At 32.6% G+C, this 72,089-nt stretch overlaps 3 protein-coding genes across 11 annotated transcripts in view; 2 read left to right on the top strand and 1 right to left on the bottom strand.

Moving 5' to 3' along the window:
• The first annotated feature begins 37,159 nt into the window (after positions 1–37,159).
• Positions 37,160–46,093, top strand: LOC125817012 (protein SCAR2). 9 transcript variants are annotated; one of them, XM_049496600.1, is made up of 12 exons: positions 37,160–37,460; positions 38,773–38,936; positions 39,299–39,422; positions 39,509–39,638; positions 40,390–40,451; positions 40,539–41,509; positions 41,588–44,137; positions 44,240–44,826; positions 44,917–44,958; positions 45,166–45,207; positions 45,323–45,427; positions 45,549–46,093. In XM_049496600.1, the coding sequence occupies exons 1-12, from the start codon at positions 37,306–37,308 to the stop codon at positions 45,600–45,602; spliced, it is 4,986 nt and encodes a 1,661-aa protein (XP_049352557.1). In that variant the 5' UTR covers positions 37,160–37,305; the 3' UTR covers positions 45,603–46,093. The 9 variants fall into 9 exon arrangements, with proteins under 9 accessions (XP_049352557.1, XP_049352556.1, XP_049352555.1 ...); XM_049496599.1 differs by having other exon boundaries at positions 45,097–45,207; XM_049496598.1 differs by having other exon boundaries at positions 44,917–44,994; positions 45,133–45,207.
• A 21,868-nt stretch (positions 46,094–67,961) lies between these two features.
• LOC125817021 (probable WRKY transcription factor 26) lies at positions 67,962–71,392 on the top strand. Its single transcript, XM_049496609.1, has 5 exons — positions 67,962–68,575; positions 68,663–68,803; positions 69,657–70,222; positions 70,319–70,477; positions 70,662–71,392. Exons 1-5 carry the CDS (start codon positions 68,303–68,305, stop codon positions 71,098–71,100), a joined length of 1,578 nt encoding a protein of 525 aa, XP_049352566.1. The 5' UTR covers positions 67,962–68,302; the 3' UTR covers positions 71,101–71,392.
• Positions 71,393–71,807: 415 nt separating this feature from the next.
• Positions 71,808–72,089, bottom strand: part of LOC125817037 (CASP-like protein 4B1) — a 1,095-nt gene continuing 813 nt past the window's right edge. Inside the window, exon 3 of the mRNA XM_049496626.1 lies at positions 71,808–72,034. Within this exon, the coding sequence (XP_049352583.1) occupies positions 71,843–72,034 (192 nt within the window). The 3' untranslated portion in view covers positions 71,808–71,842. The remainder of the gene's footprint in view (positions 72,035–72,089) is intronic.

Genomic DNA, 72,089 nt, shown 5'->3' with positions numbered 1-72,089 from the left:
AGCAGTTCACGATATACAATTCACAAGATTTCATAATCATAGTCCAATAGTTACAATTCATCAAATCACAAGTATCAAGTTTATCAATCACAATAGTCAAGTTCATCAATCACAAGTATCAAATTCATTAATCATAATAACTAAATTCATCAATCACCATTCTCGAATTGAGATCCGTGGGGAACACCCAAGATCCATGTATCTGTTGGAAGCAACCTCGGCCTCGATATCACTTGTTGGAACAAACCTCGGCATCAATACCACCTACCGAAATAGACCTCGATATCAATAACACCAACCAAAATAGACCTTGGTATCAATAACACTCGTCGGAACTGACCTCGACATAATTACACTACATCTCATATAGTATTCCAAAACCGATGCAAATAGGCATGTTCATACAATAATGAGAAAATGAAAAAGTCAAGTAATTCGCATCCACAACAACACTATCAAGCATTTTATCAACCACTAATTTAATATCAACACTCAAGGCAATTCACACTATTCAATACAACTTTATCAACACGTTGTCTTTTTCATTAATCCTTTTTCTATCATTAAGGTTATTCAATTTGACAAATTAACCTCATCACCTCATTCTCATTACTCTCCAACATATACAACAAGGAGGATTCTAAATATTCTACAAACTCTAACAAGGTTTAGAAGTTCATTTGCCTTAATCAATCAAAATCAATCTGAGACTTGATATTTTCCTTTTCGAACGATATCCAAATCAAGACAATCTAGTCAAATAAGTATTCACAATGAGATTTCGAAACTAACAACACCAATATCAAGCAATTTGAAAAAAGGGTTAAATCGACTCAAAAACTCGATTCCAAAAATAAGGTTTGGATCAAAAATTGTTACTTAGATATGTTACACAAAGCATTTGGAATCCATTAGTGAAAACCATTTCAAAAAATGAGTTGTATTTCACCCAAAATCATTATTTCTTCTTAAAACTCAAGTTCTTGAAGAAGAAAAACCCAAAGTTTGAATTCAAAATAGAAATTTAGGTGATATAATCTTGCAATAATCAATGAATAACAATGGAGGGGAGTTTAAATTTGTTACCCAATCAAAGTTTCTTGAAAATCCACTTTAAAATCACCATACCGAGCTTGAAAAGTCAAAATGGTGGAGATTTGGTTGAAATCCCGACTTTTCAAATAAGACACTGGAGTCCTCCTTGAACCCTAGTTAATTAAATGCTCTGTGAAAGCAGGAGCTCCTCCGCAAATATGGAGGTCAGCAATCCCGACCTTCCATGAATGTAGTGGGCAAACCTCTAACCCTCCGCGAACGCGGGAGTCCCTCCACGAATGCAACGATCATAAGACACCAACAATAGAAAATCACATAAGGCACAAAATTCACAAAAATGATCTTTGGGATTAATTCAAAACCCCTTACACACAAATTAGACATGCTACTCGACCAAACTTGACGCTCCGAACTTATTAGAATCATCAAAGTATGAATCTAGGGTTTCTTTCATCCGAAAACCATGAAAGTCACAATAAACAAATATAATGCCTAAAAAGGCTAAATCAAGCTCGGGACCTTTGAAAATTCAACCAAGACCCCCCTAGGCCTACAATCATTCCCCAAATCCAACAGAACCATCGGAAATCCAATTCGAACATCCGAACCTTAAATGTTTACCAAAGTCAACTCACAGGCTAAAATCTCAATAATTTCCAACTTAGGACCTCAAATCCATGAAAAGACTTCGAATCTGAAATTGATGCCTCTCTTAGACAAATTTCCATATTATGAGACTGATCAAAATCAACAAAACTCCATTCCAAGACTCGAAACTTCAAATGACATCAAAAACTACTTTTTTTGATAACTTAAGTCTTTCAAAACTCTAAAATTCCACAAGTCACAACTTTTTACTCAAAACTTGAAATCAATTTCACAAACCAACTAGAAATGACTTTGGCAGCCCTCGGGAGAGGTAAGACAATAATTTTATGAAAAAAATTCTAAAAATGACCTTCTGAGTCATTACACTAAATTAATAGTTTAAGCAATAAAATCAAGTTTCATAATTGAGAAATCATTGTCAAACACCCTTGTGAAAAATAACTCTCCTAGAACCTGAAAGGCGTGTATCAAAATTCTACGTAGTTTAGAATATGGAGATGTAAACCCAAAATCAAAGAACTAAGAGTTTAAGTCCGAACAAATGATTAAGAGTAAAATATGAATTCACGATAACCCGTAAGAAGTAGCTCATCTTTGAATTCATAAAACGTCGATAACGCTCAACTACACTTCATCCAATTCTAAGTGTAGGCGTTCACAATCAAGTATAAACCCAACGAAGAGTTGGGGTCGATCCCACAGGAAGTGATACGGTAGAGAATTCAATTACGAAGTAAAAGGCGTGTTCTAGTCATTTGTAGAAGTAAACATTATCGAAACAATTTAAAGTAAATTTCAAGGGCTAACAACTACTGTCAAATGGGGGGATTAGAGTGAGTAATTAACAACTACGAAAATAGGGTAGTAATCAAATAGAGGGGGATCCTTAGGGATGTAATCGATCAAATGCCAATTTCGCTATATGGGTGGTTATTATCTACTAAAAGACGTTAAATCTTAGTGAGTAGGCTAGGCTTTAGATGTAATAGCTATCTCTCGATCAACTGCCACGAATCAAGCGAGTTCTCTTGAACCTTGACAAGCATAACAATATGAACAGCCAAAAACCTCAATTAATCTACTCTCTCGAGCTAGATTGGTAGGATCGAATTTAGATTCACTTTCTCAAGCTGAATCAACAATAACTCAATCACTATAATCATCATTTGATAGTTTTAATTCTAAAACCTCTTTCTCAAGCAAACCTAGAATACTAAGTTAGAACTGCATTTGGAACTACAATTCATAAATTAAAACACAACTATCAATCAAACCCACTTCAAATTAACATTTAAATAAGTAAATATTAACACTCATACGCTAATTAGAACATTTAATCACATAATCACACCCCTAAGAATGGGGGTTTTAGCCACACATCATAAAAAACAATAAAATGTTACCAACTATGTTCTCCATAAGTTGGGTAACAAATATCAAGTCTTCACAATGCTTGGAATCAGTTCAAAGTCAAAACCCAACTCAAAATTCTACTCAAAAATTACTAAAAACAGGGCTTTATATGAATAAAAAAACAGAGTTAGAATGTGTAGGAACTTTTGGAACTGGAAGAACTCTCTTTTCGTATTTTAATAATCGCATTTATACTCTTCTAGATTTTCAGCTTCATAACAGATCAGCGGAGTAAGTCGTGTGTTGATGACCAGGTCGGCGACGCGTCGAGTGTGCTTTTCCATCACCGTCTTGGCTTTCCCATTTATCAGTTCCAAACTATAACTTTAGACGATCGGAACTACCATCGCCGATCCATTCAGCGCTTCGCCGAGTTGCAATTTTCATTACCGAGATGGCATTTTCCCAAGGCTGGCCTCTGAAACTTTTGGCGAGCTGTAGAACCATTCGGCGGTTTGCCGAGTGGTCTTGGCGATCCCCAGCCTTGCTTTTCTTCAGCTTTTCTGCTCCTTTTTGTCCAGTAATGTCCTCTCCATGCTCTTTTGCCTTCATTGCTGCAAATTAGCATTTTAACATCAGTTTAGAGCATAAAGTAGGCATTGATGACACTAAAACTATGAATATTAAACCATAAATGAGTCGAAATTCATGACTCATCAACACCCCCAACTTAAACTTTTACTTGTCCTCAAGTAAAATACAAGATCAATCAGTTCAACAGAGATGTCTACAAATAGTGCTAATCAAGACTTAACATGAATGTACATGAGGTTCAATCTACCCATGCAATGTTCAATTGTGCACTACAAGTTTCAAATTGTGACTAGCCATCATCAAATAGAATTCAAGCTCACAATGTTTGCTTCAAATGCAAATTCAAGCTCAACAAGAGTATCCAAATGCCCTCACATCAAGAATGATTCCATTCTCACACAAAGCTCATCAAAATTTCAGAATTTAGGAATCAAAAAAATTCTCACACTATCAAAGATGAACACATGGATGATTTTCCCAATAGGCTTTCTCGTATTTTTCTATCAACATGACATTAAGCTCAATCAAGATCACAAAGGTCTTTCAAGGCTTGTAACGGGGTTGAGGGTAAAGGTATGATCATTTTGGGCTTAGTGACTTCTATCTTTATGAAGCATGGCTTGCATTTCACTTTTTCTCCTTCTCTTTCACTCTTTTTGATTTTTTCAATCCACCATATATTCTTTTAAGCATGACCCATTGGATACCTCATTTCTTTTGTCCATTGTACAAACTTTATTTCAACAATTCTTTTCTTTTTTTTCAATTTCTTTTTTTTCACTTCTCTCTTTTGTTTATATGTGGAGGGGTTCTATCTCTTTCAACATGATCCTTCAAGGGCGAATTTCTCAAACTTCTTGATTGTCCTCCTTTTTCACCACACCCCCAACTTAGGCTTTTGTCCTAAGTTGTCTATTCAAAATAACCAATGTTTCATGATGATATTAGGTGAGAAAGAAAGAGGTCATATGTGTTCAAGTTTCATCCAAAGAAAAGGATAGGTTCAAACGGTGCAAAGCAAGGTTCACACTCTCACAAGGTGGTCACAAAGAGGTATAATGGCAATTTTGGTTCACTCTCCACAAATGGTGCCTAAGATCATCTCTATCATTCACCTACATTAGTCAATTGGACAAACGGGACAAATTTTAGGTATTATCAAGCACACATTTCAAGACAACCTCACCAAACATGGCATTCAACACAATCATCAAATAAAACTCTACAATTTGAGCTAGCGTGCACCGATTATCACAAGATTCATTTCAACAATCGGCCAGTCACAATGAGATGAGAGTTCACATATGACTTATGCAAGTCAAATTTGCCTCATTGAAATCGCACACACATATCGTTCAATTAAGAGCATTATTCAGGTCATCGGTATTGATCACAATCGACACTCAAATTTGCAAAAGAACAACAACATTCACAAACATCAGGAGGTGACAAAAATTTAATTCGGGTCAAAACCAACATTAACATTAAAACCAGTGGATCAAAAACCAATATTCACCAATAAAATCAAGCATTCACACAAAAACAACCATAATATCCATAAAAAAAATAGCCCAAAAGAGGTAGGTATATGAATATACTCTCTCTCTCGAGCTAGTTTGGTAGGATCGAATTGAGATTCACTTTCTCAAGCTGAATCAACAATAACACAATCCCTACAATCATCAATTGACAGTTTTAATTCTAAACCTTCTTTCTCAAGCAAGCCTAGAATACTAAGTTAGAATTATATTTGCAACTATAATTCATGAATTAAAACACAACTATCAATCAAACCCATTTCAAATCAACATTTAAATTAGTAAATACTAACACTCATACGCTAATTAGAACATTTAATCACATAATCACACCCCAAGAATGGAGATTTTAGCCACACATCATAAAAGGCAATAAAATGTTACCAACTATGTTCTCCATCAGTTGGATAACAAATATCAAGTCTTCACAATGCTTGGAATCAGTTCAAAATCAAAGCCCAACTCAAAATTCTACTCAAAAACTACTAAAAACAACGTTTAGATTAAAAAAAACCAGAGTTAGAATGTGTAGGAACTTTTGGAACTGGAAGAACTCTTTTCATCTTTTAAAAACCACATTTATACTATTCCAGATTTTCAGCTTCAGAACAGATCGGCGGAGTAAGTCGTGTGTCACCGAGCAGGTCGGCGACGCGCCGAGTGTGCTTTTCCATCATCGTCTTGGCTTTCCCATTTATCACTTCCTCACTGTAACTTTAGGCAATCAGAACTACCATCGCTGATCCATTCAGCACTTCGCCAAATTGCACTTTTCATTGCTGAGTTGGCTTTTTCCCAAGGTTGGCCTTCTGGAACTTTTGGCGAGCTGAAGAACCACTTGGCAGTTGACCGAGTAGTCTTGGCGATCCTCAACCTTGCTTTTTTCAGATTTTTCACTCTTTTTTGCCTGGTAATGTCCTTGCCTTGCTCGTTTGCCTTCATTGCTGCAAATTAGCATTTTAACATCAGTTTAAAGCATAAAGTAGGCATTGAGGACACTAAAACTATGAATATTAAGCCTTAAATGAGTCAAAATCCCCAACTCATTAAACATGTGTTTCACAATTAAGATCATGTAGCAGCCACCTCAATATGCCTTGTACTCAACAAAGAAAGAGCAAGTGCAGTATCAGTACACAAAACCACATAGTACTAGTAAGATCATCTGTCAACTCCAAAGATATGAATATAAACGCATAACTAGAACATAGACAAACAAGACAACACATACATTAACCAAGAGAGCAATACAACAAAACTCTTAGTCACCAATCCTGACTTAACAATTACATGAAGCATGTCCAATAGGATCACAAACAAGCCCGGTTCACTCAAGAACCAACACACAGGAAAATAATCAAACATGTAGGTATTCGAGCCAACACTAATATCACGTATCAGACATGGTACCTGAACCAACCGATAATATGTATCAGACATAGTACCCGAGCCAACCAAGAATATCTCATACTAGATGTGGTACTCGAGCCAATCGAACATCACGCATCACACAATCAGAGTCACAATAAAATACAACTACACTTATAAACACAAGAAAATAGGTCACCTTCATTGCATGAGATTATCAACAAGTTATCATTTCAGATTCATTCCCTTGATCTCTCTAACCATGCATCATACAAGTTGCACTATAGAAGTAGTTATCATACATGCATTACGTAACTTGTAAACAATCAGTCATCACCTACCTCAAATCAAGCCTAGAATACTCTATTGTACCTGACTTTACCCCTTGTTATGATACCTGACTTATTTTGGTCTACAAACAATCAATATAACATATAATCATATACTCAAATGGCCTAAAAACACCTGGCTTAGAACTTTCAAACTCCATGCCAAAATCATGATCATCACGCCCGATCAGGGCTTTTCCACGATTAATTCATCTAAAACTATCAATTTCATGATTATATTAGTGAATTACAGCAAATAAATCAAGAAGAAATGTTGTTATAAACAACCCAAGGTTTTATCACCCGATTTATTTCACAATTAGTTCACCCATTACGACGGGAAGGGTCGTTACCTGCAAAAATAAAATGTAGTGCAGTGGTATAGTGCCTTTTAGATGAACCCCTGTGTTTAGGGTTTGAATCTCACTGTAAATATTATTTTACCTTATGCTATTTTTTTAAATTTCGGGTTCAACCACTATTAGGCTCAATCTTTCACTATTAAGTATATATATTTTAAAATGCTAAAATAGTGAATTTACTCCAAAATCAAACTGTCTCAAAAATCCAACTTCTTAAATAAAATTTTTGGATCCGTCACTAGCCTTAGATGAGAAATTCAGTTGAAAGGTAATTAAATATGCTGCAAAAAATGTGAACTGAAGTCCTTCCAAGAGCATATACATAATTTCTTCTCAAATTGGTTTTGAGCTTAAGAAAATGGGATGAATTCAATTCCTCAACACACATTATGCTTAGTGCATTACAGAAATTTTTAACTATATACACGAGACAATATAACTGTATAGTTACTAAACTTTCACACTGTTATATTATATCAAATTCACTAAGATCATGACGTTTGAGGTTCACTTTAAGGCCGTTCTTCATGGATATAGTGAAGGAGAGTTGTGGTGTGACTCGATGACTACGAACTGGACCTAACTTGTAATGAAGTAATATAGCTGAAGACTGAAGTTGCAGAATTCATTAATTATACACCAATGTATAATATTATATGAAACTATAAGAGATATTAATATATTGATATACAACTTTATACACTATTATACATATTAAAATTTCGTCAAACTTTGCCCGTTGGTTTCTCCAAACGGCAAGATGGAATCTTTTGAAAATTTGTGGAGAAGTAGATCTAGTGATGACCTATCAACCCCAATAGGTGAGATATCATCAATCACAATAGAATTGATTGGGAAATATTTTGAAAATGACTAACACTTTGCTCTTACAATTTCTCTACAATAATCACATTTGTAATGTGAGATTTTTCGGAGTTGTCGATGAAATTTTAAGATGATTCTTGTTGCACTGAATTCGTCTCATCAAGATCTATCATTTGTCTTTGAGTTTGGATTTCTTTTAGATCGAGAGAGGGTTGTGACCCCATAGCAGTCCTCTAAGACCCCTAAACTCCTCCTTTGGGCTAATTTAGATAAGCATTAAAAATCTTAACTAAATTATGTAAAGTAACTTTATGAGAGTGTAATTATCTCAACAAATAAAAAAGGAAAATAACAGATCAATTGGTTAATTAATATTCAACAAAGAGTACTTTTATTCATAAATCATATCTCAAGTTGCTGGGAAAGTCTAAGTTAAAAAGGGAAATAATAAGATCAGAATGTGTATAAACGTTTTTATTATTCAAAATATATATTAAAGAATGTAAAATAAGACTGTTAATATTCGTAACTTTTACACATGATCATTTATCAATTTGGAATTTATATTTTCCTTTTTAATTCTTATATTGTATTAAATATTTTTAAATATTATATATGTTATTTTTAAAAATCTTTTTTTATTAATATGAGGGATATGCCTAGGGCTCTTCATGGTTATGGTTGTAAAATCAAACCAAACCGCAATCCGAATCAAACCGATTAAAAAACCGATATTTGGTTTGATTTGGTTAGGTTTGGTTTTAAATTTTGAAAAATCAATATTATTTGGTTTGGTTTTGATTTTACTAATAATTAACCGCAAAAATAAACAAACCGAACCGAGAAGTTAGATATATAAATTTTATAATTATTTATAAATAAAATATAAGTATTTTGATAAATTTTAATTAACTTAAGCCTTTAATTTTACTATTTTCTGAAGCTCAACACTTAAATTTTAGTCCAACTATTAAAAGTCTAAATCCCTCAATATTCATTACTTTAAAGATCACACTTTCTCTATTCTTTATAATTTTTTCTAACGGAACATTGAATAATTTTAACTCAAGCTAAAGAATATGGTAATTGATTTGTTTTGACTATGAATTATTGGATGTTTTTTTATAGAATTAATTTCTCAATATTTTAAGGTGTAATTTTATTGAAAAGTCTATTGATAAGATGTTGAGATCTCCAGAATATTGAACCAACTTTATGCTATTGACAATGAGTTTTTTTAGTTTCTCAAACTTGGTACATTGGATGAATCACTTTGTTCGTGTAATAGCTTATTTGTACTAAGTGTTTGTGTCTATCGAGATGTGTATGTCCTCAACAAACTTATTACTTTCAAACCGAAAAAAACCAAAAAAACCTAACCAAACCGACGGTTATTTTTTTGATTTGGTTTGGTTTGGTTTTAGAAATTTAAAAATCGATTTAAATTGGTTTGATTTTGATTTTAACTAATAACCGATCCAAACCGAACCATGAACACCCCTAGATATGCCGAACGCATGTGCACTATGATATCGAAATATTGTATGCGATAACAAACTTCATAGACAATAAGTCTTTTAATTAATTTGAAAACTCTAAATATTTACGTAAAAATAGAGTCCTAATAAACATTAACTTTGTGCTACTAATTTAGGTGCAAACATATTTTGACAGTAATAATTTCTTGTATGAAATAGATTACGAAATAAATATTTACATAGTAATATTGATTAAGGGTCAAAATTATGGTATTATAGAGCCTCTTGGTAGATGATTTTCAAATCTTTTTCTATCACAACTTTCAGGTTGTCCTTTTTTTTTTATGCTTTGTCATCATTGGGGTGGGCATTAGTGATGGATCTCGGATTTTCACTCAGGGGTTTGAAAAATAAAAGTATAAATGTGTAATAAGCCAACAAAATAAAATTTCAAAGAAATAGTAGTATATAGTTTATAGGTACAAAGTTAGTTTCCTTACAAGAGACCTGAAACTAACATGAGTGATTACAATAAAAACAAAAAGTTACCCCTTTACAATGTGTCAATCTAGAACTAGAATGCTAAGTAGAGCAAAAAATGGTGTTAAGTAGAACAAAAAAAAATTAACCCTTCACAATGTCTAACTACAAATTAAACTCCAAAAAGAGATCAGTCCTAATACTTCTCAAACACGTTTACAATACTATTCGATGATGTTTCATTGCTTGAAAAGATGTGAAAGTTAGGAACTGAAACTAAATAAAAAGAAGGCTTAAAAAATGAAACACTCACATCAAGATTCGAACTCTAGATGTGAAAGTTAACTTAAAGGAGACCTGCCACCGCACTATAGTTTTCTTCTCATCCATGAGGGGGTTCAAAATTAATATAAATATATATAAATACAGAAAATTTACCTTTTATATATATAGTGTAATTTTTTGCCGAGGATGTTCGGGTGAACCCCCTAGAACCCACGTGGGTCCGCCCCTGATGGGAATAGTATGGTACATACCGAATTATCATACAATATCGAATTTTTTTATATTGTGATTTTGGTATTATGGTATTTGGTATGGTATATGATATACATTTTAATTATTTTTTTTGTATTTGGTATGGTATTTAGTATTTAAAAATGATATGTATAATGTGTTTGATACAATTGAGACCTTTCTTGATTTATCGAAGTCATAATACTCTATTATACGAGTATATATGTAACACCCCAACTTTTCGGAACTCTAACTTAATTCGTATCTTCATGGAAAGACGAAGAGTGATTAATATATAAGTAATGATGTGGGTCATATTTTAAGTTCTCAAGAGTGACATCTTAATTTTTGAAGTTAAGCGAGTTTTGTAATAAAAGTTGGTGAAAGTTATTGCAAGTTCCTTTTTAAAGATATCTCTGAAATTTAGTGCAAATGTCTCGGAGGTTTTCTCCCAATATAAGAAGAGGTAGAGGACCCACAAAATATCAAGTCGAATGTCTACAAGTCTAGTTTCCAACGCATCAAACTGTTCATTCATATGACATAGAAATAGAGAGATAGTTACCTTTTTGTACCGACTACGCAGTAGAGGCGGCTAGTGGGTCCCCTAGGTCGGTGGAACCTTATAAGATAACATCTTCTTCATTATTTTTCATTGCAGCTTGTAAATAAACCCAGAAAATAAGAGAATTGCTCCTCAAATCATCCTTGTGTGTTCATGATCTCTTCTTGGCTCTTTATTGAAAATAGCCCTACGTCGCGAGCTCGCCATTTTGGTAAAGTTTTCATGGTGAATTGTGCGGTGTAGCTCCGTGAAGGTTGTGGAAGTAGGGGTTTTTAAATTGTTTGAGTTTATTCCGGTGTTCTTGGCGTGTAAAGAAAGGTAGGAACCATCTTTTATGAGTTTATGGATACTTAGGTCTTGGATAGTAATTTACGATAGGAATCCATATCGATTGTCGAATTGTCGTAGTATTCTTATCCTTAATTATTGATTGAGTTACCTTTTTTTTAGTGTTGTAGTGGTGCAGACATAGGTATTATTCAGCATAAACCATAAAGGAAAAGGTATGTTAAGGTCATTCCCTTCGTTCGGTATGTTTCCTTAAAGCTTGGGAGTGATATAATATGGTTGTTAATGTTGGTGATCTTGTAGATATAATTGTAAGTGGTTGGATGATTGAGTGGTTATAAACCCTCATTTTAGGGGCTCATAGTCTGTTAGGAACGGCCCTAAGTTAGGAACAACTTGGAGACTATTCATATATAATATTTATAGCTAAATTGCTCGTTTTTAGCCTATTGAATTGTTTGTTTTCGCCCTTGGGGCTATTGTGATTAGTTGTTGAGCTGTGAATTGCCTATGGGGGGCTATGATGCTGGCTAAGAGGACTATGTTATTGCCTTAGAGGGCTATGTGTTGCCTACGGGGCTACTTTTATGCCAAAGAAGGCTATGTGTTGTCTACGGGGCTATGTTGATGCAAAAGAGGGCTATGTGCAGCCTATAGAGCTATGTTGTTGCCTAAGAGGGCTATGTGCTACCTACAGAGTTATATCGTTGCCTAAAAGGGCTATGTGACTTCTTACAAAGACAAGGGGCTACTGATAGGGGTGTGTAGATTGATTTGGCACCTTCTAGGCTTATGGAGGCCTAGGTATGTGGTATGTTGTTTGAACTTGCCCAGCTTATAGGGGTTTGGTTAGGTTGATGTTTGATTATTTTTGTTTGTTTAGATTTAGTAGTGGGCTAGCATGCTTATCTAAATATTGATTTCCTTACCTGATTATTTTTTGAAATATTATGATACTTGCTCATTTAGTCTATCGTCATACTCGGTACATTGTTTCGTACTGACGCCCCATTGCCTAGGGGTGCTGCATTCATGTATGCAGGTCCCGACAGAAGACTCGATAGACCTCCCCAGCAGCACGGTTGAGTTCCAGTAGGTTGGCTAGTCCCTTTCCTCCGGAGTTGCCAGAGTTTAAAGGTTTGTTGGATTTTGTTGTATATAGTTTTTGGGTATGTCGAGGTCCTGTCCCGACCAAGATTTACTACTCTTAGAGGCTTGTAGACCAGTGTGTCGGGTTGTATTGCCACGTTATTATCCATGTTGGCCTCGTTTGTTGGTTGGCCGATGTTTGGTGATGGTTTAATTTTTCGTCTTGTTACATAGTATTTCTTCGTTTCTATATAGAGATAATGACGGCTTTGACAGCCTATATAGCGTTTACATTTCCCTAGATATCATGGTGGCCTCGATAGCTCAAACAGAATTTATATGCTAGCTTTTTTTTTATATGAACCGTGGGAGTAGTTATATTCTTTACAGGGTTGTTGACAGGGGCCTTGCTGGCTAAGGACATATTTTTAAGCCGAGATATACTTGTTTGTTTTCTTAACTATGTGTGGCTTCTCCGTGCCATTACAAACTGGCTAAGCAGGGTCGGCCTAGGCCCAAGTTTTTGGCATTAGGTGCCAGTTGCGCCCCTTGAATTTGGGGCGTGACAATATATTAGTCAAAGTTAAAACAAACTATAGTTACCGATTTACCATACCGCAAAATATCAAAATCGAACTTAATATTTAAATAAATTGGTATGGTAATGGTAAAATAGTTTTAAAAACCGAATATCGAAATTACGGTAGCGAAGTTTCAAATACTGTACCATATCATACCATGTCCACCCCTAGTCATCATCCTTTTTGTTATTGTTAATTTATTACAAGTAATTATGTTATATTATTATACTCATACATAATGTAGTTCGTTTTTCATTTACCTCATTCTTTAGAGTGTGTTTTTGTTTATCAATACAATATAATTTTGACTTTTGATATCAATGATGAAATTTTGTTCAATACATTTAATTTTGTCCCTTCATTATAAGTATGATGGTGAATTATCATGTTCCTCTTTAAAATAATTTTTATCTTACATTTTTTACGTCATTTTTTCTTGAAGTTTTGTACTTAATAAAAATACATAAAATCCCCCCTGAACTTGGCTACAAAACTAACTTTACGGGTAATTATTTACCCCCTAATCTCTTTTCAAGTAAATTAAAATACACCCTAATATTATACTACCAGTGTCATATCGCCCAAAGTTACAGAACCTGAAGATGCTAAAGGAAAAAGTAAAACAGCGATGAAAATGACCAAAGGGCAGATCGCCGATTGGATCGGCGATCCTGACTAACTGCGCCGATCGAACCTCCACATCACACTTTCTGACAACTATAAATACTTGTTTAAATTTTTAGTTTAGCAGGCACGTAGTGACCCTTCCGAAATAATATAAGTCAATAACTCACGAGATTTTTATGCATATATGGTACTCACACTAGAACAAACAATGACATAAAAAAAATCAATATTACCAACTTCCAAGTACCTAAACTAGGTGGTTCATGCTTCACACATTCATTCAAAATTAGTGGTAAATTTAATATATTACAAGACTTGGGCTTACACACCCCAAAAGAACAAAACATAGAGCCATACTTATATTACAACCCATGGTGACATGATCAAATTAGTCCTCAAAATTTCATGTAAATATACAACACATAGATCATGTACAAATCCCAAGGTTTCTACAAAATATAGATGCCTATATGCAAATGTGATCTTCCTTAAGGCTTTCAAAATTTCCCTCTCCAATGGCCAGCTTCATGCATCCACTCGCTCATTCCCTACGATAGAAACAACTATCGCTAAGCATATAGCTTAGTGGTGTAAAACTATAGGTTCGGAGCCATCAAATTCACAAAACTACCCTTCTCAAGTCATGGACAGCATAATCGAACATAATAAATAAATCAAGTAAACAATATATCAAAAGTATCAAGTTCGATATTTAGAGGTCCAATTGTCAAGAACGCTCATAGCACCATTTTCCAAGAGATTCAATAACAAGGCTCGCCCAATATGTACATCATGTCTTCGCACCAAACACAAACAAGTATCAAGAAGGGTCAAAGCCCAATAATCAAAAGAACCAAGAACCATATTAAAAATGGCTTTCTAATTCGTACTTAAAATGGACAACTTCCATACTTAAGACGAACTAAAAATCCAGAGTCAAGATGGCAAATGATCTGAATCAAGAGACATGCCAATAGTGACAAAGTCACAGCCACAAGAAGGACAAGGTCCCAACAAGAGTGCCAAGTGATCAAACAATCCATACAAGTGGGCGAGTTACACAAGCGTCTTTAACTTCTCAAAGGATACCAATACAACAATGTAAAGTGACAAGAGTAACCAAGGTACCAAGATCAAATTTCAGATATACTAGCAGTTAAAAGAGTGCAAATACAAGTTTATACACACACCTCGGTGCTTTAGCAAAGAAACATTCCAATACAACTTCAAGAGTTCAAACCGTAGATCACAACGTATCAAAGTCCTCAACTTGTTCACGAGTATATACAACCTTAAAAAATACAATTAAATAACTTTTTTAATTCCCAGCAGCTCAATAATATTGGTGTAAAACATAATTATCATCACAAGTAAGCTTAGCCTGTACAAACATGACTATGCTCCCAAAACAGTGATTCTGGCTAGCCTAGTACCTTACGTCGCAACCTAGATTTGAAAAGGAAAACGGCAAAACTAAACTTTATAACCTTCATGAAAGATGTAGCTACACTTCTTAAGGTTGCAAACAAACAAGAATCACCGCAAAATATATTTTTTTATAAAAAGATATATTCAAAACACTAACAGCTGTCCATACAGGATTTCAAATTTCAAAATCTGGACAGAACTTGTCCTATGTTGCGTCCCATATTTCGATTCCATAATAGATAAATCAGAGTTTTCCATAAACCTAAAAGTTGTAGGTCTACGAATTAGCTTTCCAAATCATATTTATTCACTGCAAACGGAGTTCTAGAGGACGAGATATGCATAAATTACCAAACACTACCCAGCTCATGAACAAATTTCATCACTTACCAAAAAGAAGTGTGTGTCTCGAATTCCAGCCAAAAGAACCAAGTTTTCTCTTGTAATTTTGAAGAACAATCTATTTAGATATGTTTCTAAGGTTCTAAGGCTTGAGGAAAACGAAATTACTAAAGGAGGGGTGAAAATATATAGTCAAACAAGTGATGTTTATCCCTTGGGCAGCTATCCTTCAAAGGTGCTGCCCAAAATGCATACATATACACCTATATATATATATATATATATATCCCTCATCTCCTTTTAAAGTTATACATAATTCTAATTAGAATATTACCTAAACACCCCATCACAACAACTTAAATTACGATCACAATTTATGTTAAGCAAGTTAGCAATTATCACAACATTTCAAGTTCCCAAAATGAGACTAAAACATATTCTAGTAATTCAGCAACGGTAAATCGACATGTGACTCTTGGTTAGTATTTAGGGGTGTTACAAGGCAGTTTTAGAATCTGATCTTTTGTTGAAACATATTATTTTTTCAGTTTTGAAGTTTGAGAGCTTAGAACTGAGTTTAAAGACAATATTTCCTTAGCTTTGAAGATTTCCATTTCTAAGAAATTTGAAGTGGGTGTTGAAGATTCTTCGTCTTAGACCTTTGTAAAGACTATATCAATCGTACCCAGTTGATGAAAACACAACTTGGTAACGATTTTTGCATTTTTACTATGTCTAGCTAAAACCCCAATTCTTGGGGTGTGATTATGTGATTATGGGTTGATTTAACTGCTGGGTATTGTTAATTGAAAGTTTACTTGCTTTTTAAAAGTGATTTCGTTCAGTAATTGTGGTTGACTTTAATGGATTGTAGTTGCAAATACAATCTTAATTTTGTGTTTTTGGCTTGCTCAAGAGAGAGGTTTTAAAACCAAAACTACTGAATCAATGGTCTATGGGTATTGGGTTGTCATGGGTTCAGCTCTAAAGAGTGAACCCTAAACCTTTTCCACGCATTCAGCTCGAGAGAGTGAATGGACTAAAGTGAAGGCAATGCTTCATTGTTGCTTATTGGTTTTAGAGAGAAACCAATTTGATTCGGGGTAGATTGTTCGAGAGAAAGTTTACCCCCACTAAAGTCTAGCTTATTCACCGATTTATAGTTGTTTACTATTAATTACAATTACCCGGTTGTTTACCTTATCCCATAATCCTATCACATCCCAAGAATCCCGTCTCCATATTCATACTTTCGTACTATTTGTTGTTTTAGCTGATAATACAAACAAAACCTCCTTGATATTTTGACATTTTATTCATAAATGTTTTTAGCTATGATTGACTTGAACATATTCTTACTTGCCTACTGATTTTCAATTACGAACCACTTCCTTGGGACTCGACCCCAACTCACTTAGTTGGGTTATATTACTACTCACGGTCGTTGAAACTTAGTATTGGATGAAGGGTCCTGATACGTGAAATCATTACTCAACAAAGATGAGTCTATGTAATAAGCTAGAATATTATAAAGGAACATTCAACTGTCCAATAAGCCAAACTCAAGTCTCAACATAATAGAATGAAAATGAAAAGACTAAAGAACTAGCATATGACTGTCTATGAAGCCTCTAAACAACTGATATGGATGTTGGGACAAGACTCACGACATCCTAATGAACTAAAATACTGAAAGCAATAAAAAGGGGATCCTCTGGAAAGAAAGAAGGCTTACCACAAAACTCTGAATGCTCAACTAGATCAACAAAGCGTGGGATGTTGATCCTGGTTACATGTATCTGCATCATAAAAAGATGCAGGCCACATGGCATCAGTACATTGAATCTACGAGAATGTGAGGGGAAATCTACACAAGACATAAGCTTGAAAGGAACTGAAAGAACAAACATGGTCTCAACTGAACTGAACTCATTTCAATATAAAGCAGTATAAACAAGTGCAATATAAAGAAAAACTTTTTAAAACATGGATAACAACTCTGTGTATTTAGAAATACAATAGTAACTCTGTATGTATGCAAGAATACAATGTAAACTCTGAATGTATATAAAAATACAATTGAATATGTGTATACAAGAATACACAATACTTCTGTGGAAGTTTTCCTAACCGACAACCATCACTGAAGATCTATTGTGAAGATATAGTGTTTTGCCTCACGCTGCCAGGGTCGTCATATACCTTGCCGAGGGTATAGAACCTGACTACTAAGTGGATCTACTATTCTATGCTATAAAGCACTAAGGAATTATCTAAAAGTATGATCCTTTTCTACCCATGATGGCCACATAGTTTATGGGGGCTGGGAGTTGTCTGAACTCTCCCCCATATCGGTGCTCAATACTACTCCCAAAATATAATACTAGCTCTTATATTTAAAAACATAATTTCTTTCTGTGGTTTGAGATAATTGCTCAAAACTTAGCTCAAATGCTATCTTGGAAAACAAAGTTTCCTCTCTTGCTTAATTGTGAAGGCATTTACTCTTTACTAAAAAATTAGCTCAAAGGCTCTTTTGGAAATCAAAGTTTCCTTTCTTGTGTAAATGTGAAAATATTTTACTCTTTGGGAATACATAGTCCCCATATACTCTTTCGAAGAAATGAACTTCAACTCTTACTCTTTACTCAACTCAAAAGCAAGTCTTAAAACAAATCTAGAACATTTGAAAAAGACTTTTGGAAAACTCTATAAACTTCTATTAACTTGACTCTTAACTTTCCTTGAATTCAATTATGGATTCAAGGCCCATGATCTCATGTTGTTTAGACGTACCTTAGAGTGTAGGATTCATCTAGGAAACATAGGTACGTTACAAGGGAACTAGTACGGAAAGAAGTGGGAAAAAGTAGAAGACCTGGCGTCCCTGGCGCTCTGAGTAGCGCGGGGCGCCAGACCCAAAACTTCAGAACTGAAGATGGTGCACTTTGGCTGGCGTGACGCCCCTGCCCAGAAAACTCTAATTTTTCTTGGTCATTTTTCAACTCTTAAACCTCTAGTTTCGATTGGTTCTTTACCCAAACACTTAGATTCGACTACATAACCAAAATATGTAAGAATCTACTCAAAACGACACCTAATTTTATGAATTTGAATCAACAACTCCTCAACAATTTCAATGAATCGAGAACTCAATAGAACTTCAACAAAACCCATCAAGAACTCAATGTTTAAACCTTCAAGCACATAAATTCGCTGAAATAAATCATGAATGGCGCGTGGGTGAACTAACCTAACGGTATGTGATCTCACATACCTCGTAGGGATCACCCCTTGACGAAATCCACGATTTTAGCTTCAAGAACTTGACGATTCCTTGTCTCTTCTCCTCTTTTCTCCTCTTCTTTTCTCTTCTCTCAAAACCCTAACTCTTTTTTATGAAACGTAAACTGAACCAAATTAGTTTAGACCCCATCTTAATTACCAAAAATGAAATTAAATAATTGGGTAGTGAAAAGATCATAATACCCTTCTAAAATCCGATTTTGACTTTCCTTATCTAGACAACCCAACTTCAAACGAACATATTTGTCTCGTACGAACTTGGAATTGAGCAAACTCAGCGGCCTTGGACAGATAAATATATTTCCTACGGTATCTAGTAGAACACCTAACTAATCCTGAGTTAGGAGTTATGGTCGTTTGAAGTTGATCCAAAACTCAAACTTAACATAACTTAACCAATTTTCTAGATTTTTCATTCTTTCCAAAAATGACTTTTTCTAATTCTAGCTCTTTCTAGTTGCGGGGTGTTACAATATCTCCCCCTTGGGAACATTCATCCTCGAAGAGATCAATCCTAGTAGGCTAAGGGTGTAACATCTACACTTAGCTCAAACACCCAACAAGCAAAATGTAAATACAACATGCCAACTTAAAATATATGCCAAGAAAAGGATTAGTACCTTAATTTGGAACCTCTCCGGACTCGAAGAGATGTGTATATCTCTTTTTCATATCTTCCTCAGCTTCCCAAGTAGCTTCCTCAACAAACCGATTCCTCCAAAGAAATTTGACTGATGCTACATCTTTTGTTCTCAACTTGCGAACTTGGCGATCTAGAATATGAACAGGAATCTCCTCGTAAGATAAGTTATCCTTGATACTAATATATTCCATTGGTATGATCAATGAAGGATCGCCCATACACTTTTTCAACATGGAGACGTGGAACATCAGATGAATTGTTGTTAATTCTTGTGGTAGCTCTAACTCATAAGCTACATTGCCAATCCTCTTGGATATTCTGTAAGGACCAATATACCGGGGACTAAGCTTCCCCTTCTTACCAAACCTCATAACACCTTTCATGGTGAAACTTTCAAGTAGACCCAATCATCTACTTCAAACTCTAAGTCCCTTCTCCTAATATCCGTATAGGATTTCTGACGAGTCTGCACTGTCTTCAACCTCTCTTGAATAACTTTCACCTTTTCCATAGCTTGATGAACTAAGTCTGGTCCTATTAACCCAGCTTCACCAACTTCAAACCATCCAATAGGAGATCTGCATCTTCTCTCATAAAGAGCTTCATAAGGAGCCATCTGGATGCTAGAGTGGTAACTATTGTTGTAGGAAAACTCAATGAGAGGTAGGTGATCATCCTAATTACCTTTTAAATCAATCACACAGACCCTCAACATATCCTGTAAGGTCTGAAAAGTGCGATCTGCTTGACCATCTGTCTGAGAATGAAAAGCAGTACTTAAGTTCACCTTTGAACCCAAGCCTTTCTGAAAATATTTCTAGAATTATGCAGTAAATTGCGCACCTCTATCTGAAATAATTGAAACTGGCACCCCATGAAGTCTAACTACCTCTTGAAGATACAACTTGGCATAGTCTTCTTCTGTATGGGCAGTCTTTACCAGTAAAAAGTGGGATGATTTTGTCATTCTATCAACAATCACCCAAATAGAATCATGCTGCTTGCGAGACCTTGGTAAACCTGTAATGAAGTCCATATTCATCATCTCCCACTTCCATTCTGGAAGTTCTATATTTTGAGTCATACCACCGGGCCTTTGGTGCTCTACTTTAACTTGTAGACAATTCGGACACTTAGCAACAAACTCTGCAATGCCCTTCTTCATACTACTCCACCAATAAACTTCTCTCAAGTCACGATACATCTTTGTGGAACCCGGATGGATAAAATATCTGGAGCTATGAGCTTCCTCTATGATCCTCTCTTGGAGTTTATCCACTTTGGTAAACACAACCTACCTTGATACCTCAATACACCATCTCCCCCTTGTTCAAAAGCCATTACTTTTTGCTTGTGAACATTTGCCTTTAATTCAAGCAAAATAGGATCTTGGTCTTACTTTTCTTTCACTTCTGACACTAATGATGATTCAGCCACATTCATCACCATTATTTCTCCTTATGTGGAATCCATTAGTCGAACTCTTAATCGTGCAAATCTATGCATATGTTTTGCTAACTCTTACTTATCTTCCTCAACATGGGCAGTACTACTCATAGACAACCTGATCAAGGCATCAGCAACAACATTAACCTTACCTGGATGATAGAGGATACTCATATCATAATCCTTGAGTAACTCTAACCACCTTCTATGTCTGAGATTAAGCTCTTTCTGACTAAACACAAACTGAAGACTCTTGTGATCGGTAAACACATCCACACGAACACCATACAAATAATGACGCCAAATTTTCAAAGCAAATACTACGGCAGCCAACTCTAAGTCATGGGTTGGGTAATTCTTCTCATGAACTTTCAACTGTCTAGAGGCATAAGCTATAACTTTGCCATTTTGCATTAACACACAACCCAAACTAACTTTGCACGCATCACAATATACCACAAAGCCTTGCGTACCTTCTGGTAAGGTCAATATTGGGCAGTACTTAACCTCTTTTTCAATTCCTGAAATCTTTTTTTCACAAGCTTCAGACCATTGAAACTTAACTGTCTTCTGAGTCAACTTGGTCAAAGGGGACGAAATAGATGAGACCCTATCTACGAATCTTTTATAATATCCAACCAACCCCAAGAAACTCTTAATATCAGTTGGAGATGTGGAACTAGGCCAATTTTGCACTACCTCTATTTTATGAGTGTCAACTTTAATTCCATCACCGGAAATAGTGTGGCCTAAGAATGCCACAGACTCGAGCCAAAACTCACACTTAGAGAACTTGGCATACAACTCTATATCATTTAGAGTTTGAAGAACTATTCTAAGATGACTAGCATGATCTTTCTCATTCCTCGAATATATTAAAATGTCATCAATGAACATGATAACAAACATATCTAAATAAGGCTTGAACACTCTATTCATAAGGTCCATGAACGCTGCAAGCACATTAGTTAAACCGAAAGACATGACCAGAAACTCAAAATGACCATAACGGGTCCTGAAAGCTGTCTTTGGAATATCACATTCCCTTACCCTTAACTGATGGTAGCATGTGGTATATCTTAGAGAAACAAGTGGAACCTTAAAGTTGATTGAAGAGATCATCAATTCTCGGAAGAGGATACTTATTCTTGATAGTAACCTTGATCAACTGATGGTAATCTATACATATCTTAAGGGAGCCATCTTTCTTTCTCATAAATAAGACTGAAGCGCCCGAAGGTGAGACACTTAGTCGAATAAAACCTTTCTCTAGGAGATCTTTCAACTGCTCTTTCAAATCTTTTAACTCTGTTGGTGCCATCATATATGGCGGAATAGATATAGGATGAGTATTAGGAAGAATATCTATACCGAAGTCTATCTCTCTCTCAGGAGGGACTCCAGGAAGATTATCTGGAAATACTTCGCGAAACTCTTTTACTACTGAAACTGACTTAATATGAGGTTTCTCAACACTAGAGTCATTAACTAAGTGATAGACACACCCCTTGGAAACTAACTTCATTGCCTTAAGGTACGAAATAAAACAACCCTTAGGCACTGCTAAACTACCCTTCCACTCTATAAGTGGCTCATTAGGAAACTGGAACTTGAAAACTCGAGCTCTACAATCAACTGAGGCATAATAGGCATGAAGTTAGACCATACCTGGAATGACATCAAAAGCTACCATGTCTAACTCAACTAAATCAGTTATGGTGCTCTTGTGATTGACGGAAACGGGATAATCATGATAGACTCGCTCTGCTAGAATAGACTCACCAACAGGTGTAGAAACACTGAAGAGCTCACTAAGTTTTTCAGGAAGAACATCAAAGTTCATCTCAACATAAGGAGTTACAAAGGATAAACTCACTCCTGGATCTAGCAAAACATAAACATTAAACTAAAGACTTGGATCATACCAGTAACAACATCTGGCGAATCCTCTTACTCTTGCCGACTAGTGATAGCATATAGACGGCTTCCTCCTCCGCCTGCCCCTGAAGTAGCTTCTTTAGATGTAGCTCTGTCTGGTTGAGCAACTCAAGAAGACTGGGCACTATTACCCCCATTATTGTTACCTTGCTTGTTCTTCGGACACTCTCGCATAAAATGACCGTTCTAGCCACACTTGAAGCAACCAGTGGAGCCATCACGACACATCCCTGAGTGGCTCCCACCACACTTGGCACATGCATGACGCTTACTACCCCCTTGTGTCATACTACCCTGAGAATAGGCAGGTTTACCTCTGAAATTCTGACTATTGTACTCACATTTGTTCTTTGGTGCAGGTGCACTAGCAGATGATAGAGCATGTCCCTTCTGTTTCTGTTGGAAAGGATGACCTGTTAGCATTACTCTTCTACTACCCAGACTCATTCCATGATGTCTTAGCTCTCTTATTCTTAAACTTCTCTCTATCCCTCAGCTTGTCCTCATCAACTTGTTGCACATGGATCATTAGCCTTGCTATGTTCATATCCCCTATCAACATAGTTGTCTTACCTTCTTTGCTTGACAGGCGAGACAACCCAACAACGAATAAACTTATCATGCTCCTCATGTCGGCAACCATCTTTGGAGCATAGCGGGAAAGTTGTGTGAACTTCAGACTGTACTCATGAACACTCAAAGAATCCTGCTTAAGAGTGAGGAACTCTCGTACCTTTGCTTCTCTCAGTTCTCGGGGAAATAAACGCCCCAAGAAGGCCTTCTCAAACACAGCCCAACTCACCAGTGGTGCACCTCAGCTCAATTCTTTTTCAATTGATCAAACTAGATCCTAGTGACACCCTTCATTTGGTATGCAACTAGTTCCACCCTCTCAACGTCATCAACGTGCATGATCTCAAAAACCGTCTGAAGTTCCTCAACAAAAAAATTTGAATCCTTAGTAACACTCGAACCAGTAAAGCTTAGAGGGTTCATCCTTAAGAACTCACAGATCCTTGAAGTATCAGTCATTTCATGTCGATTCTCTCTCTGTTGCCCAACTTGGTTGGTTACAACTTGGCTCAACATCCGGATGGCCTCACGAAACTTAACATTGGTGACCTCTCATTGGGGTTGCACTTCTAGTGCATTAGGTACCCCTTGTTCCTGTGGCTCAATATTTATTCTAGCCGGACGACCTCTAACTGCTCTTCGTAGAGGCATGATCAAGTGAAAGACACTCGCAAGCACGAGTTAGAAAGAAACTTTTATAGAGATACACTCTATCACACGAAATGAGTATGAAAGAAATGAGATATTTCCTAAGTGTTGCAGCCTCCTGATTATAGATGTGGAGCGCTTCACACCGATAAATAGGACTCTACAGACAAGGCTTCATAGACTTCCTAGGACTCTTGAACTCTATGCTCTGATACCAAGTTTTTCATACCCCAAGCCTACACCCTGGGCGGGACTGACACTCGATAACCATTGCTAGCCCCAAGCAAACCCTTGGACTGGCTTACTTACTAAGTGGAAGACTGTTACTCAACAAAGATAAGTTTATGTAATAAGCTAGAATGTTATAAAAGAACATTCAACTGGCCAATAAGGCAAACTCAAGTCTTAACATAATAGAATGAAAATGAAAAGACTAAAGAACTAACATTTGACTATCTATGAAGCCTCTAAACAACTGAGATGGATGTCGGGACAAGACCCACGACATCCTAATGAACTAAAATACTGAAAGAAATAAAAAGGGGATCCTTCGAAAAGCAAGGAGGCTCACCACAAGACTTTGAATGCTCAATTGGATCAACGAAGCGTTGGATGTTGATCCTGGTTACTTGTATCTGCATCATAAAAAGATGCAGACCAAATGGCATCAGTACATTGAATGTACGAGCATGTGAGGGGAAATCTACACAAAACATAAGCTTGAAAGCAACTGAAAGAGCAAACCTGGTCTCAACTCAACTGAACTGAACTCATTTCAATAAAAAGCAATATAAACAAGTGCAATTTAAAGAAAAGCTTTTTAAAACATGGATAACAACTCTGTGTATTTAGAAATACAATAGCAACTCTGTATGTATACAAGGATACAATGTAAACTCTGAATGTATATAAAAATACAATTAAATTTGTGTATACAAGAATACAAAATACTTCTGTGAGAGTTTCTCTAACCGACAACCATCATTTAAGAGTTATTGTGATGATACAACATTTTGCCTCACGCTGCCAGGGTCGTCATATACCTTGCCGAAGGTATAGAACTTGACTACTAAGTGGATCCACTAGTCTATGCTATAAAGCACTAAGAAATCATCTAAAAAGTATGTCATTTTTATACCCATGATGGCTACATGGTTTATGGGGGGCTGGGAGTTGTCTGAACTCTCCCCCATATCGGTGCTCAATACTACTCCCAAAATATAATATTAGCTCTTATGTTTAAAAACATAATTTCTTTCTGTGGTTTGAGATAATTTCTCAAAAACTTAGCTCAAAGGCTATCTTGGAAAACAAAGTTTCCTTTTTTGCTTAATTGTGAAAGCATTTACTCTTTACTAAAAAAACTAGCTCAAAGGCTCTTTTGGAAATCAAAGTTTCCTTTCTTGTTTAAATGTGAAAACAATTTACTCTTTGGAAATACACAGTCCCCATATACTCTTTTGAAGAAATGAACTTCAACTTTTACTCTTTACTCAACTCAAAACTCAAGTCTTAAAACAAAGTTAAAACGTTTGAAAAAGACTTTTGAAAAATTCTATGAACTTCTCTTGACTTAACTCTTAACTTTCCTTGAATTGAATTATGGATTCAAGGCCCATGATCTCATGTTATTGATGATCTCATGTTGTTTAAATGTACCTTAGAGTGTAGGAATCAACTAGGAAACATAGGTACGTAACAAGGGAACTAGTACGGAAAGAAGTGGGAAAAAATAGAAGACCTGGCATCCCTGGCGCTCTGAGTAGCGCGGGGAGCCAGACCAAAACATCAGAACTGAAGTTGGGGCGCTCTGGCTGGTGCGGTGCCCCAGACCCCTTGCCCAGAAAACTCTAATTTTTCTTGGTCGCTTTTCAACTCTAAAACCTCTAGTTTCGATTGGTTCTTTACCCAAACACGTAAATTCGACTACATAACCAAAATATATAAGAATCTACTCAAAACAACACCCAATTTCATGAATTTGAATCAACAACTCCTCAACAATTTGAACGAATCAAGAACTCAATAGAACTTCAACAAAACCCATCAAGAACTCAATGTTTAAACCTTCAAGCACATAAATTCGCTGAAATAAATCATGAATGGCGCGTGGGTGAACTAACCTAACGGTATGTGATCTCACATACCTCGTAGGGATCACCCCTTGACGAAATCCACAATTTTAGCTTCAAGAACTTGACGATTCCTTGTCTCTTCTCCTCTTTTCTCCTCTCCTTTTCTCTTCTCTCAAAACCCTAACTTTTTTTTATGAAACGTAAACTGAACCAAATCAGTTTAGACCCCATCTTAATTACCAAAAATGAAATTAAATAATTGGGTAGTGAAAAGATCATAATACCCTTCTAAAATCCGGTATTGATTTTTCTTATCTAGACAACCCAACTTCAAATGGACATATCTCCCTCATAAGAACTCGGAATTGAGCAAACTTGGCGGCGTTGGAAAGATAAATCAAAGATCTTTCCTACGGTGTCTGGTATCACACCTAACTCATCCTGAGATAGGAGTTATGGTCATTTGAATTTTACCCAAAACTCAAGCTTAACATAACCAATTTTCCAAATTTTTCATTCTTTCCAGAAATGACTCTGTCTAATTCTAGCTCTTTCTAGTTGTGGGGTGTTACATTACTGATAGAAAGGAAATGAGGGTGGGATGGAGGCATCTTGAAGAAGGAGAAAAAAAATGGAAAGTTCAACAAAGAAGAAGAAGAAAAGTGTGAGGAACCGAGGTTCGAAGAGAAAGAAGGAGGGTGGGAGTGGGGGTTCGAAGAAGAAGAAAGGGGTGGTGCAAGTGGTGGTCGAGGGCGGGAGGGGTGGATTAGTTGTGAGGAAGATGAAGGGGCAGGAGGTGGGGTTGGTGGTACTAAGGGTTGGGGGTGGTAGGGTATGAAGAAGATGAAGAAAAGAAAGATTATTGGCTAAAAAGAAAATGATTGGGGTCCACTTTTTTTTCTCTTTAATTTTTGACATAAATGCGTTGTTACCTTTTTTACTTGCCATGTCAGCGATTTGGGTGTATTTTATTTCACTTGAAAAGAGATTAGGGGGGTAAATAGTTACCCGTAAAGTTAAAGTGTCAAAGTAAGTTTTGCTGCTAAGTTCAGGGGGGATTTTATGTATTTAATTTCTCTATAAAGAATACATAATAATTTGTTCTATATATATATATATATATATATATTACGAAAAAATGCATCTTAATTACAAATTTGATCGATTTGACATTTTGATTCTTAATATCAACCATTAAATTATAACAATTATAGGTCCAAAATATATAATATTACTCCCTCCGTCTCATTTTATATGGCACTTTTCGGATTTCAAGATTCAACAAGTCTATTTTTTACCGTAAGTTTTTCATAGATTTTTTAAACTTTGAATTATCAATTATTGTGACTGATAGTACTTTTTACATAGTTTACAAATATATAAATATCATTTCAAAAAAATTGAAGATTCCATGCGCAAATTGCCGATCAAACTTAACTGTATAACTCTCAAAAAATGAAAAGTTCCACATAAATTGGGACAGAAAGAGTAGTAGTTTTAAATTTTAATACACACATTTAATTTAATTATATAAAAAAATTAGGAATTTTTAATGTAACACACTTGAAAAATTTGAAAGATTAAGGGTGTGTTCGGTATGAAGGAAAATGTTTTCCTAGAAAATGCTTTCCTAGAAAATGTGTAGATTTTTGACTTATTTTCTCATATTTGGTTGGTGAGTAGAAAGTATTTTGCGGAAAAGATTTTTTAGTGTTTGATTTATTAATGAAAATTATTTTTGAGAAAATATCTTTTATTTTTACTAGAGAGTAGAAAATAATTTTTGAATTGAAATTGAAAATATTTTTAAAAAATAAACTTAATTTTTTTTGGGAAGGGTGGGTTGGTGGGGGGGGAGGGGGTAGGGGTGAAATGGGATGAAAAAATATAAATTTGAAATTAAAAATATTTTTAAAAACAAACTTAAATTTTTTTTTGGAGGGGGGAGGGGGTGAGATGGGGTAAAAAAATAAAAATTTGAATTTTTTAAAAAAAAAAAACACAAACTTAATTTTTTTTTTGAGGGGGTGCGGGGTGAAAAAATAAAAATTGGAAATATTTTTTTAAAAACAACTTTAATTTTATTTTTTATTTTTTTGGGGAGGGAGGGTAGGGGTGGGGTGGGGGTGAAAAAACAAAAATTTGAAATTGAAAGTATTTTTTAAAAACAAACTTTAATTTATTTTTATTTTATTTTATTTTGGGGGGGGGGGGGTGGTAGGTGGATGGTGGGAGCGAGGGTAGGGGTGGGGTGGGGTGAAAATAAAATTTTGAAATTGAAAATACTTTTTAAAAACAAACTTTAAAATATTTTTTTTTGGGGGGGGGGGGGTGGTAGGGGGCTGGCGGGAGGGGGTCGAGGTGAGGGTGGGTTAAGAAAATAAAAAAATGTAGTTGAAAAATATTTTTTTTAAATAAGCTTTAAATTTATTTTTTCAACAAAAAAAAATTGTAATTTGAAGTTGGAGGAAAGTTTTGGAAAACTTTTTTTTTAATTTTTGAAGGGAAGTCATTTTCATTAAATTTGAGGAAAATGAGTTAATTTGGAAAACATTTTACCCAACCAAACATGAGAATGTTTTCCTCCATACCAAACACACCCTAAAGGAAAAACAAACAAAAGAAAAATTAGTTGAAACGTCAAAAGTGTGATCGATAACCATTTGGAGAGGTGTTACTCAAAAAGACGAGATAAATAAAAGATTTAAATTTTTATCATCACTTAGAAAGATGCACCAAATTATCACCATATTATTATATGATATTTTAAACATGGATTCACATATTAATATTAAAATATTTTTAAAAATATAACATTACTATATATAATCTATATAGAGGGAAGCATGGGACATGATATGTCAAACATGCCACGCACATACACATTATTAATTTCTTAAATAACTTGTAAAGTTCAAAATGGACGGAATATATTCAAGCACCAAATGGACCAGGCAATTGAAGGTTGGCATTGGAACTCGGAAATAAGATGGCTTTTGCTATATATATTATCCAGAAATAATTAATTTTCAAATGATTGGTGGGTCACTAAACGTTTATTTTAAAAAACCAAAAAAATGTACTTTCTTCCCATCACTTCATATTATATGGTATTTTAAATTTGAACATTCTTCTGTTAAAATCACATATACCTAAAAAAATAAAAAATGTTTCCATTAAATTATCTGTAATTAAATAATATCAATTTAGTATGATTTTTTTAGTCATGCAACAATAAATAAGATGAAATATATTTATTTTTTTTAAAAAGAAGCTAATAGCTTCTTAATTATATAAACACCGTTATTTTGGATTAATAAAAAACTAAAAATATCATATTATATAGATCAGAGTGAGAATTACCTACTTCCATTGACTTACCCCTAGTTATCCCCACTAGAGAAAATGCAGTCAGGTGTAAACAATCAGGGGTCATATGGTTAATACATTAGAAAAAATAATGTGTATTAATTTTGTATATTATTAAAATTTTATTTGGTACATTTTTCAATTTATGTAAATAAATTATGGTATTAGTAATGCAAGAATTTTCAATATATGCATTAGCAAAATTAAGGAAATAATTGTCCTCAACTTTTTCACGTCCTTGCCACCGTATTTGTGGAGGATGTTTTTATAACTATTTTTTAATAGAAATTTTGTAAATATTTTTATTTTTAATACACCAAATCAAACAATATATTAAAATTAATCTCAGCATAACTAGTATTAGCATAATAAATACAAGCATTATTAATATATTATATTTAACATTATTCTTATACACCCTATCAAAATGACCCCTTACTCCTTAGGGAAGGAATAAAAAAAAAGCTTACTTGTCCATTTTAACAAATCAAGAGAAATTTATTATTTACTTTTAATATTACCCTTTTATTAAATAACAACACAAAGTAATAGTACTAGAATTTAAATTTTCAAAACACAATTGATAAAGTTAATTTTAATAAAACATATCTGAGTAAAGTATTTTTTAAAGAATATATCAAATCAACATAGGTCAACTAAAATGAAACGGAGAATGTAAAAATGGTTGCTCTCACTTTAAGTAAACACATTTATGTAACGCAGTAGTTGAAGTTGAGAGGATTTGGTAGGCATCTACCATACCATTGTGGTTTTATCTACACTTTGAAACCTTCAAACCAAGCTTTAAAGCAAAGATTACATGATTATTTCCACATGTACACCAAAGAGTTAGTTTCTTAAAGAAGTCATTGAGCACTATCATTTTCATAAATATTTTTTTCTTTATTACTTATAGTTTAACTTAGTATAAAATATAATCAAAAAACTTGTAACTTGTAATCTTAATATCTCGTAGCATTTGTGGCTATAAATTTTTTAAAATTTATTATGTAAAGTTCATAAAGGAATAGTGGATGTAGTGATTTTTGTTTCATAGGTTGTAGTGGGTTGTTGAAAATCTTTATCTATCATTGTCGACAACACATGTAACATCGACAATTTGTATCATTAATAAAGTGGTTAGCAGCTAATTATGCAGAAATATACTCCGTACTCCTCCGTCTAATAATAGTTGTCCTCTATACTAATAATAGTCATTCAATAATATTTGTTCAATTTAGAAAATCAAGAGATAATTTATCCTTTGTGTCTATTTTACCTTTGTTATTAAATATTATTTATCACCTAACACATTTCTCAAAACATTAAATTTAATGAAGTCAAATAATAAAATAGTAATATTACCAACTATGGTTGCACAGAGGGAATACTTTCTTCGTTTTATATTACTCGATCTTCGTACTAAGAGAATAGTTATTTTAAATTATTTGTTCAATTTATAAAATTAAGAGAATTTAACATATTTCTTCCTTTATATCTTCGATATTAAATAACTACATAACGTAATACTCCCTCCGTTTATTTTTACTTATCCACTTTAGACTTGACACATCTAATGATTAATATGAGTATTTTTATCATAATATATGCATTAATTGATGTATAGTTTTAAGTCTTGAGAAATGATTTGCACAATGAGAAATTAATGTTGAGGATAAAATGGAGAAAAATAATGTACATAATTATCTTTTCTTGATATATTACAAGTGAATTATTATTTTTTGGAATAGTAAACAAGTAAAAATGAATGGAAGAAGTAATAGACAAATTTAGAATTTCAAAACGTCATTAATAAGATTAGTTTAGTAAATATATATTTGTAATTAAAATTTTCTTAAGAGATTGTCAAATCAACGGGGATCAAAATAATAATATGAAAGAGAGGGTAACAAAAAAAGAAAAAGACCAACAAAGATTGTAGTGGAATAGTAAGTACTTCTTTATTTTTAATAGCCCTGCTTTCAAGTCCCACTAAATACATATCCCTTTTTTATTAGGAAACATTTTACTCTCTAACATACGAATTCAACATCTTTTCCAAAGACCGTATATATAGGTGGTGTTGGACCATATTCATTAATGTCCTCTATTAACAAAAATGTAGTAGTACCACAGAAGAGAGAGTGAAATTAAATTTCACCACAGAATTAGCTTTAGTAATTTAACTGAGGAAAAAAACAGTTGATGATTTGCTGCCGTATCAAAATAATTATTTTTTTATAGTATGAACAAACTTTCTGTCTCATGCATGTATAATTGACCTTGTCTGTTGTTAATATTCCCTCCGTCCCATTTTATATGTCACATTTTTACTTTGTTTGCATTAAGAAATGATGTAACTTTACCCTTCTACCCTTATTTAATGTTTTCTTAAGTCAACTTTATAATAAATAATGAATACATTTTCAAGATTAATTAACTACTCTATCAAGGGGATAATAGGCAAAATATGGTAATTTATGCATAAATTTTATAAAATGACAAGTATTTTGGGATAACTATTTATGGAAAGGGATGACATATAAAATGGGACGGAGGGAGTATTTCACTAAACAAAGCACAGCTTAAATAATGGTGCAAGTACATAGTATAATTAATTAAACCCATAAGAGATTGTTTGATCGATGGTTAGAGTTACACAGTTTTAACAATGTAAAGATTAATTATGAGTCAATTTATAAAAATTAGTTATGCAAGAATTGGGTATTCAATATTCATGCATTAATTATTTCTATCCCGCATAAAATATTATATATATTTCCTCATAACTTATATATATATATATATATATATATATATATATATATTAGTTATACAGGTTTTTAAATTGTCAACCAAACTTCATATAAATTTTATAAACAAAATAATTTATTTTCTATCTACCTATCAATATTATATAAATTATACAAAAATAATATATAAATAACTTAATTTCTTATCCCGCTGTCAAACATTACCCTTTAAAACTTTCTATTGCAAGTCCCCACACATTCTTCTACTTCAAGAGGAAGCGTAATCTGCTTTTTCTCGATAAAGTTTTAATTATTGAATTTTGAAATGACTTGAGAATACTTAACTTTTCTCATTTATATTTTTCTTAGAATTGTCCATTTCTCAGTCACTAAATACTTACTGCTGCAGCCCGTATTTTCTTTCTTGCTTCGACTTGTGTTGATAACTTTATATTGCAATCATTTTCAATTTTATTGATCTAATATGTGAAGAAAACAATTTCAAAAATGAAATTATGGGAAAAAAGGTTGACAAACAAAAGGAGGAAGTCAAACTGCCATGTTAATAAATTATATCAAAAAGGCCATAAACAATTTTTTAACCAAATTAGTAGTCATACACAAATAATGTTTTAAATTTTGAATTTTATTTTCTTATCAAAGAAACTACAACACATTTATATAGTATGAGTAGAAACCACAAATAATATTGTCCTTATAAACAAAAGAGAAAAGATAAGCTGAAAAAAAAATTAGATTTTAAATCAAAAAATAAAAAGTCAAAAACTTTAAATGACTTTTAAATCAAAAATTAAAAAGTAGGGGGAGTTCTACTTTGATTTTTAACTTTTTAAAAGTCATTTTAAACTTATTTTAAGTTATTTTTAACTTTGTCAAATATTTTCAAAAACTAAAAATGACTTGAAAAGTAGGTTTAATCAACTTTTAAGTCAATTCAAATCGGCTCTAAGAGATACTCCTTCTATCCCTTTTTATTTGTCATTTTTGACAAATCAAGAAAATGCAATATATTTAATCTATTATACCCTCAATTTAAGTTAACGTTTTTTGAAAAATGTAAACCTCTTTAATAAGTAAATTAATTTTGAAATTCTATCAATTAATAGGGATAAAATGATAAACTCATGATATTTGTGTCAAATAAGAAATGGACAAGTAAATAAGGATTGAGGGAGTATATATGTACTTCCTTTTGGAGTTAAAGAGTTTTTTTTCTCTCCTTAATTTTTCAATATTAATGTAGCTTGCTAGTCAATTCATTTCTGTTATCTTTCATCAAAGGATGTTCCACCAACATTCAACCAACCTTAAATTAACAACAACAAAAAAATCTTTCGCAAGAAAGAACCATCCAAGTTTTCTATTTATTACAAATTTAGTATCAACATGGATGGATATGATGAGATGATTGAAATTCTTTCACCGTTAATCAGAAGTCTTATATTTGAGATTTTAAAAATGGAATGTTTTTTGTTGGGAGCCTTACTCTGAACCATGCAATGTACAAATCTAAATTTAATCGAGTTCTAATACAAAAATCAGACACCATTTTAAAAACAAAACAAAGTTAGTGGCCTCCACATTAAACATTTATAAATACTGTCAAATCAAATACAAAGAGAATTATCACTATTTCAGCTTTTAAGTAGTTTTTCAATTATTACGATTAATTAAAAAGGATTTTTATTTATAAATTTTAAACGCATGACGACCTTATCAATATATAAGCACTATATTTTATTTGAAATTTGAAATATTTTTCAATAAAAAATTAAATATGTTTTTGTATAAATATGATGACTGGACTAGAAAATATTTAAAATTATTCTATTGAGTACTATTTTCTGCCAATGAAGGTATCAATTATCAAATAATTTTATCCATCTTAAAAAGATGAAAAGAAATCCATTGTGCCCTTTATTATAGTTAAGACTTGAATTCTAGTTCTCAAAATTTAATTACATTCACATTATTAGTCACTAGGCCATTGAATGAGTATATCAAATCAAATATGTTAGCTGTCGTAATTTTATTATGTCATTATCTTTTCGGGATGATACACAACATTCACTGTATTTGATTCCAATTGATTTGACATATTTTTTAAGAAATTAGCGTTATGTTTGATTCCAATTGATTTGATATATTTTTAAAGAAAATTTTAATTAGCGGTATATTTTTATTGAATTAATTTTATTAATGATATTATGAAATTTTAAATTTAACTACTAGCTACTACTTTATATAGTTATTTAAACCAACGAATAGTAAGAAAAAGTAATAAATAAAATTCTCTTAATTTACTAAGATAGACAAAAAACATGAAATATCTATTTATTAAATATAAAGATTAAATCAAATTAAACAGGAGAATATAATATGAGTAAGTACTATACTCCTTCCGTTTCTTTTAATATGTCATCCTTACTATAAATAGTTGGTCCATAATACTTCTCATTTCATAAAATCAATGCATAAATTACAATATTCTTCCTATTTTACCCTTATGAGTTATTAGCCTTGAAGATATACATTTGACCAACATAGAAAGAATATTAAATTTTGTTGGATTTAATGCCCTTTTGTTCTTTTTATTTTAAGTTTAGCTTAGAGCTCATTTTTGAACTAAAGTTATATTAATGCACCAAAATTTTTAAATTATAAATTCGTCTCTGATTATATTGGTGCACCCAAAGTTAGGATAAATAAATGAGGCATTGGAACATGTTCGTTTTAATTAATGAATTTATGGAAGACATGACAATCCTTTTGAAAGCCAAAACAATCACGCTTGGTCCCCACCATACACTCAACTTGTGCTAATTCTCATTCCTATCGTTTGCCATCCAAATAATTAGAAATTAAAAATTATAATAACAATGTTTGCTCATTGTTCCAATGGAGAAAAAGAGAACTAGAAAAACATGTTCATTAGAGTAAATCATGAACGAACTATTAATACAGAATGTAATGACAAACGGGAGAAAATAATACTAACAAATCTACTTAATTTAGATCGTAATTATGTTCGAACATAATTATTTAATAAATTATCTTTTGTACCATTTTATATTCATCATCTTAAATAAATTAGATGGAGTAGGCAAATTTATCTAATTACATAATTTTTCCTATTTTTAACCTCGTAAGTCATAACTTTTTGTTACCAAAAACAGAAAAGATTTTTTTTTTTGAGACCAGGGCATTAAATTTTGTTGGATTCATACGCTACGAAATAAAGAGAAAAATAAGTTCAAAATCGAACCGAAATTGATAATTCGAATCGATAAAAAGTTATTGATTTATTAGTAATGGATTATTGATATAGCGGTTTTAATAACTGTTTTGATTTTTTTTGGTTATCGATTCTTAACGATTTGAGATTTTTTCTTAACGAATTAACCGATAACCCGATAGTAAATTAAATAATTATATTTATACCATTTTATATATAAACTCCTTATATTATAATTTAGTTTCCTCTGGTTGTGTTAAATTCTTGGCTATTCTACAATGTAAAAATGTTTATTTTTTAGAAAGATGCAATTTGTGAAGTACTCATGTGCATGATTTATTTGGTTTGTCACCTTGTTTTTACGTGATTTTCGATAAAAAAAATTTGTGTCAAATCTTAACGGTTAAACTGATAACGATCAATAATCGATAAATCAATAACGGAAAGACTAATATATTAATTATTCTATAACGATTTGGCATCTTTACAAATCAATAACCAATAAGTTAAACCGATAAACTTTAAAATCGAACCGATCGATACACTGCCCTAATACACCATACGTGCGATGTGACTAGATGCAGGATCCAATACAACAAAGGAGGCCTACAATAAACGGCATGACAAGCTCGGCCGCGTCTTGTATACCATATTTTATTTGTTTTTGCCTTTCCAAAAATTCCCACATTATATTTAAAAAAATACTCCTACATACAACTTACAAGTATATAAAATATAAAATTAAGAATTAAAATAATATAATTAGTGAAACAACATTTTTAGTCACCAAACACAAATGTTTTTACAACAGATTATTATAAATTATACTAATATTTTTGAGTTAAACATTTTAAAAGAAATTATACTAAATCGTAGTTGAAGCTTTCAACTACCATCAATGACTAAAAAATAAAGAGGAGTTCATATTTAATTTTACACATAAAATTTACATTTTAATCTAATTAAATAATATAGTACTTTCTTTAATTTAACCATAATTGATTCTTTTGATTTTCTACAACTGATTTTAATTATCACCTCAGTTCTATTCAACACTTAAATAAGATTCTAACAAAAATAAAAAATAAAAAATTTATATGTAATTTCAAATTTATGATTCCTATATAGTAATTGATTATTTTGATTTTCTGTTAGTAACTTTAATTATAACTTCAATTCTATTCATAATCTAAATAATGATATAGCTTGTTGGAACTAAATATTTAAAACAAATAATTATATAAGAAAAATTATGAAATTACATGAATTCTAGATTTAATTATGTTATCGATTAACAATTTTTGTTTATTATCTAAGAATTCATAGTAATTCAAATTAATACCCATATTATAACTATCTCAAAAATATCTTATAATCAAATATCAACAAAATAAAAATAGTCTAAAGGTTAAAACATAAAGATAAAACAGAATATTTTGTATCGTTTTGTAAATTTATTTTTAATTTTATATTTGAAAATGTCATTAGTTGACAATATTCTACCTGTTATATTGTAGGTAATTTTGTTTGGTAATTAATTAAATTAAATACCCGTAAATGAATCAACAGAAGTCATAAAAATATCTAAAAAACAATTAAATAACGGTGATTAAAGAGCAGTAGAAATGAGTATTTAATATAGTCAACCGACCCTCTTCTCTGTTGAGTCCTCACCTCTTCTTTCAACTGTACATTCACATTCACATTCACCTCCAACTCTTTCTCTCTCTCTATAGCTACAATTACCAACGAAGATACAGCTATACAGAGACTCCATTGATACACCATGTGTATGAATTCAATGGCGAAAATGTAATGTTGCTATTTTGAAGAAAACGTATGATGAATTAGGGTTTCGATTTTGTTGAAAATGCCTGTGAATAGGTATCAGATTAGGAACGAGTACAGTTTGGCTGATCCGGAACTGTACAAATCTGCTGATAAAGATGATCCAGAAGCTCTACTTGAAGGCGTTGCCATGGCTGGACTTGTTGGTGTTTTGCGTCAGCTTGGTGACCTCGCCGAGTCAGTATCTTCTTTTTTGTTTTTCTTGCTTCGATTTTTTCTGATGCGTTTTTCCTTTTAGAATTTTGTCGTTTTACAAGTGAATGCTCTCTGGATTTTTGTGTTTCAAATCCACCTTTATTTCGTAATTTTGGATCGATATAGTGAAATATGTGAGTTGTGATACTCAGTATTGAAATCTATTGAAACTTGGTGGTTAGAAGATGCGTTGTAGTTATTGAAAATGGAAATTTGAATTTGTGAGCAAATTATTTGAATTGTTATTGGATTGCATTGTAGAATGTTTTTTTGTTTTTTGTTTTTTTGACAATTAATGCATTTGTAGAATGTGACTGTTTTTTTTTTTGTTGCTTTTTTCGGCTGTTTGATTTAGCATTTACACGTAGTTCTGTTCTGTGTAAATTCTTATGGAATTTTCCTCTTTTTTATTATTTGAATCATTCAACTAGATTATGCTTCTTAGAAGATGAGGAATTGAGATGGTTTGGACATGTGAAGAGGAGACGTGTAGATGCACCAGTGAAGAGGTGTAAGAGGTTGGTTATAGAGGTACGAGGAGAGGGAAGAAGTATTGGGGAAATGTGATAAGACAGTATATGACGTAGCTTTAGGTTACCAAGGATATGACCTTAGATAGGAGGGTGTGGAGACATGTATTAGGGCAGAAGGTGAGATAGTGTACTGCTGTCTTGCTTAGGATGACTGATGTTTGCCATGATACTAGTTATATTATTGTAGTTCTTGTTTTTTTATTTTTATCATTGTTTATTGTAGTTCGCAATAATCTATCCTAGTATGTTATTTATTGTGTTTCGATTATCACATTACTTAATTGTTTTTTTGGCTCCTTTCTGGTAGACTTTGCATTGTTTCCTTGTTACTTGCTATATTCTTTTCATTGTCTCTTTCTTCTTTGTATCTGGATTTGTTGCATTTGAGCCAAGGGTCTTTTGGAAACAACCTCTCTACTTCCACGAGGTAGTGGTAAGGTCTACGTACATTTATGATTTAACCCTCCCCAAACCTCACTTGTAGATTTCACTGGGTATGTTGTTGTTGTATGCTTGTTAAAAAATGTTCAGAGTATGTAGAGCTTAATCTATTTAGTTGCTGATCAATTAATTGCAAGGCATAAATATTTGGTAGTATCATTAAAATGTGGTGCCAAATATGGGTCTCTTTGCTTATACACTTTCTCCCTGTAAGTGATTCCTGATCACTTTATTTTGTAAAGAATGTACTGCAGTTGAAGTTCTGTTTAATTGTGGTAGCAACTAAAATGTTGGTTTTCTTGTTTATTGTAAAATTGAAGGTTTGCTGCTGAGATATTCCATGACTTGCATGAAGAAGTGATGGCAACTGCTGCAAGAGGTCATAGTCTAACGGCCAGGGTCAAGCAGCTTGAAGCTGATTTTCCTTTGATTGAGAGGGCATTCCTCTCACAGACCAATCACTCGTCTTTCTTCTATAATGCTGGTAAGTTCTAAGAGTATTTCATTGGCCAATAACACCATAGAAATTCTGGACAACTTAGTATACTTGCTTTTTTCGTGCACTTTGATAAACTCTTCTTGCTTCTTCTTAATTCTGTACCAAAAGATACTGTCCTTCCTAACTGTTTTATACATGTTTGTGGTGCATGTGTGTGTAGAGAGAGAGAAAGAGAGAGAGAGCATACAAAGGAATATTTGTTTTTTATTTTCCTGAACATAGAATGTGGTGTGTATGAATATTAGTGTTTCTGCATTTGAAAAAAATGGATATTAGTATTTAAGCAATTTATTGAGTTTTGATATAACCTATGAGTGAAAGTATTAGTAATACAAATGTTATTTCAGGTACTGATTGGCATCCTAATCTGCGAATCGACCAAAATATGGTTACAAGGGGAGATTTACCTCGATTTGTGATGGATTCATATGAAGAATGCAGAGGTCCACCTCGCTTGTTTCTTCTAGACAAGTATGTTCTGTTTTTAACAGCTTTAATTACATAGAGTGTCAAACTTCATTAGAACAGCGTTTGTCAAACTTAATGTATTGTAACAGGTTTGATGTTGCTGGAGCTGGAGCATGTCTGAAACGTTATACTGACCCTTCATCCTTTAAAGTCGAGACATCCTCTTATGCATTCACAACTTCAGATGTTCAGAGGGAAAAGAAAACTCGCAAGACAAAGGTAATTAAAAAGGAGAGAAACTATTACTCCTGTTTCTCTGCAACCTTTTGGTTTACTTTGGAATTTATATGAGTGACATGTTGATTTCGTGGTTTTTCCATGGCTTGATATTTGAAATGACATTTTTTCTTTTTCTTCGGGATACAATTGGGGAAGGTTATTAGTGGTATTATGATAAGTCCTTGATACTTTCTTCCAATTACTTGAACACTTATTTCTTCATGTGGTAACATGTGCTTATTTGCTTGAGTCTCCGTCTATCTCCTTCTTGAAGCTTTCTGAAACCATCCCCTCATAGCTCCATTTTGACCCAGAAAAGTGTTAAGGGAAAAAGGAGCAAACTGATCTTGGCCCCTAAAATGTTTAATTTTAACTTGACACCTTTACTGAGAAGTGAATCTATTATTTGCTACTTGAGCAAAGTTGTGTATCCTAATATGCTTATTTTTTCAGCTAGGAGGCATCTGATGTCTGTTATAGATTAGAGGAGTTCTTTTAGCTTTAGCATATAGGCAGAACGATGACTTTCACTAAACGTAGTAGAGAAAACCTGCATTCTTAATAAGAAGTTTTCGCGCAAGGAAATTGGGGTTTGCTAAAGCATAGTCTTTCCATCTTGGCTACTGTTTCTGGAGGGTTCTTACTGTTTCATCCATCAGCAAGCAGCTTCTTTTCAGTAATAATATCAGTGATGATGAAGTTGCATTATCTTTCTGGTGCTTCAAAATATTTTTTCATCTTGCTGTTGCAGAAGAGAGGTTCACGCTGGAGGAATGGGGAGACACCTGAGGTGTTGCCTACATCACATGCCAAGTGAGATCCTTGATGCCTAGTGTAAAAAATATGTATTATGATTGTTCTAGTTGAGTATCTTATTCTGTGTTCCTCACGTTTCTACAGACTCCATCAGCTGTTCTTGGAGGAACGCATTGAAAACGGTATAAATGTTCCTGCACATCGTTTGAAATTGAAAAGAAAGCTGAATGGATTTCCATTTGACCCAAAAACTGGGAAAAGCTATATGAATAAGTTCTTGGAGGCTTCTTCACCAGAACATAAAGTAGTCCATGAAGTCGGTATTGACTCATCACCTTTGAGATTGCCATCGACTGATGCCTATGAAACTTTGGCGGACACTGAAGATATTAGACCACCGAGTCCTGATAAGGAGGTGATGCGGAGAAATAAGAGAGCATCTTTATCGCCATCTCCACCACAAAGTGAAGAGAATAATAGTCTAAGACCATGCTTAGATGAAGTCAATGAGGATCTCTCCCACTATCGTGTAAGAGGAATTTCCAGACGAAGCCATAAATCACAAACAACTGATATCTTGCCTTCTATTCATAGCGTGGTTGATGAAAAGGAAATAACAGTGGATGGAGAAAGCCGAACAGAAAAAGGTATTGGTTATGAGTCTGATGATGTTGCTAGTGAAATAGATAATTACGTTGATGCCCTAACTACAATGGAGGCAGAATTAGAAACAGACTCTGAGCAGAGAGACAGAAGGGATTTGCACTTCTTGAACAGCAAAAAGCAAGTGTTATGTCTGTCTTCTAGCAGTGAAAAGCTTCAAACTCAATCTTTAGATTCTCATTCAATTGAGAACTCTACATTATCTGATGACGGGAATAGTTATTCTAAGAAAGAAATATCTAGTTTTTCTTGTTCTGATTCCCCTAGCACTTCTGTTGAGAGTGTCCTCTTGGAGAGCGAAGTTTCTAGTAAGGGAGCTAAGACCTCTGATACTTCATGTGAGCAGCAATCTGTTAATGAGGAGACTCAATTACCCCAGCCTCCAGAAGACAGTGTTTATGATAGAAAATGCATTACAGTAGCTAGGGAACCCAGTGGCAGTTGTGACTCTGGTGAGCAAACTACTACCTTAAACTTTACAGATTCAACTCCTATGCCGATACATGCTTATACAGAAATATTTGTTGAAGTTGCAGGGATGAGAACTGAAACAAATGAAAATTTCGTCACTCATGGCAAGAGTGAAGATCCTTTAACTACCATTGCAGAAGATGCATCAAGTTTGCATGTCAGTCTACCCCATGCTCCTGTTATCCTTGATGCTCCAGAACGGAATGGAGATGATTCACCATCTAGAGCATCCATTGACGTCAAGCTAACAGATGGTTTGGTTGATCGAAATTTGAGGCTAGATGAAAATGTGTCTTGTTCATCAAGTCATTCTGATGTTCCTTGTCACGCCAGAGATAACATGCCAGAGTCAGAATCTCCTGAAATCCAGCATGAGATCAATTTATATAATGATGATGCGAGTCTGGTTAACAATCTTCCCTTTACATCTGAGCTCCTTAACGTTCCTTCTGAAGACAGGCGTGAAGTGCTGTCTTCTGATTATCAGCAGTTACCCAATTTGGATGGTGAGGATCCATCGGTAGGTGATGATTCAGCCTCCTTATATAATCTTCCTAATTGTCCTTCATCGGAAGAAGGTGATACCTCACCTTCATTGTTGGCTGTAAACCACCCAAACCATGTGGATGATGGTCTAGACAATGAGAATTCAAATGGTAGTTCTGTTGGTTCAGTTCAGATACTGGATGTATTGGGTTCTTCTGATAAAGATTGTGGCAAGCACTTTACCATGTCTCATGATGAAATTGCAGAAGATGCATGCATGAAGCCACATAACATCAGTACCAAAGATATTGAAGCTGGTAATACAGATAAAGATCGTGAAGAGACATGTGGGGCATTCAGCGATGCAGTTATGTCTGAGCCAGGGGACCTCAGTACGAACTGTGGGGGAGATGGCCTCGATTTTGTTGACGTGCTGAACCCTCAGACTTCAGAAATTGCAACTGATATTCAGCCACTTGAATCTGAAGAATTGGATATTTCATGTTCTAGGCAGGAAAATCCTGTTGAAGTTTCGAGTTTAACAAAAAATGATGAAAAGGGTAGTATTGCTCCCAGTGAGCTTTTGTCTGGAACTGTGTCCACCGGTTCAATTACCTCTCCACATCTCAAATCATTGACCAATGAAGGAATACTGTCAGATGAGACAGTAAATAAGATAGATAGGTCTGATGTCACAGATGAGACAGCTTCACCTCTTGCTGCCTTGGCTGATAAGGAAAATTTTGATGATCTAAGCTCATCTTTAGATCACAAATTATTTTCAGAAGAATCTGTTTGGTCAATTGGACATTCCAGCCAGAATGAATTGGAAATTGATCCACCTAATAGTCATGCAGAATCAAAGTTTATGATACAGAGAGCTGATACCCCAGATTCTAACTCCTTTGTGCTTGATACATCCAACTGTCATCATCCCGAGTCAGCAGTTCTCGATACTCTCTCTGGAAGCGAACTCTCGTTTGATGCTGAAAACACTGTGGACTCGAGTACTGCTCCAAGCCAAGCACCATTAAAAAATTGGTGCTTGGATACTGAAGAGGTACTCTCCCAAAGGAGGAATGTTGCCGATTCCACTGAAGATGCCTCATCTTTGCAAATTTCTCCGGAAGAAGGAAAGGATGAATTAGAAGACAATCAACCCAATGAGGAATTGCTGCACAAAGTTGATTTGGACCAATCACCTCATTTGGAGAAGATACAAAGTCATGTTGACCAAGTGTCTGATGCGTCCTCCCTATCTTTTCTGGCAAACCTTCCGAGTCAAGATGCAATCCCAGATGTTTTCGCCCACAACATCAATCAAGTTCCTCAACCCTTGCTAACTGGTTACTGTGCAGAAGAGAGGGCTGAGTCAGCCATTCATGAGCAAGTTAAAAGGGAAGTGCTGGATAATGGTGAGGCAAAGTCAGAACCATTACCTCAGCTAACCCAGTCACAACTGGTAGATTGCTTTGACATTGAACAATCTGCTGAAGCTTCTTCAATATCTTCACAAACAGTGGGCCCCTGTCATCCTTCATTCCCCGAGCTTTTATCACAGAGCAACCAAGATAGTTTGTCATCTTTGTACAAAAAAGATGAAGAGATAGCATCTAAAGTACCAGATAACGAGAGAGTGATAGATGAAGATACAGCTAAAGAGGTGCTGTTACCTCAATTTGAAGAGGCACGCCTCTCCAATCATGTTGACATAGTAGGAGCCCTCGATGCTTCTTCGGTACCATTTATAATAAATGTTCCTAGTCAATCTTCGGTTTCAAATCCCTTACCTCTCAGCAGTCATAATGTCAATCCTTTTGAAATCGGGAATATTTCTACCTCTCCTGGCTTTTCCCTGCTTCCCGATGAACCTCAGATCAGTCTGGCAGAAATGCCCCCATTGCCTCCTCTTCCTCCAATTCAATGGAGGATGGGGAAACTACATTCTTCCCCGGATTTGGACGGGGATCCAACACAGCATTATATAGGTGCCAATCAATCAAGTCTGGCATCTAGGACTGATCAGAATGCTCAACCTGTGAATCAAAACATGCTGTCAGCTGTAGCTACAGAGAGTTCAGAACTTATTGATATGTATTCTGCTGATAGTGTGGCACAATCAGGTTTGTTAACTTTGCCACCCACAGTTCTTGGTGGAAACAGTAATATTAGGTTTATTGATCCAGTTGATAAACACTCCACAAAAACTCACTTTCCATTGGCAGGTCAATATCATGAGGTGCAGCTGCCTAGTTTGCATTCTATAAGAAGAGGGGAGGCACAGCCTATTAATTGGATCCCAGATGTAACTTCTCTGGATAAACCTTCTATTGATGTTTTGGGTTCAAGTGAAGAACTCATCCAACGACAGAACCAAGTCGCTCCAGAATTGCTTCCGGAGAAACAAGGCTCTGCTCATTTGGAAGGGAATCTGCCTCTACCAGTTGGTGATGGAATAAAGCCAAAAGCACTTCCTACAGATACAGTGATTACAGATGCTTCTGAGTCGTTATTCCATGAACCATCCCAGCCCCAGCATCAACCTCTCCATCAGTTAGCACCGGAGACTTGCTTAAACAAATCCAATCTTGAAGAGACCCTCACAAGTTTGGAGAAAAATGTGGTGACTCATGGTACTGTTATCCCATCATATACAGAAAATGCAAAGCCTGATCATAGCGTTCCAACTACAGAGGCAGAAGTTATTTGGCCAGCTGTGGAGGAAGGAAACACTAATGAGATTCGTATAGTGAAACTACAAAGACCACGGACTCCATTAATTGATGATCTTGCTGCGCATGACAAAAGCAAAGTAAGTTTTGGTTCATTTTGGTCAAACTAGGAGATTGCAATGTTGGTAAACTTCACGTCTCTAAAATTTGAAATTTGAATCGTTGTGCAGTTGAGGAAGGTTACAGAGCGGGTTAGGCCTGAAATACAGAAGGTTGATGAAAGAGATTCTCTCTTGCAGTTGAGGAAGGTCACAGAGTGGGCTAGGCCTGAAATACAGAAGGATGATGAAAAAGATTCTCTCTTGCAGTTGAGGAAGGTTACAGAGCGGGCCATGCCTGAAATACCAAAGGTTGATGAAAGAGATTCTCTCTTGCAGTTGAGGAAGGTTACAGAGCGGGCCATGCCTGAAATACCAAAGGTTGATGAAAGAGATTCTCTCTTGGAACAAATAAGGAAAAAGGTAAGATATCAATTTTATTATTGTTTATTTAACTTTGCATTCTAAGTTGTATGTTTTTCATTTTCTTAGTTGTGAAGTATTTCTCTGAGCTGAAAACACCTTCTTTGTTTTCCAGTCATTCAATCTGAAACCAACGGTTGCAACAAGGCCTAGTATTCAGGGTCCTCAGACTAATCTGAGAGTTGCTGCAATTTTGGAGAAAGCAAAAACAATTCGCCAGGTCGGTCTCTCTCTCTTTCTCTAGATATGTGTGTGTGCACGCGCACACAAACAAGGGCATAAATGCAAATCAAATGTGCATCTGCATATCATTGGTGCTAAGGTTTTCCATGTTATTACAGGCCTTTGCTGGAAGTGATGAAGAGGATGATGAGGATTCTTGGAGTGATTCATGAAAAATCTAGCACCATGATAAGTTGTTGGACACATTCCTAGTTCCATGGATTCAGAAGAATCTCGACCACATTCTCAGTGAGTCAAGCTGATAGTGAAATAGATTGGAAGTCTCTCTTCACAGAATTTTCCATGCTTTTCTCACCCCTTGTAAAATACTCTTTCCCTCCTGTCTCTCTCTCTCTCTGTCTGTAGCATGTAGCCAATTGATATTTGATAGTGTTGTCTCCAAGTCATAGTATGGTAAGTATATTCAATCATGAGATTACGTGCAAGCGCGTTGCTATTCATTTTTCATGTAAAGGTAGCTATATATTGTATTTCTTGTTTACAAGTATTAGTGTAAAGGGTCTGGTCAATTTTTGTATCTACAATATAGTAGTGGCTTTGATTTGTCCAAGATTGAGAGAGTATATACGCTGCAAGTGTTGAAATTTATTGTATACGTTAATCAAACAGTTCTGTTGTGTATAAAAATACTGATATTATGCCCAGGTTCCTGGACTTGATGACAGCTCTCTATTACTTTGATAGGAATGCAGGCATCTTCAATTGCTTTTTTCAACTTGCAAAAAATTGGCAGGGAGTAAATCTGGAAAAGCATTTGTCATTTGCATATGAAGATGTTCACAGGAAAATAATTTATCCTGCTGGATATGGAGCTTAAGAAATCAGTATCCGTTTGGTCATTGATAGTTTTCACTTTTTTGGAGTTTTATTCCAGGAACTTGTTTGGACATAGAATTGTTTTAAGTTTTCGGAATTCAATTTGACGTTGAGTTCCAATTTTTTTTGGAATTCGGAAATTTTTTGAAAGTTATTTCCACAATTTTCACTTCAAACTTCTCATAAGAATTCAAAAAAACAACTCTAATTTGCATTATGTCCAAACTGTTACAAAATAAAATAGAGTACCAACTTTAATATTCTAAGGATGCTTAGAGAGAGGATTCAAGAAGGGTATATGAGTAATAACCTTTTCACTTATTTATATGTTTTTCACTAAATTAAGGGGTTATTACTTATTATAGGGGAAATTGTACCTAATAGCAAGCATTTAATTCCAATTTGTAGCAAATATTTTACTTTCTTGTCATTCGGCTACGATTATATATTTTTATACATGTACAATTGATATGCCTAACACAAAGAATATATACATTTGCATTTATATACAAATTCCACACACACATATATATATATACACACACAATTGACAAGCCTAACATATAGAACATATCCATATACAAATTACAATTAATAGAAAAAGGAAAAATCACCTCATATACACATTTAAGAGTAAATATTATGGGTTTTATATCTACTTTTAATTTTTTTTTGCTTATAACAGATTATTTACGGGCTATGACATATCAGTTAAATTTTATTTTATTTTAAACTTAAATTATATTTATTTAATAAATTATTAATCTATTTATAGTTTTTTATTTTTAATTAATAATAGATAATTAATTTTGATTTTACTTCCCTTTTTTTAAAAACTAAAATTTTCAGTTACCCAATTTTAGGGATTTCCTTTCTTTGTTTACCATTACCATCCCCAATCATCGATCACACCACCATCCCACACGTTTCTTCACTCCCACACGACTCAACCCACAACCCACTATCAAACTTTCTCCATTCTTTCTCATCTAGTCCAACATCAAAACCGATTACCCATCTTACCCACAATTATTCATCATCATGTCTAAGAAACAAATTGAAACTCCACGAAAGAGCCCCATATTTGACGGAATTTCAACTGATGATGCTCATGCTCCATCATTTAATATATTATCTCAAACACCTCCGTCTAAAACTGTTCAAATTCGGGCCATCGGTGGTCCATCTCGTTCAAAGAATCAAAATGATAAAAAATAATGAAGCAAACCAAAGTGCGACTAAGGCAAATCAAAGGGGGAAGAAGAGGAAGGGGAAAAAACTTGTTGAAACCCCTCCAGAGTCTGATTCCGACTCGGATTCGAATTTTATTGGTCAAACAAAAATGAAGAAAACAAAAAAAAGCAACAAAGGTTGAAGTCACTGAAACATCAAAACCTTATACAGAAGAAAAACAAAAAAGGATGAACCGAAATTATCAAAATCCAAAAAGCCCAAAAAAGTGATTAAGGTAAGTAATTTATTTAATTTATTTTTCACATTACTCAAAATAGTTATTTTTTTTATATCACATTATTATTATTGTTGTTTTCAAATTTTTATTTTTCTGAAATTTGTTCCAAATATGAATAAAATGTTTATGCATTTGATTATAAATTTTAAATGATGTATTTTGTATGAATTATGATACAACATTGATATGCATATGAATTATTAATTTTGTTTTCAAATTTTATGATCTTATTTAACTACTCTGTATTGTATAGGTACTCCTGAATTTTTTTGAATAATAAGTGTATGAAGTGTGTGTGAATAATATATGTATGGAGCGTGTGTGAATAATATGTGTATGCAGTGTGTGTGAAATGCGAATATAATGTATGCCATATTTTTTATTAATATTGTCTATGAAATGTGTGTGAAATGTGAACTATGGTTATTGCTGGAAAGAAAATTGTGTATACAGTGTGTGTGAATAATATGTTTATGTTGTGTGTGTGAATTGTGGATATAATTTATGTCATTTCTTTATACATATTGTATATGAAGTGTGTGTGAAATGTGAACTATGGTTACTGCTGGAATGAAAATTGAATTCTATGTGTGTGAAGTGTGAAACTATTAAGTTATGTATGATTTGTGTATTGTAACTGAATAATATGTGTATGAAAATGATATTTCTGTATGAAATTGAATAATATGTGTATGAAGTATCTTTTAATTAGTATACACAATTTTATTTTATAGGAAATGAAGAGACACACACACTGGTCTTCATGTACCAACATGAATGTGTTTGCTGATCTTTTGACTTTTCTTGGGCAAGAGAGATTTCAACAATCCTGTGGCATTATGGAAAAACAAAGAATGAAGATGACGCGATCAGCGAAAGTGAAGTTACTGGTACGGTTGCTAGCAAATTTGGTGGACCTCGGATAGCAAAAGAACATGTTCTGGATACCACTAATTATCCTACACCAATACCACTGACTAGAAAGTTGAAATAGTTGATTGCACATTCTACTTTTTAAGAATTACATTTTTTTTTAACTTTTGGATAATTTTTTTCTGTTTAACTTTTGGATGATTCTTTTTTGTTTAAGTATTTGATGATATATACTACAATATGTTATCAAAATAGTTGATTGCACCTTTTGATTCTCTTTTGAATGTTCTAAAAATTGTAACACTGTGTTTTTAATTATACACATGGTGACTGGCATGTACTAACCTATAATGTTTGAATATTATAAGTTCAGGACAAAAACATTATACAGACTTCATACAATTCTGATACACTATTTTCTAAAGTAGCACTGTGTTTTTAATTTGTATAACGAATGGATGAAACATGTATGAAATACATTTTATATGCTTATGTCTATGACTTCAATATTAAATGTTGGATATTTGTATTTAGTCATGGTATAATTTTTATAGTTGTATTTTGTCTTATTTTCGATTGAATTAAATATGATTTATATATGTCCGACAACAACTTAAATTAGTCACTAATATATACAATATCTTTACTATGGAACAAATTTTATCATTAACGATATGCAAGCTGTGTCACATTTGTCTTAATTTATACACGATGCATTCATTAAGTACACAAAATTCATACAATTGTTACTAAAAATTGTTCCAAGCACTAAATTTATAACAATATGCATTCTGTATGATAACTGAATGATAAAGACTAGAAGAATCGTATATAACCCCCTCCATTTGAAAATCGACATAATTCCTTGTTTCATTAAAAAAATACAAATTAGTCTCACATTGTAAACAAACAATTCGAAATACAATTATCATTCAGACAGACAGAACATTACAAAACAATTTTTATATTCAATCAAAAAACATTTCATAGAAATATCATTCAAATAGTACATTCCAAACACTTTCATACTATTTTAATACAACTTTCATACATCAAATATGTACATTTTTTTTAACGAAAATACTTCATTAATGTCACTCAAATTTATACAAAAATGTCAACAATAAAATTTCAAAATTAATACAACCTTAAAACACTTATCATACAATTCGTCAAAATTTCAAATAACTTTTTTTTTCCAGATTACTGGACACGCTTTCATACAAATTTCATACTTTCTTAATATACATTTCATACATATATCATTAAGACAACTTATTTCATAACAACGTTCAAACTCACTTAATACACATTTCATACAACAAATAATCATACATTACAAATATCTATATCTTATCGAACCAAATAATTCATTTCTAACTCACTAATTACTTCAGAAATGACAACACCTAATATAACACACTAAAATTATAATTTAATACCAACTTAAAACACTTGTTATACAATTCGTCAAAAATCTAAATAACTTTTTTTACATCTTATGAAACACATTTTCTTACAAATTTCTTTCCAATAATTCTATTAAATTCATTCATAAATATACAATTACTTTATACTTTAAGAAAAAAAAGTACACAAAACAATCACAAAAACAGAAAATCGCTAATATTATACATTTCACAATAGTTTACAAGTAATGATATCATCTTAAACATAGAGACGATTTACAGTTTAATATTTATTTTTGTCATTTCAATATAATTTAAAAACAAACACTAAACAATAATAAATACTAACCCGAAGGATCCCATCTTCCACCATGTTTAATTAGAATTGATACGTAATTGTCCATCTCTATAAAATTAATTTTTTTAATGAAAAAAACCTTTAATTACTTGATTCTGCTAATTTTTTAGGCTGAAGAATTAAGAGAGAGAAACGTTGAAGAAAAAAAGGATATGATCTGATTTTTTATTCTATTTTAACTGATTTTGAGTGAATTAAGGATAAAAAATATTGTTAATTTGTTTGGATCCCTTATTTCATGCTAATCACTAATTATCTACAATAAGTTCAAATTAAATTACAGGCCACAATTTCAGTTTTTTACTTTATTATTTCTAATTCCATTTTTTTTTTAAATTTTCGTTTATCTTTTTATTTATTTTTTAAGTTTTTTCCAATTAATAAAAACATTTTTTTTTGTGAATTTGTTATAACCTGAAATATTTAATGCTATAACTTGAAAGTCTAAATCTACTGCTATAGTTTGAAAATAGTACTATAATATATGTCATATATGACATTTACACATAAAAAAATGTATTTATATAAAAATTCCACATAAATATGTATACATATACAATTGATAAGCCTATCACAAAGAACATATACAAATACAAACACAATTTTCATTGACACAGACAAATTAGTGCCTGATTTATACAAACGTCGTGATTTATACAAATCAGATATTCCATAGCAAACATAATTTGGCCATGGAGTGCAAATAGCAAAACTGTAGCTATAGAGCGTTGATATGATTATTATATTTGTTATTCTTGAAATTTACTTTTATTATAAGTCAAAAATACCGGGGCTCAAAAAATATGTGGGACTCATATTCTTGGACACAAAGGAAAAATATGTGGACATCATATTTTATAGCACTCTCCCTTGATCATGTAAAAAAAAATCTAGTGAAAGAAAAAGTGCAGTAATACACATTGTTTGTTGTCTTATTAAAAATCATATTAAAAAGATTCAGTGGGACAAAACATCGATTAAGGAAAAAGGTGTGTAACACGTATTTACTCCATTTGATGAAAACATCACTTAATATCTCAAAGACGACTTCCAATCTTGTATCTTAGCTTCTCAAAGAATGAAGTTGTTATTGCCTTGGTGAGCATAACTGTATAATTATCACTTGAACGACAAACTTGTTGAACATCCGTTTCACCCTTCTTTTGAAGATCATGAGTAGAAAAGAATTTTGGTGAAATATGTTTTGTTTTATCCCCTTTGATGTATCATCCTCTTAGTTGAGCTATACTTACAACCTTGTCTTCATATAATTTTGTTGGAATCACTTTTCAAATGAAGATCACATGTTTCTTGAATTTGGTTGAGTTATTGATCTCAATCAAATGCAGTTTTGAAAAAGATGTGAAAAAAGTTGAGGGCAATTTCTTTTTATTCATGCCAATACATGCGCAAAAAACCCTTACATTATTAAAACCACAATTTATCATTACATAAATTTAAAAAGCATACCAAATAAAATATTAACAATATATAAAGGTCAATACACACATTATTTTTTCTAATAAATCATACCAAACGACCCCTAATTGTTTAGACTAGCCTACATTTTCTTTAGTGGGGTAAATAGAGATAAGTCAATAATGGAAATATGTAATTCTCAATTCGGTCTATATTATATGTGTAGACATTGAAATTTTGCGGGACGTTACAAGATGCGTTCAATTCGAGTTGGGACTCAACAAGGTGTGTTCAATTCAAATTAGGATTCTTGGAGGCTACTCAACCCTAAATCCTAGTTCACGCCTATATAAAGGGTACACAATTCCTTTAAAAGACATCTCAAATATCCCATAAACTCTTGGGTATTTTTAAAGGTCAAGGTCTCAAATATTCCACAAACTCATGGAATATTCATAAAGAGATCAAATCCAAATAATCTTAATTCGAGAAATACACCACTAACGACCCTCGAATTATGAATATCAAGTCCAAATCATCCTAAGTCGAGAAATATGCACAAACGACCCTCGAATTATGGACAAATATCTTATGAGAGAAGAATCAAGGATCAACAGAATTGTAACCGCATTGAATTATCAATAAAATATTCATGTTTTTTCAGGTTTTATTTCTGTGGTTTATTTATTTTCCATATGTTTAAAATTTGTTGCAAACAATATGATATTTTTAATTTAATCCAAAATAATGGTGTCTATATAATTAAGAAGATATATTACTTTTTTTTTATTTCATCTTATTTAGATAATCAAATTTTTACCTGACTAAAAAATCATACTAAAATGATATTATTTAATTACAGAAAATTTAATGAAAACATTTTTTATTTTGTAGGTATAAGTGATTATTACAAAAGTATGTCAATATAAAATATCATATAATATGAAACGGAAGAAAGAGAGTAACTTTTTTGTTTTAAAAAAAAATATTGACACCTTGTTTGGATGGTTGTTATCCGTTGTATTGTTGATTTTAATGCAATGGTTGTTTTGATTATTTGAATGGTTGTTATATATGTTTCATAATATATCGTATTGTATTGTATCATATTATGTTATTTTAAGGAAAAAAAATCTTAAATATATCCAAACTTTGACCGAAATTGATGTAACAATCCCAATCTTTGGGCAGGACCTATTACCCCCTGCACTATTTAATAGTGTATTTTAAAGATATGTAAGTGCCCAACTGGACAAGTTACTATTTATAATGATGCATTATTTATGATGTCCACGTGGACACCTATATATCATTCTAATACACTATTAAATAGTGGTGGGGGTTAATAGGTCATGCCTAAAGTTTGGGATTGTTACAACAATTTCGGTCAAAGTTCGGATATATTTTGAACCCTTTTCCCTTATTTTAATGAATACAATTCGGATAGAATGTATCGTTCTCCATCATTACATAATGTGTACATATTCATAATTTGAATGATAAACCTACAAAAAAAGAATGCACGAGGTAGAACTACTATGAAATTAAAAGGTAGGCTAAAAGATGAAATATAATTATTAAACAATTAATAAAGACAAAATGAGAATAAAATATTAATGTAACGATGCGATCCCACCAAATTGGTTATTATATAAAATGAGACTTTTCGTCGTTACCTAATTATGAATTTAAACGATATGATACAATATAATTTAAATAACAATCAAAACAAACATTATATTTAAACTAACAGTACAATACAACACAATACAACGAGTAACAACCATCCAAACAAGGTATTAAATTATGTTTTATTGTATCGTTAAAATACATCGTTAGATAACAACGAAAATACCATTTTGTGTAACGACTGATTTGGTGTGATCACATCATTACCTTAATATTTTCTTCTCATTTTTTTTTACTTATTATTCAATAATTTTATTTTATCATTTACTCTGCCTTTTCATAGTAGCTCTACCTTGTACCCTACAATTTCTTATAAGTTTATCATCCAAATTAATACGTGACATTCATTATGTAACGACGAAGAACAATACAATCTATCAAAATATTGTATTATTAAAACAAAACAGTACGACATAAGACAACACAATACAATACAATACGATACAGTATGAAACCATACATAAAAACCATCCAAACAAAGACTCAAGGAATCGCTTAAAGAGAAAGGTAGAGAGAACACAATAGAATTGCTAAACAGAATTGTGTTGTAGAATACTTTGATTGATTTTTTCTGGATGACTTTACAAATGAACACCCCTATATCAATACTTACTTACGGGCTAATATATAAATAATAATTATTATACAAGTCCCTATATATTTACAAATAAGTTTTTTTCCCTAAAATACTCTACATGCCTAGAATTAAGGGTGTAATGGCGGGGTTGGTTTTGATTTTTTAAATATCAAACCAAATCATTTGTGTCGAATTTTATATTTATAAACCAAGCCAAACTAATAAAACTCGGGTTTTCAACCTCAGGTTTTTTTGGTAAAGTATTCATACAAACATATAATTAACTTGTGCTCCAAATATTTCTTTAGTCCTATCAAAATACAACTATCTAAGGTGTTTCTTAAGAAAATAATACAAAATATATGAGATGAGTGATTACACTAAAATATTCAATAAAAAATAATAATGAAATTGCATAAAATAAATATTGCAAATTAATAAATCATAATTAAAATGATCATAATTTAAAAGTACTAAATCATGCCAAAATATAAGTCTAATAAGAGCCCATTTAGCTAAGGTTTGACCCCAAGTTCCCAAGTATTTTTTGCCAAATAATACTTGGGCCAAGTTTTTCCCAAGTTAACACCCATGGCCCCAAGTTTCCCCAAAAATATTTGACTTATTTCAAAAAATATGATTTATATTTTTAAGTTCTAAAAACTATTAAAAATACCCAAAAGTTTGTATTATCTATTTATGATGAATATGTTCCGTTAAAAATAACCTTATAACATAATTGATAACAATAAACAACAACAAAATAACAATATAGGCAAGAGCAATACATTAATGCATATTCAAACTTGTCATTGATTCGATTATAATTATAACAACCTCCGGAGGAGGTAGTAACAAACTATTTCGTTATATAATCTTCCACATTCTACGAACAACCTCTTCCCGACAAGCTTTCATTTCTAGATCAGATGACTGAGAAGATGAAATAATATTGTTACTCTGAGTCGATTGTTCTTCATCTTCATCAGTAACCATATCCTTACGTTCATGTTCATTGAATATTTCATCGCTACTTTGATTTTCACGAAAAAAAAAATGTAATATGGCACAAGCAACTACTATTTTCACATGCATGTTTAATTCATAGTTGTTCATGCCTTGTCATAGTATTCTGAATCTACTTTTCCACGCACCAAATGTTCTTTCAATTACATTACGCAAAGAGATATGTCTATATTAGTAGGAAGTAATAAAATAATAAATGATGGATATTTTTTATAAAAAATATAAAAGTTTGGGGTAATTTTTAAATTTCTTAAAGTTCCCAAATATTTCCCAAATTAAACTTGGGGCCGAACGGGTCCATAGGTAACTTTTTAAGTTAAAAAATGAAAAGCAGGGGAGTACCTATTTTTAACTTTTAACTTTTATAAAGTTATTTTAAACTTATTTTAACTTTGCCAAACACTGACTAAAACTAAAAATGACTTAAAAGTAAGTTTGAGTAACTTTTAAGTCAATACAAAGAGACTCTAAGTATCAATTACATGATTAAATATTAATGAAAAATTAAAATTAAGTTATGTATTTTAAATGTATAAACCAAAGAATAAATTAATATTCAACATATTATTGTCATTCTTAGTGTTGATTTTTTTTTTTTTTGTTAGCATTAGTATTGATTTGATTTAGTTTTGAGCTTTATTAGCTTTATTAGAGTTACCTATATCCCTGGACTATAACCTTTATTGGACCGTTCAAAATTCTAAGTCTCAAAAACTTGAAATAATATGTTGAAAGATAAAAATTATGAAAAAGTATAAGAAATATATAGAAATTATATCAAAGTAAATATTTTTATGTATAAAATATTTTTTTAAAATTATATATATAATGTCGGGTTGGTTTGTCACAGGTTGACTTTTTTTTTTTTGTCAAAACTAAAGCCACAAATATAGTTGAGTTTTTTTCCAATACTAAGCTAAGTGATCAAACCAAATCATTAGTCCGGATATTTGTTCGATTTGACTTGATTTGCAATTTGATTTGATTTTCGATTCGATTTTATACACCTCTACTTAAAATATTCTAAGGCCTTTTAAAAATTCTTCCAAGATATTCTAGAATATTTTCAACAAACTCTCCGTGACCGTAAAATCTTTCCACAAATGCTTATCATGTAAGTTTTCATATGGACAATTTATGCCACGTGACACCTAAGTGGCATGATGACGTGGTGGATCATCATATTAATTACGTGCAATTTTTATAAATAATTCAGTTCTTTTTCAGGGATTCTGATTTTATTTATGTGCTTTATTTTGGTCAAACTGAAATTGTTGAAGAGTTTGCTTATTAAGGTATTCTCCTTGAATTTCCACGAAAACGTGATTTGATTATTTTGACACATATGCAAAGAATATGGACAACCAATACCCATGAATTTTATCCAATTGCTGTAATCAGCGGGAATTGTGTTTTTAGATGAATGTAAAACAATAGTAATTGATACTTTTAGAATTTGAAAGACATAATATATAAATGTATCTTTTAATTTGGTCTTAATTAGTATTTATATCGTTTAATTTTAGATGTGTACAAATAAATATTTTAGCTATACATAACATCCACATAGGACGTGTTGTTTACTTGTTTATCTTTTAGATAGTTTAAGTTATCTATTTATGCACACCCAAAATTAGAGAGTATTATGTATATTTGAAAATGGTTGAGAAGTTTTTGAAAGGCATAATAAATAAATATGTCATTTAACTTGACTCAAACTTACATCTATGTCTCACAATTTTCGATGTGCACAAATAGACACTTTAACTTTAATAAAGTTGAACAAATAAACACACACGTCCTATGTGACATCCTATTTAACAATTTGTGTCCTATTTGTATTATGTCATATAGGACCATATGTGTCTACTTGTTCAATTTTATACAATTTTAAGTGTCAACTTGTGATCCAAAATTGAAGGACATAAATATAAAATAAGACCAAATTAAAAAAAAAACATATTTATGTATTATATCTTTTTGAAAAGAGAATACTCTAATTTGCAACTTTGTGTTCATCGATACATCTAGATTTAGTTTAATGAAGCATGGGAATCGTATTGGATACATCGACTTTAGTCTTTATGTATTCAGTTTTCACCCTTCCCTCACTTTATTGTTTATGTTCTTTTCTTTGATATTTGAATTTTCTAGGAAAGTGAAGTTAAAAAATTGCATCGAAGCAAAGTTTTTGATATCTTCTGGTGACAAGAGGGATTTGTTCAATTGGTAAAGATTTCTTATTTTCAATCTTAAGATTGTGAGTTCAAGTCACCAAGAAGGTAAAAAGATGAGAGCTTCTATGGAGGAATTTAAAAAATAAAAATAAGACATGCACATGTTTGATATCTTCTCATCCCGATATTAGGTATAATATATAAATATGTTCTTTAATTTTATTTTACCTGACATTTATTTGCTTCAACTCTGGGTGAGCACAAATAGACAACTAAATTTGTATAGAGTTGAGCAAGTTGACACACACGTCCTACTTGACGTCATACATGTCAAATTGACAATTCGTGTTTCACGCGACATCCTATATAATGTCCAACATGTATCATGTCACGTAAGATATTTAATTTTGTTTTAAATATCTATTGATACACACAAAATTAAAAGGACATAAATAGCAACTACGGCCAAATTAGATCACATTTAATTAGTTTATCAAAAAAAAAAAGATCACATTTAATTTGATGTATTATTCCTATTGCTAATTTGCAAATAGTGACATACATCTCAATGGCAAAGAAATTTGCATGATTATTGACCATAATTTCTATGTGAAAATTTGAATTATTTTTTCTTCAAGAGGCAAGTAGAAAGCTCCCCATCTTGTCAGGCAATTAAATCAACTTAATCCCCAAGTAATTAGGAGTACAACCTTTTGGCCTTCATTTTCAAACATATCAAAAATTACGACGATGACATTTTTATGGAACATAATTGAGGTATATACACTGCATGTTGATTCCCTAAATTTTTGACGTGTATATTATTTTTTTAATATTGTGACATTTCTTAATAAAATTTTTGACTCCATCACTAAATGAAACCGAGACAATGAGGTTGGAAAACTACTTATGAATTTTTTTTTTCTTTAACTTTCATTAGAATTTTTTTTTACATGTAAAAATGACCGGACTGCGTAATCACATAGAATATTATAACCAAAATATTTAATTGGAAAAATTGGCTCACAAAAACTAATAATTTAGACGTTTTAATTTTAACTAAATAGATTTATTTTTGGATCTTAATTTGATTTTGGAAGTTGTTTAGGTCGATTTCACTAAGGTTCAAATGTTAACTCATAGTCTCATATACATAACTTAGGTAATTCATACCTTTAAGTTGTAAAATGAATAGTTTCAAATTTGTGAGAACAACTAAAAGATCCTCTGTCCGTTTAAGTAATTAAACAAATATTTTAGTAATTATGTTAATTTAGTTTCGAAGTTAGACTAACTAATAATTTGGTTCAAATCCTTAACCAAGATAGCCTAATTAGGTGTCAAAGTTTACCTGGACGTTTAAACATTGCCTTTTGGCACCCGGAGTTTACTCTTTATTGATTTTTTACCTGATTATTTTTTATATCAATACATGTATTAATGGACTTATGTAGTACTTGTATTTGATCATTGATGGATTGAGAGCGTTCAGAGGCTTTGAGGAAAGAAAAATCTATCTTGTGATTTACGATGCTTCGAATTAAGATAATTAGGATCTCTTAGATTTCAATTTGAGAGATATTTTTGTAATAATGCTATAATGGTTGAGGATGAGGGATACCATTTAGGTGAGATGACGATCGAACACCTATATATGTGGGGATTAGGTGACATGTATGGATATTTAATTAGCTGATGTCTTAGCTATTTATGTGATTATCAAACATTGTCTATAAATAATGACGCATGATTTAACTGAGTTGAAAGATGATTATCATGATTAATTGATTCATGCATGTTGTGGGAAAATAAAGTTCATATCTCTCTCAGTTGTGTCGAAGAGGAGATTTTTTGTGCTTTTAAATAGAAACATTCCTTCTAACTCTTAAAGAGTTGAGAAGATGATTATTTCCCCTTGCTTGCTCAACTTCAACTTTTGATATGATTGATTGAGAATTTTTTTGGACAACATTTATTTTTAATTTTCACTATTTAATTTTGTTTTTTTATATTAATATTAATTTATTAATTCACAAAATTATTTAAAATTTGTCCAACAAATATCAAAATCTGTTCTGAGCACGTGAGTTCGTACCTTTTCAATCCAAGATTTTGGCTATAAATAATGATGTTTTCTCTCGATTTTCTGCATCAAATCTACATCGTCATTGGTCTGTATATATTTTCTTACAAACAAATATCGAGTCTTTTTATGATTTGTTGCTGACATTTGAGTTTGACGAAATTACTGAAATGTGAGGTACCACTATTTCAATAACATGTATATCCATTTTATTGTGGGAGGAAGTAATGCATAACCTCAAGTACAGTAAGGAGACTAAATTTCTTAAGGACACACATTAAAATTTGTGGTCTACTTGGATATTTATTTTTCCTTCTTAAAGAATTTGTGATTTCTGTTTTCTTAGTTAATAAATATTTTCTAAGTTTCTGCTTTGAACGGAGTACAATAACACTTTACACGAGTCTGATCTTAAAATAGACACTTTTTGAACGTTACATATAGGGGTGTACATGACCGGGTTGGTTCGGATTTTTCAAATATCAAACCAAACCATTTGTGTCAAATTTTTAAATTTATAAACCAAACCAAACTAAGAAAACTCGGGTTTTTTCAGGTTTTACAACCTCGATTTTTTTCGGGTTGGTTCGAATTTTTTAAATATCAAACTAACCATGTGTGTTGAATTTTTAAATTTAAAATCAAATCAAAGTAATAAACCTCGATTTTTTTTCCAGTAAAGTATTCTTACAAACATATAAATAAATTGTGCTCCAAATATTTCTTTAGCCCAACAAAAATACAACTATCTAAGGTATTTCTTAAGAAAATATCACAAAATATGAGATAAGTGATGGCACTAAAATATTCAATAATCGATTCACTAAGCTAGTTAAAAGCCTTATTACGCAATTCCACCGGTGTGTAATAGTAATAATGAAATCGTTATAAAATAAATTTTGTAAATTGATAAGTCATAATGAAAATGATCATAATTTAAAAGTACTAAATCATGCTAAAATAAGTCTAATAAGTATTAATTGCATGATTAAACATTAAAGAAAAATTAAAATTAGGTTATATATTTTAAATGTCTAAATCAATGTAAAACTAAAGAACAAATATTCAACATTATTGTCATTCTTAGTGTTGAATTAATCCTTGTTTTTGTTAGCATTAGTATTGATTTGATTTTGAATCGAGCTTTACTAGAGTTACTAATATCTATGGACTATAACCTTTATTGGACCATTCAAAATTCTAAGTCTCAAAAAAACTTGAAAAAATATATTTAAGATAAAAATTATGAAAATGTATAAGTAATATTTAGAAATTACATCAAAGTAAATACTTTTATGTATAAAATAATTTTTTAAAATTATATTTATAATGTCGGGTTGGTTTGGTTTCGGGTTGACTTTTTTTTAGTTTAAACCAAACCAACCCAAGTATAGTCGAGTTTTCTTTTCCAATACCAAACCAAGTCAAACCAAATCATTAGTTGAGTTTTTTTCCCGATGTGACTCGATTTGATTCGATATTCAATTCGATTTTATACACCCCTAGTCACAGACCAAAAGGAACCCTCCCTAAAAATACAAACCAAAACGAACTCTACTTTTAACCAATAGATTTTCTTAATTAGAAAAGGGTTAAAAATACCCTAGCCCCCGCTCCTTCCTTTTCCTCTCTCTATGGTGACTTGAATAGCATCCATGGCTGCTTCACCCTCTCTCCAGCCTTTGGCTATGGGAGAGACAAACATCAACCTTAATACAAAAACACCTTATGCAGCAATCCTTAAACCACAACAAACGACCCAAAATATGTTTAAAAACGTACTAAAGCTCATTGAGTTTATTCATGGAGAACCCACTGTGAGATTAACGATGGAAGAAAGAGAGCAGTTTGCTAGGGAAGAAGGTTTACATCAAGCCGTGATTACCAAATTTTCTTATGGAAAATCGGTTCCGAGTTGCGAAAGCTTTTTGCGAAAGCTTTTACAAAAGCAATTTGATGTTAAAGGAAATTGTAATATTGGACAGCTTGATTTTTGTCACCTTTTGATTAGGTTTGATTTATATGAGGACTTTGTAAAGGTTCTATCAAGCTTTTATGGATATTTTAAGTTTGATGGTGAAGAGTATTTGTTCAGAATTTTTCTATGGATGCCATCATTCAACCCTAAAGAAGAAACACCTAAAGTCTGGGTATGGATTTCATTGCCACAATCACCTACAGATCTCTTTGCGAGGAGGTCCTTATTATCGATTGTGACTGCTGCAGAAAATCCTATTATGGTGGATAAAGCAACACAAGATCCAACAGACCAAGTACTGCTAGGGTTAAGATAATTCTAGACTTATTAGATAAGCATCCAAATCGTGTAAGACTACATTTTTTGAAGAAAGAATCATGTAAAATTATTGAACATTATCAGAAAATTGTCTATGATAATCTTTCATGTATTGCACTCATTGTAAACATCAAGGTCATAAAGAAAATAAATGTCGCTTGTTGATGGGGAAAACAGTGTCTCAATGTGATGAAGTTGGGAGAGATGTTGCACTTATGCACCCTGATTTTGAGGCTAACAATACGAAACAATTAAAGGGAGATGCACATGATTTTTTGAATGATAAGAGAACTGGGTAAAAATATATTGAAAAAGTTGTAGGTGATCAAAATATTGCGCAATAATTGACTGAGAATATTAATTCGAACAAGGATGATTCTTTGGTTATGGTTGCGGGGGTAACTGGTGTAAATCAAATCACCAAACCTACTGAAATTAAAACTTCAGAACTAAATGCCTCTGTCGTAGCGATAACAGAGAATCAAATTCTTGTTCCCAGAGATACTGCATCACCAAATGGATGTTTCAAGTGGCTGCAATAATCAACAAGGTGTGGTTATTGCTGATATAGTTGATCGTGTTGGAGTTAATGTCATGACCCAGACTGTCGTGATTGACACCCACACTAACCCTCCGGTGGGAGATCCATTACTACTAACCAACCACCATTCTCATAATCATACAATCAAGTGTTGATTCAACACTTACAATTATTCATTCATACTCATTTACATTGGTTGTGATCAATAGTGCAACATTTGTATACTACATGCATTACAATGAACCAAATACTAACATACATCACACAAACATGAAACCAAACCATCACCTACCTCGAAACCAATCTTGAATCCTCATAGGATACTCAATTTTTCCCTTTCTGGATTCGTTCCGCTTGTTCTTGGTCTACAAATAATTAATATAACATAAAGATCAATAATTAAGGTCTAATTTACCCAGATTACAGCAACCCAATAACCCAAGACCAAACCCATGATCCTAAGGTGCAGCTAGGGCTTTTTTCCACCATCAATTTCAGATCAAAATTCTCCCCTAATGATAATTACCCACAATTTATGTTCTACGAATCGAAAAACACATTCGAGGGGAGAAATCCTTACCTTTAGCACCAAAAGTTGTGAGAAACCTTCAAGAAATCACCTGGGGTCGTCTCCTAACACTTAAGAACGAAGTTTGCAGAATAATGACATTTTTGGGGTTTATTTTCGACTTAAGTCTATTCCGCTGTGGCGGACCCTAACCCGCTACAACGGCCCCGCCCTGGCGGCTTGCACGAAAACAAAGAGTCGAATTTAGAGTCTCAAACCCCATATTTTACAACACACCTTCAACCCAGGACATTTAAAAACTACCCGTTCACGCTAAGATCAATTTCGGGAGTTCTGCTCGCTCGAATTTGATTTCGTAAAGTCGTACGAGTTCCTTAACGTCTTAGCTATCTACTCATGTGATCAAAATCATAATTAGATCTCTCTTTCATTATCAGATTTCCTAGACCTCTTATGACTCCGATTTCGTCTAAATCTGGACTAGGCTAGGGATTTTCAAGTTACTACCAAAAAGTTTTTTGACCCAATTTCTTTTCCCATTGGTTTTTCCCTAACAACGGAATCAGGTCGTTACAGTTAAGGAGCACAATAGTGAAACAATTACAAAAGCATTGGTCATAGCGTCGTATGTCAATTTTGGGCAGCAACCAAATGACAATGGTGTTGGAAATAAAAACGTTAATGGTTCGAGGCTTGATATTGAAATTACCGCAGCTTCAAAACCTATTGACTTGCAAGCTGAAAATTCCAATAGTTCAATTCCAATTGAAATTGAACTATCAAGTGTTATTGGATGAATATGAAGAAGAAGACAAGAGGAAAATACTTCAGGTTACTCTAGATGGGCAAACTATCTTTTTTAGTTCATACATATATAAAAAGAAGTTTGAGGTTGATAACTCAACCTTCTTCTTGACGTATATATTTTTGCATTATTTAAGTATCTTCATTTATCATATCATCATAGAGTGTATATAAACTCTTTGATGATCATAGAATGCTTAGTTTTCTCTAGATCTTATTTTCTCCATGCTTGTTAATTAGTAGAGGTTTGTTACCTCATTAGGATTGATAAGGTAAGGCCTAGCCCCCTTGCTTGTACTTATTCACGTTGAGGATTTTATTTATTATTAATAAAAGACCGCTAGATGCTCTATCTAGTGGTATAAAAAAAAACTGTACACGCAAGTTTGTGCAAAGTGAAGTTGTAAAAGATGTACTGCAATCTTATTTCTAATCACATGTTAGACAACAAGAAGAATATTCTATTTTATTTTATTGTTTTGCTAAATTGTAGTAAGATAAAGAGAAACCAAAAAGAGAAAAATGCTAGTAATTACTAAGTCATGTAATATTTGAACTCGTCATACTACAAAATTATTGTCCCACAAGATAAAAACAGAGATTTTTATCAACAATCAAGAAATTAAAGGTTCAAATACAATGGAGAAGATGGAGTTGCTCAGATGGTAACACCCTCATAGTCACTTTCAATTTTAAAATTGTAATTTTGAATCACCAAGAGATCAAAAGAGTGGGAACCTCCTCGAGGAGGTGTACAAAAAAGGGTCCAAGTACAATGGTAAATCTTATATTTGGCAAAATGAAAGGACACAATAACCATAAATAAAATTTAGATAAAGAACACCCAACAGCCAAAACTAGAACTGCAAATGAAAAAAATAAATAAATAAATTGAACAGTTGGACCTTAGAGGGGATGATAGCAACACATTCTTATCAAAACATTGTATTATTGTTGCTCACTTGTCATTTTAATATTTTAAGATACCTTCTCCTTTATTATAGGTTCTTCATTTATTTAAACTTAAATATTTATCGTACCCTTTGGACTGAAACTCTAAGAAATGACTTTGACCAAGCAGTCCCGTACACACTATAAGGCTTGTTTGGTCCACCTACTATATACTATTACCTTGTTTGCTTTTTTATAAAAATCGATCCACTGGCGTAGCCACACGGGTTATAAATCGAATCTTATTCGTCAAAAAAACTATGCTATATATAGAGAAAATTATACAAAATATATAGGTCAAAAATTATTTTTTCATGCGTATATATTAAATTTTAAAAATGCCGTTAATGAAATTTCTAATTTCGCCGTTGAATCAATCCTTCACTAAGATTTTGGAATTCCAAACAAAACTCTAAAATAATAGTTTTAATTAATATCTGTAACGAGTATGCACGTTACCCTTAATTTATAAGACCACACATGCTCACGACTCATTATATAATTAACCAACATATATATCAACTTGTTCATCTATATAGTCAAGCCAAAAAAAAAAGGGGCAAAGAGGATATTGCAATATAAAATGAGCTTGTTGTATTTATTTATCCACAAGCACAAACTTACTCCAGTTCCATCTTTTATAAAATAGCAAAAATAAATTTCAGAAATTAGCTCAAAGTTATATTATAATTTATACTAGCTATTTGGTCATTAATATTGAAGAACACTTGAGTAGCGACTCTGAAGTAACCAAAAGATTAACATTTTATTTTCTTACTTTTCACTAAGATGAGTAATTGGACAAAAACTAATTTCTCTTCTAATTTGAAGTATTAGCTCACAAAAGCATTACAGCATAAGCATAACGAGTTTATTCCAAACTAGTTGAGGTTGAACTTTCTATATTTAGAGAATGCCCATATAATAATTTGTTTATTTTTACGTTAATATTAATATACTATTAATCTTTTATACTCTTTTATTGTAATTTGTTTGTCTTATTTTTATTATATTTTAAAAATAAATGCATTCCAAACTTGGCATATTTTTAGCAAGGGCGGAGTGAGGCGAGGCGAGTTTAAATGAAGGTGCGGGTGGTGGGGGGGGGGGTGTGTGGGAGTGCAATGAGTTGAAATGAAAATCAATTATATGCGAGTGTGAGGCAGATGCGGAGTACTTTCTTAAATTTTGATTATGATCAGAATATTAAATTTATTTATTTGTTTTCTTAAAGTTTATATCAAATCAGTTTTTCTTAAAAAGTAAATTAAAACATGATACTACTTTTTAAGACCAAGAATGACTTTTATGTGGCCGATCGAGTTGTTCCCAACAAAAGTAACAAAAGAAACTATTTGATATTTAACCATAATTCACATGTCTTATATGGACTTTTCCAAGCTAATCTACAAAGATAATGGATCCAAGATGCTAAAAAAAGAGAGAGAGGAAAGGTATCCCATGGACTAGAGTTCCACTAATGTTAGAATAATACCAACAACAAGATTTGAATTAATATTATTACTAATTATGAAAAATGTCAACTAACTAAAGGATAGAGGTATTACTATTTTAAGTATGCATAATCCGTGGCTAAAAAATTTGTCCCTTTGGTTCTAATTTATGCGATGCTTTCCTTTTAAATTTTGTTATATACCATAAATTTCATATTTTTTCATTTCTTTCTTAATTTTTGTGATAACTTAAATAATGTAACATAAATTTCAACATAACAAATAAATATATACGTTCACATCAAATTACTCATTGGAGAAAAACTCTCCCGCGATAAGGTTTTACACATAGGATCACCTGCTATATAATAGATATGTTTTTTTATACATTAATATCCCATACGTTCAATTTTATTTGTCACGTTTCGCTTCATGAGAGCCAGTTCGACTAATTTTTGGAGCTAAATCAAATTAGACTAATTTAATATTTTAAATTTTGAATTTATTAAATATTTAAAAAGTACACGGAAAATATTATAAATTACAATCATTTTCGTATTAATGTAATAAAAAAACATATCTTAAAAATATTAATCAAAGTTCATCCAGTTTGACTCTCGAGAATCAAATACGACAAGTAAAAATAAACAGATGACATTTTTTTAAATTATAACTAAACAATATGCATTTCCCTCTTTATTTTTAAATCTATCAAAATTAAATTATCCGATCTGGTGTAAACGCGACGTGGTAGTATGTATTTGCATTTTGCCTTGGGGCATCTCCAACCCTACACTCTATTTTACTCTCAAAATATAAGTTCTTTATTTTTTCAGACAACCAACTCCAACCCAAATTTCTATTTTACTCTCTAAAATGAATCTTTTTCTCTCTCCTCAATAATATATTATTATTTCTATTTCATTCTTATTTTCTTATTTCATAGTATAAATCCTTTATTTCTTTTTCCCAATAATTAATTTATATAATTTTCATGTGATATGAAAATTTATTTTTTTATTTAATATAAAATTATATTTTATTCTAAATTTTAAATAACATAAATTGCAAGAAAATATTATATAATATACAAATTAATGGACAAATTCAAATAAAAGTGAAATACAATTACATAAACACTCAATTTTCAAAATTATTATGTTGCTCCCATAAATTCCCTATTGATGCATTACGGAGTTCAAAATGAGCATTTTTGTCCTTAATTTTTTTATGTCTAGCTAGAAGTTGTTTAAATCGGAGATTTTCATCTACCACCATTTGTGTCGTTGGAGTTGGAGCCTCTACGACATCTTAAATTGGTGCATTAAGATCACGTTGATCCTCAATTATCATGTTGTGCAGTATAATGCATGTAGTCATTATATCATGTAGCACTTTTTTTCTCAAAAAACGTGACGGTGTTGCAAAAATTGCAAAACGTGATTGTAAAACTCCGAATGCACGTTCAACATCTTTTCAGCATGATTCTTGTTTCATCGCGAATTAATTATTATGTTATGTATTGTATTTTATCTTGCATTTAAATTATTATGTTATGTATTGTATTGCTATCTTGTATTTTAATTATCATATTATGTGTTATATTTTTAAATTAAATTTTTCATCTTATTATTTTAATTTTGTGTATTTTTTATAGTGAAAATTAATAATAAAATCAAATTATATTATCGACGAAAATTAAAAAAAAAAACAAAATACTATTAATTTGGGATGAAAGTAGTATATATTAAATAATATATTTTTTAAAATATTATATTATATTTTAAAAGAAGTATGAATAGTAAATATTTAATTAATGACATTATACGTAAAATAATATGTTAATTAGAAAGTAATAGAAATAATAATAAAATATTCAAAAAGTGAAATAGAGAGCGTGAATAGTAGTTTTCCAAATTTGAAGAACTACTATTCACCTCTCTAAATACGAAGAATAGAGGGTGATATAGAGTTGGGTTGGAGTGCCTATTCTCTATTTTACTCTCCAAATATAGAGAATGGAGAGTAAAATAGAGGTGGGTTGGAGATGTTTTGACGTGTGTGTCATGTGGGTGTACGATGTTATTAACCATAGAGGATAAATCCTCAGCTCCCTTCTGAATGAGCCGCCGAGAATTGGTCAAATCCACAAGCTTTGACTATCACAAAAACTAGAAAAAAAGATTTCTAAAAATTCCACGGTCAAAAGTACCTTTTAGCTTCCTAGAAAAAGCCTAAAACACCAAAAAATTTATAACTACAAATACCACACCCCTCCTTTTTCTTTTATAAAATCTAAGTAGTCATCTTTTTTCCTCTTAATATTTTTTGTTCAAATTACATTTCAATAAGTTTGAATTTTCTTGTCTTGTTTTTTAAATGGCTTCTTCAGGTGGAAATATGAACAGTATCATGAATTCATTTAACTCATTTTCTTCTTCTCAATTCATGACTTCTTCGTTTAGCGATCTTCTTTCTGATAATAATGATAACAACAATAAGAATTGGGGATTTAGCGATGACAGAATTAAGTCATTTCCAATGATTAACTCATCTTCATCACCGGCTTCGCCTTCTTCTTATCTTGCTTTTCCGCATTCTTTAAGTCCATCAATGCTTTTGGACTCCCCTGTTTTGTTCAACAATTCAAATGTAAGTTGTTCTTTACGAGAAAATTATTCAAAATATTACGTTTTTGTTAACTTGTCTGATCGGGATTTTGTTTTTACTTTTGAACAGACTCTTTCATCACCAACTACAGGGAGTTTTGGTAATTTGAATTCTAAAGAGGGGAATTCAAGGAGTTCTGAATTTTCTTTCCAAAGTAGGCCTGCTACTTCATCCTCAATCTTTCAATCTTCTGCTCCAAGAAACTCATTGGTAAGAACTTGTTTGAAAATTTCAAGTTATTTTCCTCCGTTTCTTTTTACATTTCAGTCAAACCGGGTGAATGTTGAGTTTTGACCATGTAATATGAAAAATATTGTGACTTTTATGGTATTTTTCATATAATTTTTAAATATTTGTATTTGGAATTTAAAGTATTGAACTATTCCGATTCGAAAATTATTCAAATTGATTTTCGTTAATTGAAGAATTGTGACAACTAAAAAGGTGGGTTTTGTGTAAAATATGTAATGCATTGACTAGTATTTACCCCCATTTCTTTTATCAACCTTTAAAGAAATGTCAAACTTTTCAAGTTTATTGACAGTTAATAATATATAGTGTGAACTGTCCAAGAATATTCCCCTCAAATATTCCAATTCCATAACATGTCTATCTCTTTAATTTGCTGAAAAGTTTAGTTTATAAAAATGAAACAATTTGGAAGTTGAAAAAACAAGAGTATTTTGAAGTTGAAAAGAAATATTTTGTTGGAAGTTTGAAGTTGTGTTTACACATGAATGATGTGTTGTGAGTGAGAATCATTATTTCACGCCAAATACTCACCTAATAAGTTTTGAACTTTTTTCTCCAAGGGTTATGTAATCAAACTTCAATTTCCGAAATTCTAAGTTTGAAGTTGAAATAATGAACAGAACAGTATAATAAACATTAATTTGCAAATAATATTTGGTTTGAAGTTATGTTGTGCATTTCCTGGTAATAACATGGAAGCAAGATTGCAATTTGCAATAAAATATAGATACTAATAAAAGTCTTCTTAGACCAACAACCACAAATTGCCTTTTCTTTTCTTTCTCTAATCTTAATTAATTGACTTAAACAGGAAGACTTAATGACAAGGCAACAACAGACAACTGAATTCTCCACAGCAAAAACTGGAGTGAAATCAGAAGTGGCTCCAATTCAAAGCTTTTCTCAAGAGAACATGCCGAATAATCCTGCTCCGGTGCATTACTGTCAACCATCGCAATATGTTAGAGAACAGAAGGCGGAAGATGGATATAATTGGAGGAAATATGGACAAAAGCAAGTGAAAGGAAGTGAGAATCCGCGAAGTTATTACAAGTGTACATTTCCCAATTGTCCTACAAAGAAGAAGGTTGAAAGGAACTTGGATGGACACATTACTGAGATAGTTTATAAGGGGAGCCATAATCATCCAAAACCTCAATCCACTAGAAGATCATCTTCACAATCGATTCAAACCCTTGCTTACTCCAACTTGGATGTAACAAATCAGCCAAACGCGTTTCATGAAAATGGTCAAAGAGACTCCTTTGCTGTCACAGACAATTCTTCAGCTTCTTTTGGAGATGAGGATGTTGATCAAGGCTCTCCTATCAGTAAGTCAGGAGAAAATGATGAAAATGAACCCGAGGCAAAGAGATGGTAAGCTTTTAACACGAAATCTTTCAAATGTTTTCCTTTTGTTGATACTAATTGATATGAAACCTAAATGTTCTGTCGTGTTAATTGTCCTTTCAGGAAGGGTGACAATGAAAATGAGGTTATATCATCTGCAAGTAGAACAGTACGTGAACCTAGAATCGTAGTTCAAACCACAAGCGACATTGATATTCTTGATGATGGTTATAGATGGAGAAAATATGGACAAAAAGTTGTCAAAGGAAATCCAAACCCAAGGTTAGCAATCCCTACACCATATAACATTAGTTGTTTTTCTCATTAATACATCTTACTATGCAAAGAATTGAATGATCAGTTAGCATAAATCTCTTATGACACACGTTCCCCGTTCTTAGGTCATGTCCTTGAAATTTTGAATGAAAAGTAAGTCTAAATGTGTGTCTTTGCTATGTCTTTATAGGAGTTACTACAAGTGCACATTTACTGGATGTCCGGTTAGGAAGCATGTGGAACGAGCATCTCATGATCTAAGAGCAGTTATCACAACTTATGAAGGAAAACACAACCATGATGTTCCTGCAGCACGTGGTAGTGGTAGCTATGCAATGAATAGACCTCCAACTGGAAGCAACAACAACATGCCAGTAGTTCCTAGGCCTACAGTGTTGGCTAATCATTCTAATCAGGGAATGAATTTTAATGACACATTTTTTAACACAACGCAGATCCAACCACCAATCACCCTGCAGATGCTACAGAGCTCTGGAAGTTCAAGTTATTCAGGATTTGGTAACTCATCGGGATCTTACATGAATCAAATGCAGCACACGAACAATTCCAAGCCGATAAGCAAAGAAGAACCTAAAGATGATTTATTCTTCAGCTCTTTCCTTAACTGAAATTCCTCCATACCAAAATACAAAAGATAGAGATTTCTTTCTCAAGTCACTGTATTCGTTGTAACTTATGATAGTTTTTTTTTCCTTCTAGAATACGTAGTTAGGTTTTACGATTCCACAATAAGAGTTAGTCCATTATTTTATTTGTTTCGAGCCTAGCTCTGGATTTCTTAGCATCTGTAACTTCTTATTAAGATTTTTCTTTTTTGTATACACAAATTTATCAGTGTAAGGTGGGACTGAGGTTTCATGGTTGAAAGTTGATATTTTTTTTTTCGTGTGTGAAGTTGAATATTCATTCTTTAGAAGTTACCGTTCAGTTGTATCCCTCTGAGTTTCTCATTTTTGCTTAACAATAAATCAAGAAGAAACTTCCACCAACCATACCAGAGTTCATTTCTAGACTTTGACGATAAACTGCATTATTAAAATGATCACTTTCTACGCGAGTAGTTACATCTATCAGTAAGCATTGTCCTTCAGTTGGTATCAACATTTGGTTACCATCTTTTCTTGATGCAAAAATCAGATTTGACTACGTCTGCATATGATGTTTCTAGAAGTTTGTGGAAATTTCTACACCTCAACTAATTGATTTACCAAACGAACAACACAGAGAAAGATACAGAAAGAGGACTTCTTCAATGAGCAAAAGGTGGATACATTTGTAACAAATGAAGGAAATGTAGAGAATCAAAAGAATTATCAATGAAACAGTATGTTTTGAGTGCTATCTATCTTATCAAATGTAGGTTTGTTTCGAAAGTTTATATCCAGAAACGATAGCTGACACTGCCATAGCTAGAAATGCCACAAACTCCATGCCGATTGCTGATGCTGAAGAATCTGTGAATATGTTGTCATTATTTTCTCTCATTCTGTTTGTCAGCGGTACAGCAGATGAAGCAGCTGATAGTAACAAGTATGCCATCAACTGCAATTCAATCGCGATTCCAAATCAATGGATAATTCACAGAGTTAACAGTTCT

Source organism: Solanum verrucosum, unplaced genomic scaffold (assembly GCF_900185275.1).
Source record: "Solanum verrucosum unplaced genomic scaffold, falcon-dt-bn FXZP01000094.1, whole genome shotgun sequence".
In the NCBI taxonomy this organism is placed as follows: Eukaryota; Viridiplantae; Streptophyta; class Magnoliopsida; order Solanales; family Solanaceae; genus Solanum; species Solanum verrucosum.
Note: the sequence above shows the minus strand (reverse complement) of the source record. Positions and strands in the feature narration are given on the sequence as shown.

Coding starts and splice junctions, on each gene's coding strand:
- LOC125817012 (XM_049496592.1), top strand. CDS start 37,306: ATGCCTGTGAATAGGTATCAGATTAGGAACGAGTACAGTTTGGCTGAT. Junction 39,423..39,508: donor CGCTTGTTTCTTCTAGACAA/GTATGTTCTGTT, acceptor GTATTGTAACAG/GTTTGATGTTGCTGGAGCTG. Junction 40,452..40,538: donor TTGCCTACATCACATGCCAA/GTGAGATCCTTG, acceptor ACGTTTCTACAG/ACTCCATCAGCTGTTCTTGG.
- LOC125817021 (XM_049496609.1), top strand. CDS start 68,303: ATGGCTTCTTCAGGTGGAAATATGAACAGTATCATGAATTCATTTAAC. Junction 68,576..68,662: donor TTTTGTTCAACAATTCAAAT/GTAAGTTGTTCT, acceptor ACTTTTGAACAG/ACTCTTTCATCACCAACTAC. Junction 68,804..69,656: donor CTGCTCCAAGAAACTCATTG/GTAAGAACTTGT, acceptor TGACTTAAACAG/GAAGACTTAATGACAAGGCA.